The sequence below is a fragment of the Glycine soja genome, chromosome 20 (assembly GCF_004193775.1).
Source record: "Glycine soja cultivar W05 chromosome 20, ASM419377v2, whole genome shotgun sequence".
Taxonomy (NCBI): domain Eukaryota; kingdom Viridiplantae; phylum Streptophyta; class Magnoliopsida; order Fabales; family Fabaceae; genus Glycine; species Glycine soja.
In genome coordinates, this window is record NC_041021.1 from 40,564,149 (window position 1) to 40,636,237 (window position 72,089).

At 31.2% G+C, this 72,089-nt stretch overlaps 8 protein-coding genes across 9 annotated transcripts; 5 read left to right on the forward strand and 3 right to left on the reverse strand.

The window, feature by feature from the left end:
* The first annotated feature begins 1,887 nt into the window (after window positions 1-1,887).
* Window positions 1,888-12,346, forward strand: LOC114403326 (F-box protein SKIP22-like). The gene is made up of 2 exons (XM_028366221.1): window positions 1,888-3,460; window positions 12,110-12,346. Exon 1 carries the CDS (start codon window positions 2,035-2,037, stop codon window positions 3,415-3,417), a length of 1,383 nt encoding a protein of 460 aa, XP_028222022.1. The 5' UTR covers window positions 1,888-2,034; the 3' UTR covers window positions 3,418-3,460; window positions 12,110-12,346.
* A 2,591-nt stretch (window positions 12,347-14,937) lies between these two features.
* LOC114401372 (tubulin alpha-4 chain-like) lies at window positions 14,938-17,427 on the forward strand. Its single transcript, XM_028363880.1, has 4 exons — window positions 14,938-15,136; window positions 15,786-16,020; window positions 16,119-16,489; window positions 16,605-17,427. The coding sequence occupies exons 1-4, from the start codon at window positions 15,044-15,046 to the stop codon at window positions 17,253-17,255; spliced, it is 1,350 nt and encodes a 449-aa protein (XP_028219681.1). The 5' UTR covers window positions 14,938-15,043; the 3' UTR covers window positions 17,256-17,427.
* A 3,470-nt stretch (window positions 17,428-20,897) lies between these two features.
* LOC114401205 lies at window positions 20,898-24,389 on the reverse strand. The gene is made up of 4 exons (XM_028363669.1): window positions 23,945-24,389; window positions 23,294-23,523; window positions 21,887-21,994; window positions 20,898-21,247 (listed from the first exon to the last, which is right to left on the reverse strand). Exons 1-4 carry the CDS (start codon window positions 24,135-24,137, stop codon window positions 21,125-21,127), a joined length of 654 nt encoding a protein of 217 aa, XP_028219470.1. The 5' UTR covers window positions 24,138-24,389; the 3' UTR covers window positions 20,898-21,124.
* Window positions 24,390-25,137: 748 nt separating this feature from the next.
* Window positions 25,138-29,447, reverse strand: LOC114403331 (pyruvate kinase isozyme A, chloroplastic-like). The gene is made up of 7 exons (XM_028366228.1): window positions 28,701-29,447; window positions 28,122-28,209; window positions 27,826-28,016; window positions 27,125-27,243; window positions 26,270-26,513; window positions 25,853-26,087; window positions 25,138-25,756 (listed from the first exon to the last, which is right to left on the reverse strand). Exons 1-7 carry the CDS (start codon window positions 29,241-29,243, stop codon window positions 25,428-25,430), a joined length of 1,749 nt encoding a protein of 582 aa, XP_028222029.1. The 5' UTR covers window positions 29,244-29,447; the 3' UTR covers window positions 25,138-25,427.
* A 6,940-nt stretch (window positions 29,448-36,387) lies between these two features.
* On the forward strand, window positions 36,388-41,684 carry LOC114403913 (inositol-tetrakisphosphate 1-kinase 3-like). Of its 2 annotated transcripts, none has more exons than XM_028367141.1 (10): window positions 36,388-36,767; window positions 38,176-38,257; window positions 38,456-38,488; window positions 39,204-39,324; window positions 39,416-39,514; window positions 39,844-39,963; window positions 40,067-40,243; window positions 40,643-40,698; window positions 40,781-40,865; window positions 41,299-41,684. In XM_028367141.1, the coding sequence occupies exons 1-10, from the start codon at window positions 36,616-36,618 to the stop codon at window positions 41,388-41,390; spliced, it is 1,017 nt and encodes a 338-aa protein (XP_028222942.1). In that variant the 5' UTR covers window positions 36,388-36,615; the 3' UTR covers window positions 41,391-41,684. The 2 variants fall into 2 exon arrangements, with proteins under 2 accessions (XP_028222942.1, XP_028222943.1); XM_028367142.1 differs by lacking the exon at window positions 36,388-36,767 and adding an exon at window positions 38,699-38,765.
* A 7,030-nt stretch (window positions 41,685-48,714) lies between these two features.
* LOC114402108 (agamous-like MADS-box protein AGL62) lies at window positions 48,715-49,494 on the reverse strand. The gene has a single exon (XM_028364634.1). It carries the CDS (start codon window positions 49,438-49,440, stop codon window positions 48,715-48,717), a length of 726 nt encoding a protein of 241 aa, XP_028220435.1. The 5' UTR covers window positions 49,441-49,494.
* Window positions 49,495-53,614: 4,120 nt separating this feature from the next.
* On the forward strand, window positions 53,615-54,343 carry LOC114402109 (agamous-like MADS-box protein AGL62). The gene has a single exon (XM_028364635.1). It carries the CDS (start codon window positions 53,615-53,617, stop codon window positions 54,341-54,343), a length of 729 nt encoding a protein of 242 aa, XP_028220436.1.
* Window positions 54,344-66,201: 11,858 nt separating this feature from the next.
* Window positions 66,202-67,358, forward strand: LOC114401377 (agamous-like MADS-box protein AGL62). The gene has a single exon (XM_028363886.1). It carries the CDS (start codon window positions 66,253-66,255, stop codon window positions 67,057-67,059), a length of 807 nt encoding a protein of 268 aa, XP_028219687.1. The 5' UTR covers window positions 66,202-66,252; the 3' UTR covers window positions 67,060-67,358.
* The last annotated feature ends 4,731 nt before the right edge of the window (window positions 67,359-72,089 follow it).

Sequence of the window (72,089 nt, forward strand, 5' to 3'; positions counted from 1 at the left end):
TTTTACCATTATATTTATAATAAAACTACAATGTTCATCAAAATTGATAAAAACAATATTATATTTTTTTAATGACACTCGACAAAGATAAAATGTGAAAAAAATTAAAAACTTGGATCATAAAAATTACAAAATGATAAAGGTTTAGTGTCATAATATATAATTAAATTTGTACTTTATCACCATTTCTTGTACCTGATTTAAAAGTAGCCATATTAACAATTAATATGAACCTTGCATTATATTATTGTTTGACATAGCATGAGTTAATCATGAATTATTAACTCTCAACACAAGACTATGTAATAGTCGATGTTGTGAGTCAATCATTAATCCAATTGTGTCAATAAGTCCGTGGTCGAACCCGTAGATAAAAAATTAATTTAATCAATTCCTAATATATATATATATATATATATATATACCACAATTTTGATGAATCAATACTTCAAATTTTAATAAAAATATACTATAATATAATATTAGAGTATTATTAATAATGATTTATATTATAGTATAAACTATAAAGTGAGACCATATTAAGAATAATATAAACTATAATTTATAATTTATATTATATATTATATACTATAATTTTTATTGTATATTGTTTGATTAATAACATATATATATATATATATATATATATGTTTGTACTTAAATAACAGCTAACAAGTTAGTTTAATGGTATGATAAGCACTTATGGTTTGTTAATTAATACGTATAAAGATATTAAATATTATGAATGAATAAAAAATTATTTTAAACGTTTCATCATATTTCTATTTATAATATAATAATATTAATATAAAGTATTAAATTTTGGTAATAGCATCATACAAGCACGCACAGCACACTGATCGAGATTTCCAACCTGATGAGACACCATGTAGCCTGCAGAGATGGAAAAGTGTATAGCCATCTAATAGTATTACACTGTGCCTAACGCATATGTCATTTTGGTTATTTTAAAAAGTTCCACTCCTCCGGATTATTAATTTTGATCAAAATCGATCAGGTTTTACCATGTCAATTTAGTTGAAGTGTATGATTGATCCAATAACTTAATTGATCGATCAGTCCAATTTTCACAATATTGCTAACAATAGAGGATGGACTAAGGCTAGATAACACATTAAACTGTTCATTTGAGTTGTCTCTCTATTATATATATATATATATATATATATATTTCGTTTTCAAGTATTTTTTTACATATATTAATACTATTATAGGGTGTTTGGTATATGAAATCTTTTTCATCCTCAAGAAATTATATTTTTTAGGAATGATGTTTTATAGAAATGCAATAATGGTTTTGGTATGTGAGGTATTCCGATAAACGAGAGAAATAATTATAAAAAATCATCATTTCATTAAAATTTTGGATTCACCTTCATGGCTAAGAGGTAGGGATCGTAAAACAGTTGGTTTGCCGGTCCAATCCATTTTTTTTTTGTGGGTTGTGTTGAAATTTTTATCCCGCAATCAACTTTTACTCAGTCTCGTTTTGACAAAAAGAAAACGGGTCCATGCATCAACATGTCAACCCATTTGTTTTTATTGAATATATATATATATATATATATATATATATATATATATATATATACATTTAATATTTTTATATTTTATACGTATATCATTAATATTTATTTAATTTTCTATCTAAACAAATATTTTTAAAAATTTAAGGTGATGCATTTAATTTTTTAATTATTATTTACTATTTAACATTTATAAAAGATATAATTAATTAAAATCAATTTTTATTTATTTATTTTATTTTTAAATTTTTGGCAGGCTAACGCACAAATCAGACATGATTAAATTTTTAATCCACTTCTCTTGTGCAAACAGGAAGAAATAAATCAGACATGATTTATTTCTTGTTTGTCAAGTTTTTTTGAGGCTCACACAAGCTGATAGATTTAAAGACCCCTCAACGAATTGAAGAAGCGTGTTAGAGACAAAACGTTCCTCACTTTCCCCATCAAGAATCAAGATAGATAGAGCGACATAGGATCAAAGACGATGAAGCTGAGACTCAGATCTTTGGAATCCAAAGAAACCCTTAAAATCGAAGTCCCTGATTCCTGTTCTCTGCTGCAACTCAAAGACACCGTTTCTCGCACCATCTCTTCTTCTTCCTCTTCTCTGCATCTTTCCCTCAACAGAAAGGACGAAATTCATGCCCCTTCGCCGGAAGAGCCCCTCCACTCTCTCGGCGTCGCCGCCGGCGACCTCATCTTCTACTCTCTCAACCCCATCGCCTTCACCCTCGGAACCCTCCTCCACAAGCCAGAAACTGCTTCACGCGACGGACCCTCCATCCAGGACTCGCCGGAAACCCTCGCCAGCGACTCCCCCTCCGTTCCCGACGCCGAAAAGCCTCCAACTTTGGACGCCGCGGAACTGGAACCCATGGAAATGATTGATGGGTCTGACGAGATGGTGGTGGTGGGTACCAATTCCGAGCCTTTCTTCGTGAGAAGGGTTCTGAAAGAAGCGCTTGGGAACAACGTTAATGATTTCAAGTTATTAGTGTTTGCGGTTCATGGTGTGGTTCTTGAGTCTGGATTTGTTCGAATCGACAAGGATTGTGGTATGGCGGTTACTGGTTCTCACCTTCTTGATGATTCTCCTCCGGCTTTTTCTTCGGTGATATCTTTGAGGTATGCCCTGCCTGAGATTCTGGCTAATGGTGCTTCTCACAGTGTGAATTTGAAATTTCAGACATTGGGGCATTTTGTGAATGTTTGTGGGTCGTTGTCTGATGATGTTGGGTCGAGGTTGCATTTTGTTTGTTTGGATAAACGTAAATATGTTAGGCCTTTAGAATTGATGCTGGCTAATTCTGAAGCTAAGGGTAGTGTTAATGATGGAGAAGATATTCTCTTTGGAAGTGAAGTTTTTGAAATGTGGAAGATGGTGAAAGATAGGCTTGCATTGCCATTGTTAATTGATCTTTGCGAGAAGGCTGGGTTTGATCTTCCACCTTGTTTCACGCGGCTACCGATGGAGCTTAAGCTTTTGATTTTAGAGCGTCTTCCCGGTGTTGATTTGGCCAAAGTGGCTTGCACCTGTTCGGAGTTGCGATACTTGTCCACCAGCAATGAGTTGTGGAAGAAGAAATATGAGGAAGAGTTTGGAAAAGAAGGAGATAGAAAAGGGTGGCTTTTCAAGGATTTGTTTGCTGTGTCCTGGGAAACGAAGAAGAGGTGGCGAGCGGTTCCTTTTCGACGACGGGGGATTTCAAGGAACATTATTTTCTCACCCAACCATTTTAGAATGCCTCCAGTTTGGGGTGGAGAATATGGTGTGCAGCCAGTCTTTGGTGTGCCATTCCCTAGATACCAACTATGGCGGAATATCATTCCCTCGCGTACTCTGACTCTAGGAGATTTCAATATATAATCTGCTGAGTTGAATTCTACTCATTAGTAATGTGTAGTGCATGGTATGGTTAACCTACTTTATTCTTTCTCCTTTCTCCTTTCTCCTTCCATGTGGAAAATACATTGCTAGAGTGAATGCATCATAAATGATTGGTTATGAATAAATAATGTTTGTGAATATTGATTCATAGGCCTTTTTTTGGGTTAGAATTCAGAATTATTTGGCCATTTTATTTGTTTAGTCTTTGGTTATACATTTTGAATATGATAATAGGAATATGTTATTAGGATACATGATTCAGAATTCTTCAATTTTGTGTGTTGTCTTTGGTTCATGCCTTCCTGTTTATGCCCAGGGAAGACCAAATTCTGTTTCAGTATATAGATAAAACTGTTTCGGATCGTTTTCTCCAAAAATGTATGAACCTCATGTTTTTGCTATGTACGTATTGCCGTAGTAGTATAGTATATAAAATTAATTGATATGAAGGGATTTGGATCTTGTGATGTTACTAATATATAACCAATTGACCGTGTAACAATATTATGCTATGACTTAGAGATAGATACATAAGCAAATTTTATGGACCATTAGAGAAAGATCTTGTTTACGCATGATTCCTCCCAATGGAAAACATTGGTGTGGGCACATCTTTGATGTGTGCTAGGGATAGTTATTTACAGTAATGATAACTTGAAATGAAGGTGAGGAGGAATCTAAAACCTCACTTTTTCTCACAGCTTTTTTATTAGATTCAAAATGTTGCATATATATAGAATACAAAAAGAGAGAGAAGAGCTATGATAGTGACATCTCACTGCTGCCTTCTGAATAAGGCTTACATATTAAGCTACCAAACATAGTTAAAATAGAAAAATATTCAACACTCCCTCTCAAGCTGGAGCATATAAATCATATGCACCAAGCTTGGAACATATAGTCTGAATTCTGGGTCCTCTTAAGGACTTAGTCAAAGTATCCGCTAGCTGGTCATTAGAACCAATGAACTCAGTGACAATCTCCTTGGACAGAAGCTTCTCTCGAATGAAATGACAATCAATCTCTATATGCTTAGTCTTTTCATGAAAGATTGGGTTTGAGGCAATATGAAGAGCAGCCTGATTATCACAATACAACTTCATTTGCAACTCTTCACAAAACCTCAATTCTTGCAGAAATTGTTTAATCCACATGAGTTCACAAGTAACCATAGCCATCGATCGATATTCAACTTCTGCACTGGATCGAGCTACAACCATCTGTTTCTTGCTTTTCCAAGAGATAAGATTTCCTCCAATGAAGACGCAATAGCCTGATGTAGACCTCCTATCCATGGGACAGCCAGCCCAATCAGCATCACAATATCCTGATAATTGCGTATTACCCTTGTCTTCATACAACAACCCTTGTCCAGGAGCTCTCTTAATATACCTCAAAATACGCATGACAGCATTCCAATGGTCCAAATGAGGATTCTGCATAAATTGGTTAACCACTCCCACAGCAAAGGAGATATCAGGTCTAGTGATGGTAAGGTAAATGAGTTTTTCCACAAGCCTCCTATATCTCTCGAGGTCAGGATAAACTTCACTTTAATCTGCCATGAGCTTCAAATTAGGATTCATAGGGCTTTCAACAGGTCTACAATTTTGCATATTTGTTTCTTCTAAAATATCAAGAGCATACTTTTTCTGAGAGATCACAAAACCATCTCCTGATTGAGCCACTTCAATACCAAGGAAATACTTCAAAGATCCCAGATCTTTGGTCTGAAAATGACTGAATAAATGCTCTTTTAGTTGGGTGATCTTAGTAGCATCATTCCCTGTAATCACTATATCATCAACATAGACCATTAGATAAACACATTTTCCAGGAGATGTATGACAGTAAAATACAGAGTGATCAGCTTCACTTCGTTTCAGTCCAAACATTTGAACAACATGACTAAATTTACCAAACCAAGCTCGAGGAGATTGCTTCAACCCATAGAGAGATCGATGAAGCTTACACACAAGGCCATACTCCCCTTGAGCAACAAACCCAAGAGGTTGCTCCATATAAATATCCTCCTCAAGATCACCGTGGAGGAAAGCATTCTTAATATCAAGCTGATGGAGGGGCCAGTGATGGATGGCTGTCATAGCAAGAAACAGACAAACAGTGGTGAGTTTGGCGACAGGAGAGAAAGTATCACAGTAATCAATGCCATATACCTGTGTGTAGCCTTTAGCTACCAAATGAGCCTTAAGCCGATCAACCTCACCAGTGGGCCCAACTTTAACAGTGTAGACCCACCTACAACCCACAAGTGTCTTACCAGGAGGAAGAGGAACAAGCTCCCAAGTACCATTATTTTCAAGGGCCTGCATTTCATCAATCATAGCATGTCTCCAGCCAGGATGATCAAGTGCCTCACGGACAGTGGAAGGAATGGCAAGGGAAGACAATGAACAAACAAAGGAACTGTATGAAGGAGACAAACGGTGGTAGCTTAAGAAATTATAAATAGGATGAGGATTACGGGTAGAACGAGTACCTTTTCTGATGGCAATGGGCCAATGTGAATCAGAAGGAGGAAAAGAAGTGGAAGGAGAGGATGGATCCATGAGTGGAGGACTGGTCGAAGAAGGACGAGAATCACGAGGAGAGGCTTCAGGTACTGGAGATCCAATCTGCCTTGTCCTGTGTTGATCTGTAGTCGGAGGTGGTGAGACGACTTTAGGTGAATTTGGTGAGGAAGATGGAACAATACTGACATTTTGGCCTGAGTTATCTAGGGGATAAGAAGAAGGAATAGGAAGAACTTCCTAGAGAGACGAAGAATGGTCTACGGAGGGTGAAAAGAAGGGTGTGTCTTCAAAGAAGGTTACATTTGCAGACATGTAGTATCGTCTCATGGTTGGAGAGTAACATTTGTAACCTTTTTGAAGACGAGAATAACCCAGGAAGACACATTTGACTGACCTAGCAGAGAGTTTGTCTAAACCAGGAGACAAATTATGAACAAAACAGGTACAACCAAACACTTTAGGAGAGACATGAAATAAAAGATCATGAGGAAAGACAATTGAGTGAGGAATTTGGTTTTCAATAGAAGAAGGCATCCGATTGATTGGGAAACAAGCAGTAAGCACCGCATCTCCCCAATGATGTATTGCAATTTCAAGAAGATGACGATTCTTTCTTTCTGCAATACCATTTTGTTGTGGTGTGTGAGGACATGTGAACTGATGTAGAATACCTTTAGAAGACAAAAAAGAAGAAAGATCGTGAGAGAAATATTCTTTAGCATTATCACTTCTGAAAATTTTAATTGTTTTTTCTAATTGATTCTCAATCTCATTGTAGAATGACACAAATATAGACAAAATTTTAGATCTGTCTTTCATTAAATAAACTCTAGTACATCTGGAGAATTCATCAATGAAGGTTACAAAATATCGAAAACCAAAAGATGTAACACGACTTGGTCCCCAAATATCATAATGAATGGTAGAGAAAGTCGAGTTACATCTTTGTACAGTTTGAGGAAATGACGACCTGACATGTTTTCCTAATTGACAAGACTCACAATCTAAGACTCGAAGATTCTTAAGACTAGGGACCATCATCTTCAATTTTGATAAACTTGGGTGACCTAGACGATCATGCAAAAGTTTGGGTTTTGAGATTGCAAAACAAGACCCAGGTGGACTGGATTCCAAATAGTAAAGTCCTCGTGATTCTTGTCCTTCTCCAATCAGTCGCCCCGTCCCATGTTCCTGAATAACAAAAGAATTAGCAGTAAAGGTTATTGAACAATTTAACGAACGAGTTAACTGACTTAGTGAGATTAAATTATAGGGACACTGAGGAAGGAATAAAACAGAGTTTAATTTCAAGGAAGGAGACAATGAAACTTGACCACTTCCTTGAGACGCAACCTTGAAGTCATTAGCTACAGTGACGAGGTGAGGAATTTTTGGTAAGGAAAAGGATGAAAAGGAAGACTTATTACCGGAAAAATGGTCAGAGGCACTTGAGTCGAGTATCCAAGGACTAGGACCTTCAATTGATTGAGAGATACAAGCTGTTGAAAAACATGGTATAGATGAGGATTGAGCTCGGTTGCTGGGTTTCTCGGATTTGAGCTTCAAATACTCCTGATACTCCTCATCAGAGAACTTAGACTCTGCTTTTTCTGATCTAGAAACTTGTGCAACCTTGTCAGGAAACCCATGCAACGAATAGCAATTCTCTTGGGTGTAACCCATCCTCTTGCAGTAGATGCAATAAAGACGTCCACCCTTTCCACTACGGCCTCCTCTACTGTTGTGGCTGCCTCCTCTACTGTTGTGGCCGCCTCCTCTACCACGAGATGCAACCATTGCTGACGTCTCCACACTATCAGTAGGATTTTCATCCTTCGATACGTGAGGCACACGGAGAAGCCTAGTGATGAGAGAATCCATGGATGGAACCTGATCCCCAGTGAGTACTTGATCACGAACATGATCAAAGTCTGAGTGTAAGCTTCTCAAGATAAGGACCATGTAAAGCTTGTCTAGTTTCCTGTTCACTTCTTCTAATGAATCAGCCACAAGAAACTTTCTCAGCTCTTCAACGGCAGCCCAAGCCTTACCCACATGAGCAATCATGTCATGGCTGATTTGCTTGAGGGTTGTAACCTTCATGGTTGCATCAAATAAACTTTGGATATCATTGGCAAAAATTTCTTGAGCCTTCTTCCCAAAAGAATGACACATTTTAAATGATCTAAGGATATCCAAAATATCCGGCTCAACTGATTGCCATAACACAGCACACAATTGATAGTCAAGCTTCTCTCATTCGTCTCTTTTGTCACTTGAAACAGAATCAGAAGCTTTCTCCAAGTGGTCATGGTGTCCTTGACCAAGAAACCAAAGTTCTACGGAAGCAGACCACGAGGGATAATTTTTCCAGTTTAGTTTAGCAGCTGTGATGGTTGGAGTCCCGGAGAAGGAGAAAATAGGTCTAGTGGAAGCCATTTTGACCCACAAGGTGAAACCCTAAGAGAGCAAAAAGGAGGAGAGAATAGGGTTGTAGCGTTCCAGGTGACGAAACTGGAAACTGAGGGCTGGAACGGACTCAGGAGGAGCCGATGGAGGGAACGACGGCGGCGCGGCGCAATTTTGGCGCCGAGATGGCGGTGCGTCGCAACTCCGTTGACGACGCGAGTTGGACGGCTGGCTCGCACTTCCCAAGGTGAGCCTAACCCTGGCTTTGCCGGAGAAATGGCCGTCGGAAAGTGGCGACGGTGGCGACGGCGGGTGACACTTGCTCTGATGCCAACTTGAAATGAAGGTGAGGAGGAATCAAAACCTAACTTTCTCTCACAGCTTTTTTATTAGATTCAAAATGTTACATGTATATATATAATACAAAAGAGAGAGAAGAGCTATGACAGTGACATCTCACTGCTGCCTTCTGAATAAGGCTTACAGATTAAGCTACCAAACATAGGTAAAATACAAAAATATTCATCAGATACATTCATGCCTTCCTATAAAAATAGTTGAAAAACATGATTTTGAACCTAAAAGTACCATGTTTTGATAAATGGTGAAACCAAATTTATTAAAATTGAGTAAAATTCAGTCATAGTTCATAGGATGCATGTTGGACGTGTAATGTATGCACAGTTTAACTTGATAGATAGACATAATGTCACGATCCACTCTTGGACCATGGCCGACGCATAAACTATAATTTTCTTAGCCTGGTTATATATATATATCCAAATCTAACAATTAGATATCAAGACTATAGATCACAACATAGGCCCTTAACATATTATCCAAAATATCCACTAACAATGATGTTGGTCATACATACTATTCATCAAAGTGTCTTAAAACATCCTAACTATACCATAAAATATCTATAAGATAGGATCATCTACATCTCAAAATAAAGAGATTTTTTTTATATCTATTCCTACCCTTATTCTTATAGTTGCATTACACTGGAGTCACAAAAAATAATACTCTTCATCAAACGCAATGGAGGCCTACCAAATAGATAAACAAATTCCTTGGTAAGTCAGCAAATCCTAGGAAGTCAACTACTCAACTACTTGTGTATATGACATCTGATTTGTTTGCACAAGTGTCCCAAACTCTCGTGCTCTATTGTCTCTAACACTTTGAGGCAAAAAGTGAGCTAAGAACAACTCGACAAACTCATCTTATGCTAAAAGAGGTGATCCAACTGGTCTTGCAAGGAGCATGGTCTCATGTCATCCCTTCGCTACATCATGCAAACAAAAAGCCGCAAACTACACCATTCGAGTAGGGGGACAACCTAAACCTCAACATATCCATAACACCTCATCTACAAAGGTCTGAGGATCCTCATGAACATTTGAGCCGCTTAAAGTCGGTGGATTAAGTTTTGTGAATGCACTCAAGGGAACCTCTGCCACAATGGATTGAATCAGTGGCTGCTCATGATGTGCACCATCCTAACTAGTATAAAAAACTGGTTGTTGTTGTTTTGCTTGTTGTTGGCTTCGTTCCCCAACCACATAAACTAATTGTAGTAGTATTTCTTGCATATTTTGCATATTAGCAGTTAACTGAGCTAGTGTTGGGTTCCTATGTGTAGCTCTAGGAATCTCAACCTCTGGCATTCCACCACCCCTACCACGTCTTCCCTGACCATGATCGCGACCACGTCCACAGCCCCTCAGGGCTATGTTTTGGGGTTGAGTAGAAGCCTCATCAGAAACTGGCTCACTAGCACACCTTTTCTTGGGTGGCATCTTGACTTAAGATAAGAGTAAGGATCAAAAATTCAATTATAAAAACTCCAGCCTATAGTGGATTGTCATAGCCTATTGCATGTAAGTTGTGCTCGACTACACAAGTTACAAACAAGCTTCCATAACAACCCAAATAATGTAGTTATATGACCTATCAACCAGGCTCTGATACCAACTTTGTCACGACCCACGCTTGGAATATGACCAACGCACAAACTATAATTTCCTTAGCCTAGTTAGCCTAAGAGTACCTCACTCCAAATCACAATTAAAAGATCAACCAAAAGGGATTACCGAAAATCCGACATAGTTTTCCCTAAAAAGAAGATAAACCCCATATTGAATAACCTATGAAAACACACACACACAGGGCAGGTAGGAGAGCATAACATAGCAAGAGTCTTTACATTCAAAAAGAATTTAAATGACATTAAATAAAAGCAAAATAAATACGACTCACTTTTAGAAACTATATTTTATAGTCCCTTAAAAACTTTTAGAACTACATATAAACTTGTATTCAAGAATAATAACTTTGTAAAAGCTTTCATTCTACTATATGCATATAGACCACATTATCTCTTTGTTGTGGAACAGTGATTATAGAACTACAGCATTTAGCTCATAGGTTGTATTATCTCTTCGTTGCAGTGAACGAATCTTTAGGAATTATGAATATTCAACCCATAAAATGTATTATCTCTTTGTTGCAGCAAACAAAAAAAATACATACATACATATATATATATATATACACTATAAGTGTTTGACTTATAGATTATATTATCTTTTCGTTGTAGCAAACGGAAAACATATATATACTATAAGTATTCATCTCATACATTACATTATCTATTTGTTGTAGCGAATAATAATCAATCACAAACTCATAATAAATAAATAAAAAAGAAAATAATTCAATATTCACTCTTAAATACCTTATAAAAAATTTCAACGAATAAATTCCAATCAAGCGAAAATAAACATTTTATTTCATTCTCAAGTACTCTTAGAATTTCAAAGATCACAAAATAATATATTTTGGAGTTTACTTGCTTCTCTTAAAAGAATTTTAAAATGTTGCTAAGTAGATTGGCTACTCACTCCAAAAAGAATGCAATCAATGTCTCCCAGTACCATTCAGAAGATCAACCACAATATTTTGCACAGGATCTAAGTATTTAAAATAAAATAAAACAAGAGATTAGGTAAAATTTCCAAATTTAGCATACCTATGGTTTTGAGAAAATCGCAATAATTTCTAATACTTAGTTTTCTAACCCTTTTCACGCAACCCTTAACTAAACTATGCTATAAAATATCCATCTAACTCAATGCATTATAAATTTACCTTAAAAAGGTCAAACAGAAAATTTAAGAAAATGAGTGGTGTTTCCTTTTTACTCCAACCACCGGTTAATTTGTATTGCACTATTAGAGTATTAGCTTGTTACTTTAATTTGTGTTAGGATTGTCCCTATATTAATTTGTTTAGGGTTTCTTTCAAGACCTTGCAAACATAGGCTGAAATTAGTTAGCTATAGTAGTTGTTTCACGCAATACCATTTCAGTATTTCTCACTATTTGAACTACATAATGTTAGTGGTTAACAAGCCATTTGATTCTATTATTGTTTTCTTACCTTTTAAGATTACTTAATAAAATATTAAACCATCATTTTTGTCTCTAAAACTGCAAGGTAGTGTCACATTAGCTCCTGAGTCGTGCAAAATAGCAAAAAAAGGTTTTCGAAACTACATTTTGTCGGTCATGTTAGTCCAAAAGTAATGAACTTTTTTTTAATAAAGTAGTTGCATACCATTAGTGTCAAGGGAAATGGGTTCTTCATTATTACTTATCTTCATACTATATCTTATACCTCAGCATGAGTTATTTTAGTTAGCAATACTTTTGGTGAACCAGGTGTCAAAATTAGATCCATACATAATTTGCATGTATGCTGGCAATGAAGATGCTGAAACAGGGGAATGCTGTATTTGACATGGACTTAGATGAAATCCAGCCTCCGTCAAGGCAGTGATATAAACTGTTTTTGTATATAGTTTTTTATTTTGTTAAACTGCTTATGGATGTTATGACAATCAATGTCTCCAGTAAATGAAATGTAATGTTTAAAGTTTGAGTATTGTATATTAAAAATTGTCTCTATTAAACCGCCTAAAATAAAGGAAAATACAAAGAACAAAGAATAGGAATATGGCTAAAGGCATGACTTTTCTGTGGAATGATTGGGATCTTTGGGGAGTTGTGTTTTTAAGTTGTGCCATAATTGCACATAGTTGTAATAACTTGGACACTAAGTTTCTGATATTTTAAAAAGTGATTGAGTCAAATTAGTAAAATTTCTCCAGAACCCACATAGATTGTGAAATCATTCATGTTGATGGGAAATGGTGAAGAAATAGGGGAAAATAGATCAAATAGTTGGGAAATTAAAAGGATAGGATGTTTGGCTAAATGGAAATGAGGGCGGGGAATAGAATGGTGTGTGCTCCATCCCTTTTTATTTTTTAGACTTTTATTGGCTCTTACCAACATTTTCAAATTTCAAAAGATATTCTTCCTACAATGCACAATGGAAAACACACTTCCGTTGTACTAGTGGGGGTGCAAAAACATTGTGTAACAGAATCGTCATTCTATTATACATTTTTTTGTACTCCTACTAGTGCAATGAAAGTGTATTTCCGATATACAAGTGGTTGTGAAAATATTTCTCAATGATACGATTTTGCTATGCTAGTGGGGGTGTGAAAAAATGTGTAACGAAAATGTGATTTTGTTGTGTATTGTATAACAGAATCATACTTTCGTTGTGAATTTTTTTAGTCCCTTATTACATGATTAGTAGGGGTGAATTTGTAATATAATGAAATCATGATTTTGTTGTGAGGCGATTTTTACCACACAATGATAAAAAAAACTAAAAAAAAAAGAATCACGATTTCGTTGTATTGACAAACACGAACAAAAAAAACTGCACAAGGAAGATAATCATGAAAGAAGGAAGGAATGGAGATATAGAGGAAAGGAAGGAACAAAGGGTGGTGGAAAAGGGTGGATACCAATAATTGGAGGAAAGGGTATTTTGATCTTTTCACGGAAATGATAAGGGTCAATAGCAATTGTATGGTACAATATCAATTCCTTTTATTTTCCCATTGAGATGTATGAAAATGCACTAGGGAAAGATACTTGTTTGTTTATTTGTAGTGGTTCGTATAATTTATGCAAATATTGACGGTTAATCGGTGTAAAAAAATATAATTGATTTTTTAAAATAGTAATTGATTGTAGTATTTTGATAATCGGTTATCAACTTAGTAAGACAATAATAGTTGATTTTTTTTTTATTTTTCTCTTAAATCAAACACAATTCTTAATTTATTTCTTACCTATATTTGTTCACTTATTTCTTATTTACATCTACTTTGTTTTTTTTTTTTTATCTTCTTACCGAATAAAACTTTAGTAATTTCATTATTTACATGCTAGACAACTACAATGAGTGCCTTTAGGCTAAGTAAGCATTACATTATAATCTAAGGATTAAGGAAAAGGTTGCAAGGATCATCCTTGAAAAGTTCACATAATCATTACTTCTTGGACAAGTTCACAGCATATGTTTCCTCATGCAACAAGCTATTCCATAAAAGAATAATGCAACATCAATATTATAATAATAATAAAAACAACAGTAACAAAAAGAAAAAAAGACTCATGTTTTTGTTAAATTAATTTAAGTCCAGACATGAAAAACAACATGCATAATATTACAAATTTAAATATCATATAATAGTTTATGTCAGTGGTTTATTTCAAAAAAGTTTAAGCAATTCATCAAACAAATGATAAACAAGTAAGAATGTTCACTTGCTACAATTAATCAATCAAGTGTATGTTTGAGTCTTCATTTGGAGACACCAAACCTAGGTATGCAAAAGGAATCCCTTTGATACTTTTGAACTCAACCTACCATTGAGACATTTCCACTAGTTTTCCAAAGACCTTTTAATATGTTTGATCCATACAAAGATTGAGATTAAAAATAAATCAATATCGTATTACTTTTGTCTACTAATTTCTTAAAATATTTTTTTAAAGATAATTCATACTAAGATAAAACTTGTTAAGCTTTCAACAAGTATCATTGTTCTATGTGCTATGGATTTTCTAATTTTACCTTTATTTTTTTTTATCTCTTTATATCTCTCTCTTTTATACTCGACGGTTCCATCACTTAATTATTATAAAAATTATAAATATTTTCATTGTCAATCTATAATTTTCTTTTTGATGAGGAAACAATTTATAATGATGTATTTGTGATAAAAAATTAAAAAATTATATGGCTCTCACAGTTTTATGTTTTACTTTAATTCAAATGTTTGATATATTTTCTCCTTCACACCCCTTTCATTCATTCATTTAAACCAATGTGTTTGAAAATTTTAAACTAAACTTACCGCTGTTCTCTTTAGCCATGTTGGTAATTTTGAAAATCCGAATAGTACTCCATAAACAGCAGAGTTTTGGACTGGCCAGGGGCGGCAAAAAGGTATTTTAAAATTCAAAAAATGAAAAAGATGGGGAACTAACCGTGGTTACCAAGTTAGGTTACGTTGGATAGATACAGCGCAACCATTGCTCACGCACCAGTGAACCAACCCTGGTTACAGATAACCACAGCACAGCTACCCCATACATCTCCCTATAAAACCAATCCCAAATCCTACGAACGCTCCTCACTTCCAGATTTCAAAGAAGGCGTCTTCATAAACGCCTTTCTTCTCCGTTTCCGTTTCCTCGTTCGAATTCGCTTTTTGATCTGCGAAAATGAGAGAGTGCATCTCGATCCACATTGGTCAGGCTGGTATCCAGGTCGGAAATGCTTGCTGGGAGCTCTACTGCCTCGAGCACGGCATCGGGGTTAGTCTTCAATCTCAAGCATCGTTAGTCTTACTTTTTTCGATTTTTGATTCAGATCTGTGCTGTGAAGGCTTGTTTCGTGCATTTCGCTGTTGACATTTGTATCCGTTTCTCAGATCTAAGGAAATTTGAACGTTGTTTTTGAAATTTCAGATGTTTATGGTTTTTCTCTTAGATCCGTGCGTTTTGAACTCTAGCTTGTTGGCATTGTGTTTGAAATCTGATCATTTTTCCGTTTATTATTACTATAGATCCGTTCTCTTACTATTGCGTTTTCGCAGCTTGAAATCACATTTTTTTCCGTTTGTCCTACCAGATCTGTTTTGTTATTGCATTTTCTAAATCGTTTATAGAGCTGTAACATTTTGTAACCTGGCTGCTTTATGCTTGCTGTTCAACTTAAACTGTGCTTTCGTTTTCCGTGTTCGGATCTGTATGAGTAGCTAGTGAATCATTTTTATTAGATCGTTCTGATTAAATCGTTTTGTTTAGGGGTTAGATTTTATGTTTATGCTTCTGGAGTTGTTGGAGTAATTGCTCTTCAATCAAATTACGAACAATTACGTATACTGTTTGGTGAAATTTTTAATGTGATTTTGAAAAATGTATTTATGGAATGCTGATGTTTAGAATTGCTATTTCTGTGCAGCCCGATGGGCAAATGCCAAGTGACAAGACAGTTGGCGGTGGTGATGATGCTTTCAATACTTTCTTCAGCGAGACTGGTGCTGGAAAGCACGTGCCACGTGCAGTGTTTGTAGATCTTGAGCCCACTGTTATTGATGAGGTGAGAACCGGAACTTACCGCCAGCTTTTCCACCCAGAGCAGCTCATCAGCGGCAAAGAAGATGCCGCCAACAACTTTGCCCGTGGCCATTATACCAGTAAGTCACTACATTTATCATACGTGAATTTCTAATGTGGGGTTATTAATATAATTTCGTTATACCTAACGTGTTATGTTTGTTTGGTACCTTATCAGTTGGGAAAGAGATTGTTGATCTGTGCTTGGACCGCATCAGAAAGCTTGCTGACAATTGCACTGGACTCCAAGGGTTTTTGGTCTTCAATGCCGTTGGTGGAGGAACTGGTTCTGGACTTGGTTCCCTTCTCTTGGAGCGTCTCTCCGTTGATTATGGCAAGAAATCAAAGCTTGGTTTCACAGTCTACCCCTCTCCTCAGGTGTCCACCTCTGTTGTTGAGCCATACAACAGTGTCCTCTCCACCCATTCTCTCTTGGAGCACACCGATGTTGCTGTCCTCTTGGACAATGAAGCCATTTATGACATCTGCAGACGCTCTCTCGACATTGAGCGTCCCACCTACACCAACCTCAACCGCCTTGTTTCTCAGGTAATGATATGCATAAGTGAATGTGATTTCTTGCAATCATTTGTGATTAATATCAATTAACTTGATTTACTGTTCTTTGTATTAATTAATTAATGTATCTTTTGTTGGTGTTTAGGTGATTTCATCTTTGACTGCTTCCTTGAGGTTTGATGGTGCCCTGAATGTGGATGTGACTGAATTCCAGACCAACTTGGTCCCATACCCTAGAATCCATTTCATGCTTTCCTCCTATGCACCAGTTATCTCTGCTGAGAAGGCCTACCATGAACAGCTCTCAGTGGCAGAAATTACCAACAGTGCTTTTGAGCCATCGTCCATGATGGCCAAGTGTGATCCTCGTCACGGAAAGTACATGGCGTGTTGCCTGATGTACCGTGGTGATGTTGTGCCCAAAGATGTAAACGCTGCTGTTGCCACCATCAAGACCAAGAGGACCATTCAGTTTGTGGATTGGTGCCCTACTGGTTTCAAGTGTGGTATTAACTACCAGCCACCTACCGTTGTTCCTGGAGGCGACCTTGCCAAGGTGCAGAGGGCAGTTTGCATGATTTCAAACTCCACCAGTGTGGCTGAAGTGTTTGGCCGCATTGATCACAAGTTTGATCTCATGTATGCCAAGCGTGCTTTTGTCCACTGGTACGTGGGTGAGGGTATGGAAGAAGGTGAATTTTCTGAAGCCCGTGAGGACCTTGCAGCCCTTGAGAAGGATTATGAAGAAGTGGGTGCTGAGTCTGGTGAGGGCCAGGAAGAGGATGAAGACTACTAGAATCTACTTCAGATTCTTGTTCTTGTGGTCTGTTTTCTGTTGTGTTTGATGTTCAGATGTGTACCAGTACCGATGTGGTTTTAATTTGGATGCATTGCTTTTATGCTTCGCTGCTCCTGTTACGTACCTAAACTGAATGGCAATATTGAACTATGTTGTTTTAGTTGTGTAATTGTGTTAATTGACTCATTACGGGCACGGGAGTGCGGCAATTGGTTAAGCAGCCTGATTTTGCTAAGGCAGTGGGTTATAGCAGCAGGGTGGATTCATTAGTGGTACTTCTATGGAATTTAACTGGGCCTAAAATTTGACAAAAAATAAAACTCTTAAATGGTAGAGGGTTATAAACCTACAATAGAAAAATCTGTTGATTTTGGAGTTTTAGTGATATTTTGTTGAGGAAAATTTTCTAAAACTCTTGTTCTAAATAGACCAGCGTAGCTATTTTAATAAAATTATAATACACTTTAGGGTTGCACAATTATAATACATAGTTATTGCAGATAAATCATTCATTGTTATATTTTAACTTCTCACTTCCGTTATTTTTATATTAACATTTCACAAATAATCTTTTCCCCTTGTGAATAAAGGGTTTGATTCCATGTGTGTGTGTGTCCTTTCTTGCAAAGAGTGGAGAGGCAAGGAAAGGAAGTAAGGAAGCGCGGGTCCCTCCACTGACTCAAAATCCCTTCTCCTTTTGCAAAGAGAGGAAACTCCCAATTTGCTTCATTAGGGTAAGTCGCTCTTTATCAATTCTTCTTCCACCTAATACTAATACTCTACTCTTCTTTCTATTCAGTTCCTCCATTATTCTCCTAGGAATTTTAGTTCTTAAATTGAAGAACACATGATTCCAAATAACAGCATATCAAAAAATTATCACAAACAACTCAACAATAACAAATAATTAACAATTAACTTTATGTAAAATTTATAATGCCTCTCCAGCCCATATGTTGTGTGCAACATGTTCGGCAAAAGAAGTGAGCACTGATGGGTCCTGTGGCCTACCTAAGAATCCCTCAACATCATCAGCAACTGATCCCGTAGCAACGTCCTCTACACCAGTTGCAGGTACATCCATAGTCATCGGAAGAACATCCTTACATCCATAATCATCGGAGGAACATCCTTAGTCATCTCAGGAACTTCCTCAGTCATATCAGCAACGTCCTCAGCAACAAAAACATGTACCTGTTACCTTCGGACGGATGCGGGAGACCTATGCCATCGGGGAACATCATCTACATGATGCTCATTCTGTCCACCCCGACCTCTACCTATACCCGTATCTAATGCATGACCTAAACCTCGTTCTAATCATGATCTGCAAATCATGTATTTTTTTTTGTCAAATTCAATATTCATATATTTTTAAACCTACATAACCCTAAGTCATCAACCCTACATTATAAACCCTAATCACACTACCCTAAACACTATTGCATATGCACTACATAAGCTAAACCCTAACCTAAATCCTAATCATTAAACTAACCCTAACCTCAACCCTATCAACTAAAAATATCCCAACCAACTAAACTAAACCCAAGCCTCAGCCCTAACCAATACATATCTACCATTTCTAAAACTTAATAACATAACACCATATATATATATATATATATATATATATATATATATATATATATATATATATTAAAACCTAACCCTACACCTAAACCCTAACAAATAAAATACAACCTAACAACTAAAATATGCTCAAAGCTCAACCCTAGCCACTAGAATAAACCCTAACGACTAAACTAAACCATTAGCTCAACCACAACCACTAAAATAAACCCTAAACCCTAACCCAAACCCCAACCTCAACCCTTGGCACTAGAATAAACCTTAACATATATTAAACCCTAAGCCCCACACAAAACCCTAATGCCACCCCTAACCACTAAACTAAACCCTAACAACCAACCCTAACTACATACCATCATATATATTAAACACTAACATCTCAATTAACCCCTACGCTCAACCCTAACCCTAACATAAACATTCCTCTACCCCCTAAGCCCTACGCCCTAACCACATAGTCAGTTCTAGGCACCTTTAACTAAACCTTAGCCACTAACCCTGATTTCTATTTTGATGCAAATATATTAAACATCAAAAACAAAAATGTTACCTAATATATACTATTTTGATGCAAATATATTAAACATCAAAATTTATTTCATACACCATACAATCATACATATTTTTTTCATTAAAAAACAAAACATACCTATTTTTAATACAAAACAAACAAGTACAATTAAATTTTAAAAAAAATTAACTAAATTATTAAAAAAAATTCAAATGTTCATACGAAAGAAGTTCTTCCGTAAGTGTTTACGGAAGACTTCTTCCGTAAACACTTACAGAAGAACTTCTTTCGTAAACACTTATGGAAGAAGTTCTTCCGTATGAGTTTACGGAAGAACTTCTTCCGTAAACTCATACGGAAGAATTTCTTTCGTATGAGTCATACGTCTTTCTTATTACTCATACGAAAGAACTTCTTCCGTATGAACCTACAAGCCATCATACGGAAGAAGTTCTTCCGTATGCACGTTAACAACTCACCAACACATACGAAAGAAGTTCTTCCATATGTGTTGAACCTATTCAGAACATGTTCATATTCCACTCTGCATCGTATCTCTTCTAACCTCAATGGCGTTTACCCTACAACCAAAATTTAACGAAATACTAGATGAGAAAGGGAACTAACCTTGACGAAAGAAGTTTGCGTGAGTCCAACGACACAAATGCATCTCCAAAAACGCAGGAAGAAGGTTGCGCAAGGAAGGAAATGGCAGAAGAAGGAGATGCGTGAGGAAGGAGAAGAAGACGAAGCAGTGGAAGAAGTGTGGTGTTGGGTGCGTCTTTTTTTATTTAAAATAAAGCCAATGACAATTTTATCCATTCACACTAATTGTTGGGTGCACCAGCAATGTTGCTGGGTGCACCTAGCAACACCCTCCAAGGAATCATCACAGAGTTTGTGGTCATTATCATCAGTTGTTTCGATAAACTTTCATAATATAGTATTCTTATAATGGATTAATAATGCTTTTAGCTCAAAGAGAAAAATTTTAAATTTTGTTTTTTGTCCTCAATTAATAGTTTTCGTTTCTGTATTTTTAAAAATAAAGATAACTCTTTTTTCTTTTGTGCAAAGAGAAAATTTTGAGTATTTAAACAAGTGTAGGAACTAAAATTAAAAGAAAAAAAAAAATTCAAATTTTTTCTAGAAACTAAAAATCAGCATTAACTTACATACATATTGTCTGTTGTTCTGTGGAAAATTTTCATTCTATATGACAATACTCTTTTTAAATTTTTAAAAAAAGTTTTTTTTTTTTACTTAAAAAGGCCTAACAAACCAGCTTTCTATCTTTTGCGCATAAACTGAGATATGATACGTCTTGAGTGGCTTCGTTCAAATAGTATATCCCTATTTGATGGCTCCTCTTTCTTTTTTCTTGTTTTTTTATTATAAATGTTCAAGAAGGTATAAGACCTTCATATTCAGCAAAAAAAAAAAAAAGACCTTCATTATTTGCTAAGTTTATGGGCATTTCATCAGCAATTTCGTCTAAAGGAGAGCGATTTAACTTCTAAATTGAAAATAAAGAATTACGAGCATTAAATACTTGTTTGATAGAGCTTTCATTTAGATTTAAATTATACATAGCATTTAGGCAAAGTGAAAAGGGCAGATAGATGTAAAGAATTGAGTCAATGATGAACGCAAAATAGATAACAAGTTCATCCTGGATGATATTTTACAATGGAACTAAATCAAACAGAAATTTGATATATGCAACTAGATTCCTAAGAGCTAAGTATGTGTGGTATTGCCTTTAGTTTAGCCGTGGTGCTATCTGAGATATCCTTTCGTCTTCTAGGAGTGCGTAAGGGTCCACATATTGTGGAGGTGATATAGCCATCTTGCTTGCATCATGGACAAATGTTGGTCCAAAATACTGCAACAGTAAACTAAGGATCAAATTCAAAGCCATCTCTCAAACATTAAAGGCATCATTCACTACAAAGAGACTCAATTCAAAAGTGAGGCTTTAAGTGTATGAACAACATGTCACAAAGAGCAAATATATTTCCACTAAAAGTTTCATTTCTCAACCGGACAGATAATATGAAACCAAGAATTCATGCTGTATTGAACTTTGTTGCCTAGATTAAAGGACATAGCAAAGATCACGAGCTTCAGGTGTATCAAATGAAGTGGCTGCTCCTAATGATTAAGGGTACAAAAACAATTGTACTCGCAAATTGGGACTTTTATCAGTTTACCAGACAACGAGCACAAAATTCATAGAAATGCAAGTTATAACATTGCCTGTGTCTGTGCACTATAACTAAATATACATGAACATGACCAACTATTAAAAGTGAAATCTTTTATTTTTTTAAAGTATACAGTTTTTCAATTTACTAGGCTATGTTCTGTCAGTCAAATTGGTATTCGCTTTAATGACAAACAAACAAATAGTTAAAAGAAAAATCATGTTGTCATTGTACAAATAAGATAGCCAAGGATACTAACAAACACTACATAACATGAAAACAGTATAGACACATCAGTTTTCAGGCCAAGAGCTTACAAAGTAAAGAGCAGAAAAGGTTGCAACAATTATGAGGATCAACGGCCCAAATCCCAAGAAGAATGTTCCTCCAATTGTCAAAAGAAGTTTAGCACGAGGTATCAAGCCCTGAAATAGATAAATACGTATGTGATTTCTTGGGATTTCACCCCAAAAACGAAATTCAATTAGATCAAAGCATCAAAGCTCACTCCAAAATAATACATTATCAGTTCTGATTCAGTGGCATTTTATTTTGCAGAATAGGATTAGATGTTTTATTCATATCTATCAGCCAAAAGACTCTTCATAAATTAGGCAGTGCTGCAATTATTATCTTCTCGTATAGTAATATTCAACGCAATATAAAGTGCACCAATGTCTACACAGGTCTAACAGAGGGCCTTTGCATACTATGGACATCATGTTAATTTCTTAATACATATTCTGATATAATTGCTACAGCAGAGTGCCTGATGATTTTTTTTTTCAAGTTACTAATGCCCATTTGACATTTCTCATGAATTTAGGGTGTATTTGTCTAAACAAATTAATTAAATACTTATTCAATAAACACTTATTTTGAACCTATTTGTTAAAAAAAATGCTTTTTTTTATAAATAAAATTAGCAGTTTTCAGATTTTTGATGTGTTTATTTAAATTGATTCTGCTTAAAAAAACAGTTTTATGCTTATTTTAAGAAACAAATTCAAAACTTCAATAGCTTATTAAAGTCATAAAATAATAATTATTCATTACAGAGAAGTTAAAGTACATACTTTTAAGCTATTTATGACAAGACAAGAATAATGTTTGTTAGAATTTAACTTGAGAAACCATACTCTCTCTAGAATTAAAAAAAGTAGAGTTATTTATTGCAAAGCTGATAAGATACAATTTTATTTTGAAAATTATTTGAAATTCTTACTAATTCTCTGCACACTGCAGAAACCATTTGAATTTTTAAGTTCTAAACTTCATACCAAACAGGTGATGTCTCAAAGCCACTATTTGAAGTTCAAAATATAATGTTTTAGATTATTTGACTCATTTGAGTAACAAAACCAAAAGTTCATAGCAGTAACTGCCAGAAAAAAATGCTACTGATGTCACTCATTATTAGACTTACTATCTCTATAATTGGAGAAAAAAATATAGAATGTTTTAGGAATAAAGTTGAAACCACAGTTTTGTTGCCATTTATAGCTGAATTTCTGTACTTCTTTTCATTTGTTCATCCTTTCTGTCTTTGTCCTCCCTCCCCATTCTCCACTCTCTTGTTTCTCATTAATAAAAAACTTTGAATTAGTATTCTTTCTTCAACACCAGCTAACAAAGAAAAACTACTGGCAACAAAAACTTTGAAACGAAATCACCAATTGCTAAAGATTATATTCAAGGAAAAGAAATGTTGACAATGATTCAACCTCAAGACCTTCACTGTTCAGTGCCATAGATCGTTCCCTCTGATTGTCTAAACTCCTCTCAACATTGGTTGAGACAGCTTTTCTTTTTGGGAAACCTCTATCTTCTTCATTCACATACACCTCTTCATCAAGTCCATAGTCGCTTTGTTTGTAATCATCAAGCAATGATGTAGGGGTCATACCTCTCCTCTTTAATTCCTTCATAAATAATGACTCTGGAGGCTCTTCACCTGAAAACACAACAGAAGCAACATGAAGCCAAAAAGTGCAAAGCTAGTCGCTTGATGTCCTCTTTAATCGGTTGTAGATTATAATCTGAACCCCTTCACCACAATATCTACTTTATCTTGCCAAAACATAATAACATACAGCTTTTCTTGCCAATCAACACATGAAACGCCACACAAATGAACATGCTGAAAGCACAAAAACTCATCATACACTAGTTGAAGACACAATAAAAAAGTGAAAAGAAATATGAAGTTTTAGTAATCTAATAAGGAAACAGAGTGCATATCACGAATACGAATCATCAAACAGAGTTCAGAAATTTTACTAATCTTATGTATTACTTCAAATTAACAATAATTCTTACTAAAACAATAATTCTCACTAAATGAGGAATGAAAATTAAAAACAAAACAAACTTGCCATTGTTTTTGTTATTGGTCTCTTGAGAACTACAGCAAACCCTGAAAGTGGAAGACTTAGAAGTGGTAAAAGTTTGCAACTTTGCGATCCTTTTGTGTAAATAGCAAGGTAGATGATTGTTCCATGTAGATTTTCTGAGAAAATTGGATTGGGAAAGGGAAAGTTGAGAGAGGGTAGGTCTCAAAGAAGCCATAAATTGGAAGAGAGAAACCCAAATGAACAGAAGAAAACGGGTCCGGTGGCAGAGAGATTTGAAAAAGGCTTCTTCTAGAGGAAGTAGCAAGTGGAGCAGAGTCTGCAGCGGCTGGAGAAGCGCATGTTAGAGTGAGACAGCTAATGGTGGCTAATGTGCGCCAGGGGTTGGTCTGCGTTTGTGGCTAGAAAAAACTAACATCTCGTGGATTTGCGGTCAGAGGCTGCTGACAACGTAGACAAAATAATCATGATTTTTGTTTCGCGAATAGATTTGCTTCACTATTTATTTTATTATTTATTCTCATAAATTCCAATCATTCTGGTCCTTCCACGAAAATATGACAAATTTCAGTAAAAGCAGTTTGTCTTTTTTCGGTAAAATTTAGAAACATGTTTATCAACAATAAAATTATACGGTAGTAATAGAAATAACTGAAAACAGAAATGCTCATTCAAATATACTGAAAACTATTATTTTAGTATGTGTACTGTATATAATAAAATATTCATTTTATATGGTTAGATTTATAATAAATAATTATTGTGTATAATAATTAATGAATATTTTTAAATATATTGGTTATATTTTAAATTTATTATGAATAACTTAAATTATAATATAAAGTTATTAATTTTAAAAAATAAAAATTTAATTTAGAGAAAAAGATAAAATATAACATAATGAACGGGTTGACGAACCAATCTATAGTCTAGTCTGTTGTGCATTGTCACTCAGTTGGAAATTTGAATTTAAAAGATTGTAAAACCCATTATTCGTTCGGAATTAGGCTTCATTTATTCTTATCTCGCTATATTATTTAACTGATTATAGGTAAAACCAGCATTAGCAAGAAAGAGACACATAGGGGGAGATCCCTTTCATGAGAATATCATGGAAAGACGAAAGTGAGGAGTAGAGTAGCGTGTAAGCTCAAAAGCTTTGCCATTGTAGTATTCTGGTGGTTCATCACAATCAATCAAAGTTGATAAATCAAATATAATTGCCATATATTAGTGCAACTGTATTAGTGACTTACGATGGGCAATTCACAAAGTGTAATTCATAAGCATCTCTTGAAAGAGGTTCCAAAACTTGCTAGAGTTCTACAATTTAGAATTTATAAACTTTTGTTGTTTTGAATAAGGACAAGAAACCAATATATAAAAAAAAGGACAAGAAACCAATAATACAATACCGAAAAAAAAAAACAATAATACAATACTATCCTATCCCAAGCCTAGAAAATACACAGACACGTGTTCTTCAATATTTTTGCAACCTTGTGTTTTAGATAATAGTCTTCACCTGAATAGACTGGAAAGCCATAGGAGAGGCACGTGTTGGAGCAACATCTGAGACCACTAGAACAACATCTCCTTGGCTGATCAACCCTCTAGATTTCATAAGTTGAACAGACTTTGAGATGTTAGATTCAGCATCATCGGACAAATCAACCAGAATGGGTACAACACCCCATTGCAAAGTCAGAGCCATGCGGGTACTGTCATCGTTGGTGAAAGCAAAGATGGGAGGATTCGGGCGGTTGCGCGATAGAAGCGATGCCATGTGTCCATACTTTGTGTACACAAAGATGGCATCCACACCAAGGTTGTTGGCTGCAGAACAAATGGGTAATTTTTTTATTATGATTACACTCTTACCACTATGCAGAATTCATAATAGAAGGAAGTTGCAAGAAGAATATTAATTACCCATTTCAACGGCACAATTGCATATTTGCTCAGTAATGCATTCTGGCAATGATTCTCCAAGTTGATGGTGGCTAACAAGACTTTGTCTATTTTCCGCCCGATTCCATGATTCCATTCTACTGCTAGCCATATCCAAGACTGCCAAAGCTTTTCGTCCATATGATCCAATAGCTGACTCTCCAGACAACATTAAAGCATCAGCATACTGTCGAACTGCTTCAGAAACATCTGCTACCTATTGCATAAAAGCAAATATTCATTCGAGGTAATTTCAGCAATCCAATAGGGAAACTGGAAACATCATCATAGATCAGAATTCTGCCCTAGTTTCCCAGTAACATCTATTCTCATTGTAAGATATTCTCCATTCAACCAAAGGTTGATAATAATCATCCTGGATGTAAAAATTGATTTTACCTCAGCACGTGTTGGCGTTGGATACTCGACCATTGACTCAAGAAGCTGAGAAGCTACAATCACTGGCTTGTTTAATTGTCTGCATACGTAAATTATATCCTCTTGGACTGTAGGAATCTGTTCAAGTGGTATTTCGACACCAAGGTCACCCCGAGCCACCATGATCCCATCAGAAGCTCGCACTATTTCCTCCAGTTTATGAAGGGATTCTAAGCTTTCTATCTTTGCCAAAACTTTAATGGATCTGAAACAATCATATAATTCGTGAGAAAATAACTTTGGATCAAAGCACTTACATAGAAGAAAAGAATGCTGATGTTTAAACAAGATATTTAACAATCGAATAAATATGCTGTTAACATCAGTAATGACAGAAAGGAAGCTGACCACCAAAGTTATTAATAACTCAATCTATGCATCTCTTCAATCAAAATAGGTGCAATTGTAACCTGGGAAATAGTGCTGAATGCGCCTGTTTTGTATAGGATTTAAGAAAAACCCAACTTATAATGTTTCTATTGATTGCATGTAACCTATATGATTGCAGCTTGAAGATGAAAATATGACATCACTTGGGTGATAGTGATATGGTGTTACATGGCCATCCCCATCATAATGCAGCACAAGTGCTGCACACTAGTGTTGTTATAACACGTTAAAGGGAAGACAAGGAAAATCAGTAGACATCACATAATGATGCCGGCAGTAGAATGCTTGTAATGCTTAACAGATTCCTAGCCATTAGCATGACATTTCATACTAGAAATTATATCAACATCTTTTTAGAGGAGTTAAAGGTTACATTATATTGCTAAAACCATAAATTTTTTCTTTTGTGGAATTGTGATTCCTTACTTGGTTGACTTCGTAGAGAGGTACATCTTTAGATCCTTAACAGAATCAGCATGATTGACAAAGGATAAGGCAAAAAAATCAACTCCCTCTGCTATACCAAAGTCAATGTCAGCCCAATCCTGTGGATAAAAACAATTCGAATTCAGGACAGAAAAAAGCACACAAGGGAAAGATTTCCAATTCATAGTTATTAATTATTCAAAGAAAAATACAAAAAAATAAGAGGTTCATACAGACAAAATCATTATTACATTTAGTAAATTATATGTTCAGTTTTGAAGGTAGCTTCTCTGTAAGCTGCCGCTGAAACTTGTATAAATGATTATAATGACATTGTAAAACAAAAAAGTTTCTAGCATTGTCTAAGAATTTAAGAAAATTATTGCATTTTTGGTAGTTGAAGGAATACACCAGTTCTTCGAGATCTTTTGATTGGTTCCAAGGAGAAAAACTTGGGACTTTGAAAGGAATAATATATTATGCAATTTATCCATGTATTGACAAATATAAGACCTCCGATTCTTGAGGCAATACGTTATTTCATCATATTATCCCAAAAAAAGAGTTTTGAAGACAGTTGACATAGCTCAAAGATGCATCCAGAAATTCAGTGGCATACATATAAAGAAGTACTTGCAGAACTATAAATTTATCCTTCACGATCTTCAAATGAGCAGGGGAAGAAAAAGCTATATGTATACCTTTGTCGATAGAGTGGGGAGCTTGTTATTCCCCCTCACAAGCTTTCCATCTCTCCAAAAACTAAATTTGGCTCCAGGCAGGAAAAGACCAGCATCTATGCATTTGCAATGCAAATCATTACCAGTCTTTTCTGTGACTTCAAAGCATGCCATTCCACCATCAATTACAAGTTCATCACCCACTTCGGTACCTGACAGCCATTAACTAAGTTCAGTACTCACTTTAATGCATAAATTCATTGTGAAAGAAAAGGAAGGGTTGAGTCTTCACTGGTTTAGCAAAACATCATCATCACCTTCAGAAAAACCTCTATAGTTCGTTTGAACAGTGAATGGACGAGAACCCTCATAATGTTCAGCAGTAAACACCCAATTTGAACCTTCCTGAGATTGAAACAAAAAAAATAGACAACCTTCAATAATGCATGGCTCCAAATTAGCTAACTCCAGTAAGTGTGATCATAGAGGAAAGCTGTCACAAGCCAGCCTTTCACACAACAATAGAAACATAATCTCTTATAATTTTGGTTTGGGCCTAACTCAATCCTAAAAGCTGGCTCATGAGGTGAGTGGTGTTGCTCCCTACTTATACACACTAATTTTGTAACATATTACTGGTCAATGAGAGATATGCATCACGCCTGGCGTAAAGTTAGCAGGATTGGACATTTGTGAGTGATCCAATAACAAGAGACCCGATAGGTCCAACAGCAACCCTAGGATAGGCTTTAATAACATCTGCATCTTATAATTTGGGTTTAAACCAACTCAACCCAGAAACTAGCTCATGCAATGAGTTACTCCCATTTATATACACTACTTTTGGCCATATCACTAGTTAACGTTAAATCTCTAACACAATCCAAATAGCTTACCTCAACTTTAACCGAGGAAGGAGCTCCATGATCAACAACATGAATCTGACTACCCTCAGTGTCAATCATTACAGAAACACAGAACCCTTTCTCCTCATTCAACTTCTTGATCTTCCTAATCACATCACGGTGCCACTCCCTGGTCCCATGGCACATGTTGAGCCTGGCAACACTCATGCCTCCAAGAGCCAAGTTCTCAAGATCCTCCATAGAGCTGCAAGCAGGACCAACAGTGCACACGAGCTTGGTCTTCCTCAACCCCGCAAAACCCTTCACCGTTAACTCTGCCTCTGAAACCACATCCAACCCAAAACCACCCTCCAAAGCCTTGCTCTTCGATCTCTCCACACCCACTTCCACAGCTGCACGAACCTTAAAGTTAAACCTTTCATTCCCCTTCCATTTACTACCTTTGTTGAAACGAAATCCGAGGCTGATGACGCGGCTACCGAAAACCCGATTCTTCAAATCAAGGGGAGGGTTCCCTGCAACACTCACGAGACTTAGATCGCTCGCGGAAGCAACCATTGACTTCAAAACCATCGCCACAGAGAGAAGTCAATGAAAGCCTGTTGCTGGAAACAATATAGGTCTGAATCGAAATGTGGTACCAAAGGTTCAAACTTTACGACGATTTGGATGTGGGGTTTGAAGGGTTTTGTTGTAAACTCCGCCAATGTTTGGACTTTGGGATTTTGGCTGCGGAATATACCGGGGAGTTTACCGAAAGAAAGAAATAGGTTTGGCCGCGCAGAGAATATTTAATATTTAATGGAACACAAATGCTGATAGAGGCTTCCTTGATTAAAAAAATATTTTATTTTATTTTTAAACATTAAACATTTAACCCAGGTGGTCCTGAGTCCTGACCTTGACAAGGAATAGCAGGTTGTTTATGTTTATTTGTCATATATTATATTTATAATAATTTTTTATAATTATTATTGTATCATTCATTTTTTTTTTACTTATATCTCCTTTATTGTGAACTATAGTATATTGTATTTATTTTTTATAAAAAAACATTATGTTTTGTTTTAATCCCTTGTGTTAATTACATGAAGGTATTTAATCATCTTATAATGTCAATAAGGTCATTTCCAATTAGGGTGCCATATCCAATGACCAATGCGGTTGCCACACTCACAGCAGATAGTGGAAAATAATCCATGTGCTATCTTAGACACCAACTTTTGTGACGTACAAAAAGAGGGTTGTTGGGGGGGGGGAGGTTTTGTCTAACAAAAGTTTTTATTTTAATGTTATTAAATATTCTTGACATTTGTGCACACTACAAAAAATAAAATTCATTAGGATAGTCTTGTAAGAGTAAGAATTGAACTACATGCATGCAGACATAAGACTGAAACGTGTAGACATATCTAAAAAATTTAATTACTATGGTTATAGTTTTTTTTATTATCGTTATTATAAAAAAGTTAAAAATGGATGAAAAAATAATTATATATAATGTTACATAGGATATGATATCAATTATTTGATCTTTAAATAATAAAATTGATCATCATATATATTTTCTGACTTCATAATTTGATATCGATTAATAAAATTATAAATGAGTTAAATTTAAGTCAATATTTAAAGTTATTATTAATATAAATTTTGAGATAATTCTTATAAAAGCCTACTCATTTAATTTTCATGACCGAATATAAATTATAAGTTAATATTTAAAGTCATAACAATAATTAATTTTGTGACAACAAATTGTCAAATTGGGCCGAGTGATGAACAACCCAACTAAAAGTCTAACTTTAGTGACACAAATTTGTGTGCCTAAAGAATTAGTGTAAAAGAATACTGATAAGTGATAATTATTGTAATTTTTAAAATTCAAAATTATCGCTCAATTTAACCTTAAATATTAAGGAGTTATCAATTTACTTTTTCATTTTCCATATGCTAATCGTAAATTATTTTAATTTCTAATTTTGTGGATCAATTAACTTTGTTTGATTTTGTTATATGGAGTATTAATTAATTTGGTTCCTAATTTCAAGAATCAAATTAACTGATAGTTATATGAATACAAAAAGGCTTAACTAAATTATTTTAAAATTCAATTTTTAGTCTTTAACAAAAGTTTAACTTGTCATCTCAACTTTTTATTTAAGTTTTTGATATTTAAACTTTTGAAAAATTTGATTTTTAGTTCTAAAATCTCATTAAATAAATAAAATAGTGAGTTTAAAATTTTGTTTAGAGATTAAAATTGTAATTTTTAAATTTTTAGGGACTTTGACTGATCAAACAAAAATTTAAATATTAAAAATCATTAATGAAAATAAATTTAGAGACCTTAACCAGTAAAATTTTTATTTAAGAATTAAAAATTAAATTTAAAAAAAAAATTAAAGACTAAAACTTAATTAACCCTAAAAAAGTATGAATACGAAAAATTAAGTATTGTTTTTAAATTTAGGTCGATGATGATTAAATTTAGATATTAAAGTGATCGATTAGTTTTCTTAATTTTAAAGATCAAAATAATTAATAGTGCTAATTTCAGGATTAGATTGGTTGATACTTACCGAAGTTAGAAATTATTTTTTTATATAATATCCAAAGACTAAATTAATCAATATTTATAATTTTCAAGTGGATTTTATATATTATTATTCTTAAGAAAAACGTTAGGAACACTGTCTAATATGCTTTATTAATATATTATTTTTGATAGGTTGAAATGTATTGTAATTGACCAAATTTTGTGGCTTTTAAGTTATATTTAATTTTTTAATAAATTTTAACTAGTAATTATAAATATATAGTATGCTTGAGTGAGTGCGTTTTTAGCATTCCTTTGTTCTCTTCTCAGAACTCAGGAGTATGGAGAAACAGTGTAGGAACACACATGACAGCAGCACGTGAGGCAAAATGATAATTAAAGTATATACTGCAATCCCCGTCTTAAGGAACTCCTGCTCCTACGTGCTGGATAGGATTTTTTTTTATAAATATAGATATTGATACACACCAACACATGTGGATAAGATACTACTACCATATGCAATTTTGTAAGAATTGTTATTGCATATGATATATTGAGTGTGAAGCTTTAATTTCACAAACCAAACTGGTGTCGTGTCAATAGACCATGCGACGTACACCAACAAATATGAAACATGACATTAATTATAATTAAGCACAAATTATACATGAGTATATCATATTATAAGTTCTGCTTAGCGACTTTGGTTAGCATCCATTGTAAAGACAGATGTGGCCTATGATCTTCAATGACCTTTTAGCCGATACAAATGCTATCTATCAATAACTGGACTAGAAAGTAGCAACATGCTGCTTCAAATTATATCTTCCGAGCAGTGACGAGATAGGTGTTACGTCATCTTATTAAAAAAACTAATTTCTATTATGAATATGCAGGTGTTGTCACAGTCGCTCCTATATTTGCTATTATATGTATCAAATTATTACCTATAAGTCTCATGTATAGCGATGAAAGCCATGACGGTGAATAAAATCATTATAAATTGTGATATAAGCAGGGAGGTGAATATTTTTCGCCACTTCAAAACCTATTTCAACTTGCAATCATGATATTTAGCAATTTCATGAAATTAACTAGTCATTTAGCCACATGCAATTCTTTTTAGTAAACTGTAATTTTAATTCCTCATTAATTTAGTTTGGAGTCAACAACTAGTATAAACAGTTGACAGTTATTCAGAATACTTACAAGTACATGCACACCAAAATTTCGGAGATTCCAAATTATTTTGATGTATATAGTTTACTCTTAAACTGATTTTGTATCATACTTCTCGGTTTCAAAAAAAAAAGATTTTGTATCATACTAGTATATTGTTTAATGGAAAAACTATAATATTGTTTTTCTCATAATTATAGAAATGTTATGCACTTGTTTATGTGGATAATTCGATGAGAATTAAATAGAATCCAATGCCCCAATATGATTCTCAGATATGATTCATCGCATCACAACCAACACAAACGACAAGGGTCTAATAAAGAAGAGCAGGTTCTAAAAATGTTGTGTGCAGCTCCTTGGACTCATGTAAGGTCACAAGGGATTTAAGCTCATCCAAAAGCCAGAGTTTTTTTTTTGTAATTGGGTGAACTGCACTGATGTCACATGCCATGCATAGTTTGGTATAATACTATTTTAAAATATAGAAAACAAAGTGGACGATGGAATTTCAAGAAAAAAGTAGATGCTAATTAAGTCAACTGGTATAAAAAGGATAATTTGGAGCATGTGAGGAATAAGGACGACGTTGCTGCTGCTTCTATCTTCCAGTTTAAAACAACAACAGTGCTTATATTTGATGCTCCTATTTTTACAGATTCGCGAGTCTGTAAAAATATATATTGGAAGAGTGTGATCAAATATAAAAGGTAACTGAAATAAAAAAATTTAATTAATAAATTTTAGTAGTTAATTGTTAGTTTTTTTTTAGTGAAATTACATTTCTGATCTCTTATTTTTTTTTTTTTTATCTTTTACTATCAAATTAACCTTATAACTCATAACTGTTGACGTAAAAAAATGTTATTTTATAGGCCTGGCAACCTTGTGTGTATTAGAATCCAATTTATTTCTGTCATATTGTGGCCCGGACACTATCTTTTCCACTGAAGGGTTTTTGCTCTTGTCTCCTCATTTGCGTCTAGTTTGAGTTTGCAAAAGATACTATGATCCAAGTAAGAATTTAACTTTCAGCAATAAATAAGATAATAAATGCATATTTAGTGAAAAATAATTTTTACCTGAAAGTTTTATTTTATTTATACCAATATTATTGGATTTTGGACTTTCATGTGTCGATTACCATTTAGGCAATTTGTCTCTTAAACAGGATTAAATTATCTCATCTCATGATTATCTGAAAGCTTGATTGTATTATCTTTATACGTACGAGACTGGATAGATATTCGATTGTTCTACAGAATACCTATCCAACCCTTTCAAGATAAAGGAGAAGGAAATTGATGTGAATAGGTTAGACATGTCTTAACTCAAATTAAGTAGTAGAGTTGAAAATATAAGATCAAGAAGTTTGCAAATCTCTAGTTGCGTCCTATATTGTTTATTAAAGATTGGTTTTAACTATTAAGTCTAACTTCGATTAAAAAAAAGTAAAATATAACAAAATCATAAAGGATATCAATGTCAATGTCTCAATGAATTGACTTGATGTTGAACTTAAGCATATATACTTAGGAGTGACTTTTACAAGGCCCAATTTTCCTAAAAGATGCTTCAACGTCACAAAATTGACTCTCCCATACATGTCAGAATGTTAAGTTGGGATCGGTAATGTAGAGTTTGGCCCTCAAATCACGCATTTAACTGGTCTAACTTTAAGCATATTCTCGAAATCTTCTGCAAATATTCTTATTGCAGGCATATGAAAAATGAATTTTGACCTGATCAGAAGTATATATGAGTTGCTTTAACTTTTAACTTAATTAATAATTAAGTTAAAAATGTAATCATGTTACCACAATCCCATTCAACTCAAATTAATTAGATTAATTTACGTACATATGTAATGTACGTCTAAATGTCTAAATATTAGTATTGTAGATAAAGTTTGTCATTTGAATCCCACAGTAAATGTGCTAGTTGCCAAAGTTTAGTTGTTCGATTTCTTAAACTGCTTCATTATTTTGAACAGTAAATAATTAATATTATATTTAATAGTATATAAAATTATTTTCATTTTTTGGGTTTGAATTCTCTTCCTACGTGGAGAGAAATGTCTAAATGTGCAAGTCTATTTTGGGTCGTATAATTAAGTGGAGACGTGTTAAGAGAAACTCATTATATTTTTAGTAAGAACAATAGCAGATAGAGGGAGAAGAGAAGAAGAAAAACCAACTCACTTAACATTTGTCCACCATTTGATCGTGTTGGATTTTGGTCAGCAAGTCTAGCACTCATGATCTTGGTTTTCAACGATTGAATCGGTGTTTATATATTGGTCTAGAGTGCGAGATAAATTGCGCGCAAGAACAACTTTGTTTTGGATGTTTTTTATCTCCTTGTTTTTCATTTGAAAATATTGGTGCTCGATTGTTATAACTGATTGTAAACATTGTTTTGTGTACTTGTTGGGATTCTCGTATGTTTATCGATCAGAGTGAAGTTATTTATTTAGTTAATTTGGATGATTTATGATTTTTATCCTTAATTACATTGCATTAAGAGTTTTTCATTTTTCATGTTAAAAACCTGAGTCTCTTTATGTTGTTTTATTTTCTGCCATATAATTGTTAGCATTCCTCACGTATTCTTGAAAGTTGAGGAAATTTGTTTCCACTATACAGTATTCTATTATTTGTTTTTGTTACCTATTCCCCCATCACATCTCTTATATTATTTTTCTATTATATACATATATCATAAAAATATATTTTAAAAAACATAATAATAAAATCTTATTTTAATGGTAAGAATGGTGTCCCAAAAAATTCATTTCATTTATTTATGGAATGGGGAACAAAGAAAGATGCGACTAATTGTAATATCTTGATGCCCGACTAAAAGTAAACAGTTATCTCTCAAATTTAATCATGGGTGAAGAGTTACGTATATTTGGTAGCATTTATCCTCTATAAAATATTTATTAAGCATTTACTATACTATCTTTTAATAATATTTTCACGTTGTCAAATACTTTGATTAATTTCTTTTTTTATCTGAAAAATTTCTATATTGTTAAAATTAAATATTTATTATTTTTCTTTCATTTTTCTAAAAAATATAATATAATTATCAATTTAACATGTTTTCATAGTTATGAAAAATATTACAAATTTTATTCAATCCTTTATAATAGAAAATAATTAATTATAGACATAAAATAAGATAAATTGTGTTTTAGTCTCTCTAAACAAATAATTATATATAACAGGCAAACATGACTCCCTTGTTACCAAAATACAACTTCCGGTCTTTTATATAAAAAAAATAAATTAGACCCTTTTTTTTATCTTGGTTATAAGAAATATAAAAATATATCGCTTTCAAATATAAATTAGACCTTTGTATTGTTAATTTTGCGAAATCTATTAATGAAATGTTCACTTATTGATTAAAAATATTTCCTAAATTACGAAAAATATTATTAAATAACTACCACTTAAATCATTTGTCCTATGAATATTCATGAAATAGTATATAAATTTATGGCATTATTAATTAGAATTAACTAATTTAATTACTTTTGTGTTGTACCGTTTCATTTTATGTAAAAATAAATAATAAAATTAATTTTATAAAATTATCATTCTGTTTTATCTTATTTTTTTTATCTGTATAAAAAATCCTAAAATAACACTTATTATAAAAGGAGAGAATAAAACCAAGGTGGTATATAATATATATACCACAAGTAATTAATTAGGGTGGAGTAAGTTAACAAGTCTGGAATATAATAATGACTTTAAATACTCAAATAGTGTACTTGGAAAGAGCAGAGTAGGAACATTTATCACACCCTTAGGCCCAACCCCATAGGGCAAATGTTTATTTATTTATTTATAAAGTTTTAAACTTTTGACTTACACAGAGCAGGCCAACCAATTAAATAATAAAGGGTAAAAGTGACAAATGGATAAGAGCAGAGAGAGGAGAAAAGTTTCACCAAACCTTGGCTTAACACCATCACACCACCACTATTGTATTATTATATATTCTTCTCATTCCATTCACTTCTTCTTTCACAATTACACCCAAACCCAATCCTCTTCCTCTTCCCACAAATCGTGACACATTTCTCTCTTTCCCTTCTCTATTCCGCGCGATTCGCAAACTCCCAGATTGAGACCCGCCCGCGCGCAAATTGAAGAAGAGAAGGCCAAAAGATTTGATCTTTCAATCGAGGGGTTTCTGGGGTGTCCGAGAATGAGGCTCAACGGTGAAATCTCAAGTGGAGAAGAAGAGGAGAAACAAACGGGAACGACGACGTTTTCGTCGCAGAAAGTGGTCGTTGGCTACGCTTTAACGTCCAAGAAGAAAAAGAGCTTTCTGCAGCCAAGTTTCACTGGCCTCGCACGGTAACAACTATTTGCCTTTCACCTTCATCTGCATGCATATTTACAAGGGTCTTTTTTTTTCATGTTTTCTTTCTTGGGTTTCGTTTGGTTTTCTTGTTTTGATCGATCTTTTTACTTGTTTCGCGTTAAAGTGGCTTTTGCTTGCAGTGGTGGGGTTCACAGCCACACTTGTGTCTTTGTCTCTGTAGCATGTAATGTAATGGTGGAGCAATTTCTGCACCATGCCTAATGGCTATCACTGTCTTGAGTCGAACCTGGCAACTGTGTTTTTTCTCCTTTTTTCTTTTTTTGTTATTTCTTAAATTTATTTTAAACTTACCCATTTTGTTCATGCGTATCTGACATGTCTTGGTCTTTTCTCAATTCTAATTTAAATTGGAATATTCCAACATTTATGCCGTACTCTCCTTTGGAGTTGTCCACATGGACAACCCAAGCGCAAATCTTAGTACATGGTTTTGTATTCTTAATTTAAATTAATTCACATAGGTTGCTTCTCTGGAATGTTAAATTTACATTATTGTCCACAAATGTTTTAGTCTGTTGTCTGTTCACTGAAAAGACTACTGCCAACTGGGCTTCAGAATCAGAATTAGAGGAAATTTAATTACGTCAGTATAGCTTGTGCATATTACTCCATTCAGTATTATTGTGAATTTTTTCGATTAAATTGAATTATTATTCATTACCCAAGTTCTGTAAATGTTAAACAAGGAAAATATAATTTAATGGTTATTATTTTCATATATTTTAAAATAGTGTTAATCTTGACCTGTATCAGTGAAGTACTAACTAATTAATGAATGATTTGATGAAATTATCCTGTAAAAATTATGTAATGGTGTAAGAGTAATTTCGGCTTACACTGGTAAAAGTGAATCCTTTCTCATAATTGAAAGTACCATCATATAGACAGATTTATAAAGTTTTACATTGATGATCCTATATTTTTTTAGCAATCATTAGTTTACATCATGATTAGCTTGATATCTACTTTTGAAATATATGAAAATAAAAACAATTTGATTATATTCTTATTTTTGTTCAATTTTCCCAAAACAGCTTGTTATAATTCAAAGATTTGAATGATAAAAATCATACCATATTCCATATAAAGCTATTTAATGGATCAATGTTACTAGGTTAAACCGATAAACCAATCTCTCTTTATATATATCAAGTAAGAGTGTGAGGCATGATAAGAGTTAATCTTGATCATTTAATCTTGCTTGGATAATCAAGATTAGTTTGAGGTAAAATAAATTTTGATAATTTTGTCTGGTCTTTGTAATATTACTATGAAATATATTTTTGGTTGGCAGTATATCTGAATAAAACTACTAATAAACTTGTTTGCTATTATCTTGACACTCTTAATAGTGATGTGTAAAAAATATGTATGATGCAGGAACAGGGGGATAAACTTTGTTGCTATTGATCTAAACAAGCCACTGCTAGAACAAGGTCCTTTTGATATTATCTTGCATAAGGTCTGTGACATTTCTTTCAGCATTTTATTATTATTGACGTTTGACATTCTTCATATATGATTTTTTTTTTTTTTGTGGAGATTTCATTTATGGTTTTTCTGAATTTGTGGTTCAATAACAGGCTATTAGCATTTTAAGATTTACTTCTGATTCCCTCTTCTCTATATTATAATCTGACTGGCAATTTGTTCTTTCCAGTTGTCAGGGGAGGAGTGGTGTGAGATTATTGAGGTTTGTGAACTCCTGACACTTCTACCCACTTTCACATTGTGATAGCAGTCTTGCATTGCTTTTTTATTTTTCGTTACACACATTCATGACATTGCATGAAAATTGTTAGTATCCTTAGTCTGGGAATTAAGCATGAAATGGCAGTGATGGACTGGACAACCAAATCTTCCAGATTCTTAAGAGCTTATTATTGTCTGACATAATTTGCAGAGTTCATGCTCTCCTCATCATGAATCATGATCAGATAGTTGAAATCAGTCCCCAAGTGTTCAAACAAGTGAGGATTTACTTTTGTGATTAATATAAATAATTTGGTTAGGCATGGCTGGAGTTTGTTGCCAAAGAACAAATTATTATCTCTATCTGTTATTTGGTTCTTTGTTTCTTGGTTAAAAATGTTGTTTCTTTAAATAGTTCACTACTTCAGTACTATGGCATGGGAAACAATTTTCATATAGGTTAAAAGCCAATAATGCTGCACACCAAATGCATCCATTTCTTATGAAAGTTTTATCCTTTGTTTCTTCCATCTCCTAAAAAGGTTAGCTTGACAGTTTAATGAGATGATAAATTGCAATATTGGTCTTTTTTTGCTACAATTTCATAGCTAACTGAAAATGCGTAATCAGTGATTGTTTCATGCTTTCTAAATAATCTGTAAAGTTTTTATTTTGATGGAGCTAATTGGATCTTTTTTCCCTTTTTAATTTTGAAGGATTATAGGCAAAAACATCCAGAGGTAACTGTCCTTGATCCTCCGGATGCAATCCAACATTTACACAATCGCCAATCCATGCTGCAAGATGTGGTGGATCTGAACTTATCTGATTGTCATGGTAACTTGTTTACTTCAATTTACTAGAATAGAACAATAAAAACTCCTACTGAAAGTTTCAGGATAGTACATTAACTACTGTTGTTTTTCAGGCAAGGTTGGTGTTCCACGTCAGCTAGTTATCCCAAAAGAGAAAGACCCCTCTAGTATCCCTTACGAAATCACTAAGGCTGGGATGAAGTTGCCATTAGGTATGTATCTTTGTTTAATCTTCTTCCCCTGTTCATTGTTTCTAGGGATGGATCTAAATTTCCATTTAAGCCACATATTGGCATGCGTTCAGTCAACCTCTGTGTTGGGTTTGAATGAAAATAGCTCAGAATATTTGAATGGACTTTAAAGAACCTTGTTTGTACCTATTTAATGTTATAATGTTATGTTTTGCGAGCTCAGATATTCCGTTATAATGTTGTGTTACGAGCTGAAGTTTGTATTTAGTTAGTTGACTTGCTGGTCATCTGTCTTGTGTTTAATTATGTGTATCTTAAAATTCGTACTTTTTTTTTTTTGTATTTTTCAGTTGCAAAACCACTAGTTGTGGATGGCACTGCAAAGTCACATGAACTATTTCTTGCTTATGATGAATTCTCTCTTTCAGAGCTTGAACCTCCACTGGTTCTACAGGAGTTTGTCAATCATGGTTTGTGAACTGATCCATATACCATGATCTTTTTGTGTTCAATTTACATTGTTATCTAATCTCTTTATTTGCTTTTTTTTTTGGTTTGGGGTTGACAATACAGGTGGTCTTCTCTTTAAGATTTACATTGTTGGGGAAACCATAAAGGTTGTGAAGCGTTTCTCTCTTCCTAACATCAGTAAGCATGAGCTATCAAAAGTTGCTGGTGTATTCCGTTTTCCAAGAGTTTCATGTGCAGCCGCTTCTGCAGATGATGCTGATTTAGATCCTAATATCGCTGGTGAGACTACTCTTCGCCAACCATAACAAAAAGTGGAACATTTTTTTAAAGACAATTCTATTACCTTTCATTTTTCTTTCTTCTTCATTTTCCAATACTGGATATGCCAATGGTGTGCTTAGTTATAGACTATTGTTGTATATTTTACGTCCCACTTGATATGTATGTCCCTTCTAAAGCTTTATAAAGGCACTGAATGGTTGAGACCATGAAATCATGTATATTGACTCATTACAGAGTGAATCCCATTGTGCTGCAACCACTACCTGTTTCCCCTCCATCTTTCAAGATGCCTTTTATGTAGTTTGGTGATTGTGTGAGTTACTAAATGCATCTAATTGCTTTGGCATTAATGGCTTGAACTAGTGACTGATTTCTACTGTGACGCTTTTGTTACAGAACATCCGCCAAGACCTTTATTGGAGAGGCTTGCAAGAGAGCTCCGCCATCGATTGGTATTGTTGTCATTTCTTATTTTCTTCCATTTCCAGTCATTTTTCATTTTTAGATGATATACTAAAATTAAATTGTCACTAGGGACTCTGCTTGTTCAACATAGATATGATTCGAGAATATGGAACCAAGGATGTGTTTTACGTCATTGACATCAACTACTTTCCTGGCAAGTATAACTTGTTGCATTTAAGCACTTCACATTAGTCTATGATTGTGTTGGTGCATAACTAATGTGGTGTGCTAATTCTTCATACTCTCTCTTGGGAGCTTCCAGTTTTGTAGAATTTCCCTTATAATGAAAAAAAAGGTGTTTCTTGATTTCGTGTACCGTATGTTGCTTAATTATGCCCAAGTAAGATATTGAATTTGAACTGCATTCCTGAAATGAACTAGCTCTATATTATATTATAGTCAGTCATAGTATTATACTAATAAGAAATAGAACTTATATAAATAAAAATTCAAGAAGTCAGAATATTTTAATCACGATGTTTTGTACGAAATTGGTTATTTTGCATTTGTCCACTGGTTATTTGGTTTACATCAAAGTTTGTTATACTTTTTTGACTTGTTAATGAATTTGATTTGACCGACTGCAGGATATGGAAAAATGCCAGACTATGAGCACGTATTTACAGATTTTCTACTTAGCCTAGTGCAGAGCAATTGTAAGAAGAAACTTGCTACCTAAACTAGAGCAAGTTTTAGTAGATCAGATCCATTGAGCAGGGCTGTTCTTGCTGGTGGCTTTCTTAATAATTTATGCAAACTACTATGGAATTTCAATGAAGCCACCAAAATGTTGAAAAAAAAGGTTGAAATAGGGGCTGTCTGTCTAATTTCCCCCTCTCTCAATAATGAGCGAAAAATGCCTTTATTGTAAGCTATATATGCTTATATCCAAATCAATGCAAATTTTGGTGGTGCTAAATAACTGCTAAGATTTAAATTTCATTCGTAAAAGTTCCGAATGGTTGATTTATGACCTTTTCAGAATTGTTTATTTTTATTCCACCGGGTAAAAAGATATAAATGTTCCTAAATTTGGACGAGATAATATTCTGCAATTGCAAGATCATGCAAGCATGTGATCTTAATCCAATGTCAGATATATAAATAACATTTTTCACATAAATAAAATAATTCGTACCTTAATTGCCACTTCTTTTCCACTTTTTCCCCTTTCTATTATCCTTTTCGGCTTCAACACTGTTGTATATTGATATTTGACCATTTGTGTGTAATAATGGAAATTATTTTCTGTACCTCTCATTTGCTTCCTACACCTTTTTTCTTGAATGTAAAATTACATTCTGGAATGTAAATTTCAGAATGTGATATTTATATTCTGGATTAGGTATTCCGGAAGGTTAAAAGATGCGAAGAAGTAACATTGGAGGTGTAGGAAGCAACTGCCTAGTTGGTTGTATGCTTTTACGCTTGTTTTTCATTGGAGCCCAAGCCTGCAAGTAGGGGACTTCATGACGCGTTCCATCAAATGAGTTTGGATTTCAAAAATTAAATGCGGTTTTGGGCTGACGCTGATGTAATATAATACGTTTTATTTATATAAAGAAAGTATAACTTTTTAAACTAATGCATTAACAATACAATTTCTTGACTTAATAAATATTTTGTTTAATATGATATTAGATTTATATTGGTATTATTCATTTTCAATTTTTTATTATAAAATTCATTTTAATTATAGTTGTAGATGTCTTTAATTCTATAATTTATCTATATATAATGTTATGATTAATTATTGTCTACTAACATTAAATTAGTCAATATCATCACTGATTTTGAAAATTATTGTCAATTTAATTATTATATTTGATAATTGTTAATTAATTTGGTTCTTAAATTACAATTATCACTCAATTTTAGAAATTAAATTAAGAATCAAAGTGAATAATGAATACTGACTGAGTACTTGATCGACTAGTGAGATTGGTCTACCGAATTTTAACAAATCATAAAATATTAAATGAACACCAAACACATTGTGTAAGAATATCGCGAGAAAGATTTAAGGAATACTTAAAATCATAGACCTTGATCAAACAAATGTATAAGACCGATCCTGAATAGTTGGATTTATGACCTTCTTCAAACAAATCATCTTATTTCTTGTGAGATTGTTTTCTCTTTAGATGAGGAGAGAAAAACATGTTTGTTGATTTGGTGTGTTGAAAATCATAATTGTACATCATGTTTTAAACCTATTAACATTTTTTTGTCCATATCAATCTTGTGTTGTCAGTCTAATGGACTCACTAAATTATATCACTTCTATTGAGCCCAATAAACTAATACAAATATTACAATATAATATGTAGTTCATATTAATTAATTAGAAATTATAGAATTTCTAGCATAGTAATCTCCATTTTGATTGTGATTTGTACACACAAATTGATTATTTAAGATATTAAATGATTGATGGTAAATAATTTTGAAGGTTTTTTTTTGTAATTTTATAAATTAAAATGATTAATAATTATAATTTGGGAGACTGATTAGACCTTTTACTCAATAAAAAAAATCAAGTGGACTCTTTTTTAGTAAATAATGATACCCATAAATTTACATGAAGTTCAATTTAGACACATGGTTTGGGAAAAAAAAATTGGTCAAGTGTTTATATTTGATTTAATAAAATTGATTGAGTAATTGTGATATTACTAAATGAATCATACATGAAATAAGTTAGTGTAAAATTTTATTTAACTAATGCTTGGTATCTCCTTGGCAAACATACTAAAGTATTGTGTAAATAGTATAAAAGAGAATGTTCAAGTTTTCTATCCATAGAGACTTGTTTGTATTAAATTATTCGTGTAAATTCAAATTCTAGGCAAAAGAGATTTTGTTTTGAATGTAAAAGTGAAAAAAAATAAAGTTGGTTCTAAACTAAAAACAAAACAAATTAAAGGTGAGAAAAAACACAAATAATTGGTGGACGAAAGGAGTTAAATGTAAAAATAAATAAAATGTTAGGGATTTGACTACACTGAGCTAACAATCTCAGTAATTATAAAAATTTTCTTTATCCAATGTTCACTCTAATGCTACCTTAACCCATTATGGTGTTCTCACCATGATCCCTCATGTGAGAGAGCCTAATTTACTTAACTCAATTCTTAATTCCTTAACAAGTCAAGTTAAACTACTTGGATTCAAGAACAAGGGTTTATTAAGGCTAACAAATGTTATTTCTTCCCTAGACATAATTATTATTTTTTATATAAAAATTATCTTTTAGATTTATACTGGTCCAAGAACGTGTTCCTTTAGATTTATCTTTGAAAAAATAATTAGTTTTTTTTTATGAAAATTATCTAATTTTTTTGTAAAAAGTAATTTGATAGTTAAATAACTTGTAGTTTGATTTCAAGATGATGAATGCTCATTGAGATAGATTTGTGAACATAGGCAAGAATTCGTTAAAAGTGTATTCTTTTGCTATTTTTGTGAAAAATGTTAAATGAAATATTTTTTAATAACATTAAAGTATATAAATTGATTTTATTTATGAAAAAAATAATTTATTTATATTTGTATTTACTTTTTCTTTTATAAGTATACTTATTAAAAAAATCTATCCACATTGAGTCTAACTAAAAATATTTTATAAATTAACACATAGGGAATAATATGTGAGATATTTAAACTTTTTCATATAAAAAAATATATAGGTATACTACTGAAGAGTCATATACATTAGAAATTGACTCAATTAAAAATTGCCACCTCCAATAATCTAATGCAAATCATCTAATAAATTTTGGCTTGTTTTAGCATAGATATTCATCATTAATATAAATTATGAGTATACCAAATAAAATAAGATTAGATAAGATCATGGTATTTTTTTTTCTTTTGACTTAAGATCATGGTATATATACACAAGTTGTTTTGCAATGGCAAATGGGTCCGACTCTTTCAATGTATAAATACATATTTTTAAATTTTTTATGGACAATGAGAGCTATCGGTGCGACTCTTCAAATACAGCATCATATAAATTTGAAAACTAAATTAACGATTTTAGATTATAATATATATAATTGTATTATTGAGTCATGTTTATTTTATTTTTTACTAAAATTTAAGAGGAGCGGATGATACTCCATTCAAAGACAGAAAAAACCTTCATTCTTAAAGAATATTTTTAAACGTACTTAATTACATTTATCTCATCCTAAAAAATGAGTAAAAATTCAAACTTATAATATTTCATATGTGAGAACTCATCTTATTTCACTTCACCACCCCCTTGGTGTTAACAGCCTTTTAATAAGCATCATTCTTTCCTACGAAATGTTTAACTTTACTCGTATGAAAAAAAATTAAAAAGTTATCCTTTAGAAACCGATTAGGTCCCCCATTATACCTTTTTTTTATAAAAAAATAGTCATTAATTAAAAATGTGTTTGAAAAGTAATTATAACAATCATGTGAATTTTCAAAATAAAAATATCAAAAGTTAAAAAAAAATAGTTAAAAAATAAAAACTTATATTACAAAATCACTTTTTAAAACTCAAACAAACATATCCTTAATTTAAAACATTATATATTTATTATTTAATAACTTTGGCTAATTTTATTATAAATTTTCTTTCATTAATCAAAATCACATATAATACATGCATATATGGGATTAAGTAACAATTTATAGGTTTGAGTGATACTTGTTTAGTTCTTTTAAACAAGATTGAGTTTGAGTCTTATAATTGAAAAAAAACGTTATTAAAAGAAAAGATGGTTAGTATGAAAAGATTATTTAAGATAATTTTGAATTTTTTAACTTAAAAATCTTCTTAAAAAAATAATAAATAAAAACTGTTTTATAATATTTTTTTAAAAATTATTTAAAAAATAGTCATTTTAAAACGATTTGACAAAGAACCGTCTTAAAATATCTTTTTTATTTTAAAAAAATTATAAAAAATTAAGAGACCTAATTTTTTTTTTATAAAAAATGATCTCATTAATTTGTTTATAATTTTATAAGACAAAAAAGATAAGGAAGGAAGTTATAAAAAAAAAAGGCTAAACATAACGGCTTCAAGCTTTGTTGCGGTCTCTCAATCCCTCACCTCTTGAATTCACATACATCAAATACAAATACCATTGGAGAACCAGCTTTCTCCCCTGGCTACAATTAATGAGATCACTCCCCTTTAGTCTGGGGAAAAACAACTTGAATCCATCAACCACATTTTCCTAAAAGTGAAAAAAAATAGAAAGGTACGTATTAAAATATAGAATACAAAAGATAGATAGATGAAAAATAAAATCAAACTTATGAGAAGGCACATATGCATCCTGAAATAATGACATCAAGAAAAGTGAAGAAATATTTAAAAGGACCCTACCGTCTTCCCATCCAACATTTCAATGCCAATAAAAGGTAAATACCAGTCATGTATAATTGTTCAATAATGTTGAATACAAAAATCACAAACAATACAACAATACACATGTTATCCTCTGGATAAAGGTCTGATGCAGAGAGTCTTTTATGTCCACAAATAGAGACATGTTGGGTCAAAGAAAAGCCGCCACATGAATAGAGTCTTTCAAATTTTAATACAGTAAGAAATAAACGAACCTTACTCGGGTCAAAATCCTCCCTACATGGGTGGAATTAAAGAACAACATAGGAGCACTAAAGATAGCATCAGTGAAGGCTGAGAAAAAAGCTTTAGAACCTTTTAAAAAAAACCAAGATATTATTAGTTTAGTTAATGAGGATAAAATTCTAATTATTGAGATTTATACGTACCTACACATATATCTTATATGTTGGTCGATTCCATTAAAAGTGACCAACTTTGTTGATAGAGACAAATCATCAATAATTTAATTTTCATATATTATTAGTATATATAATCTTTTTTACACACAAATAAATAAATAAATTTATTTAAAATATAATTTGTAAAATAATTAATACAAAAGTAAAAAATCATAATGATCATATATGATAATTTATAATTGTTTATGACAAATTTTACAATATTAATGTATTCTGATTATATTTTAACATATATTCAATATAAACAATTAATTCCTGTACAAATTATTTAATATTTTACCATTATACAATATAAACAATTCGTGTATAAATTTTTAATATTTTTTTTGTCCAGTACAAATTCATTTTCGTCATCATCCCCTCCCTTCTTTTTTTTTTTTGGACTTTATAATTTCGAATATCCTCAACCATCATACCGCCAGCTGTTTCCGATGAAAAGAAATCAATAACCTCATTAGAGATTTATATCAAGAATTAATTTCTCATCGGGTTTATAATTTTAATGTAAAGTTTATATTCAAAATGATTTTAAGAAATTCTAATTACATTTAATAATTTAAAATAAATTCTATCTAATGGGTGTAACAATACATGCTGAGTCTCTGGAGATGACATGAGTTTGATTATGTAAAACAACAATAAACTTTAAGTTGATTAAATTTTGATAGAAAATTCATCTCATAACTAATCCAAAAATCCAAAAAGACTAAAGCTTGTGGAAATATCTTTAGTATCACTAGGAGCCTAAGACCCCAGGTGATACCAAATAAAAAATTCTATCAAAATTAATTATACTAATTTTATAATAAATAAAAAGAATACTGATAATGCATTTGGATACACATCTCATAACATATTTAATGTAATTTTTTTCCATCTTAACACAACTTAATTAGGGATGACAAAGTATAGCCAACTCTATAAGTATATATAAAAAATCTATAAGCGGGATAGATAATTATCCCACACATATATATATATATATATATATAACTTGTTGTGAGAATAATTATATCTTTTATGATTAATATTTTAAGTCTTTAATATCTAATAGTATTATAAGAGAGAATAAAAATACTTAATCTTTAATTAAATTTTTTGTTAAGTAACAATAACATTAACTTTAACAATTGTTATATTAAATGATTATTTTTATAATTTTATTTATTTATGATTTGAGTTTAGAAGAATTAATATTATATTTGTTTTATTTTAATATTACATATGTTTGCTTTTAATGTTATGTTTATATTATTTAAAATTAAATTTTTACTATAGTTTTAACTAATTTTTATTATTATTAACCTTATAATAAGTAAAAATGCAGATTGTCAGTACAAGAATGCAAGTGTGTATAAAAAATAATGAAAATTAAAATTATTATCCGTGAATACATATATTATTTTTGAATATAAATATAAAAACAGTGCTATAAGACTATATTCTAAATCCTATCGGTAGTTATCAATCAACTCTCAAACACACTAAATATATAAATTTTCGTAATTTCAAACTGTTGTACTTTTTTTTGTCGGAAAATGTTATACTTCTAAAGAGAGGTCTAGTTAAAAAAAAAAAAAGATAGGTAAAAATGATTTCGCACTATTTTATTTCTCATTAATCTTTTTGTTTTACGTCATTTTCTTCTTATCTATTTTTTTATCATTATATTATTTTTCACTGTTATTATTTTTTGCCACTATATACCAAAATCGGGTGTATGTGTTTACCAAAATTCCAATAAAAAATATAAATAAAATCAATTTGAATAATCATATATAATATTTTTAAGTTAACTCAAAAAATCAATTATACCAAAATAACTCAAGTAAAAGTAAACAAATAAGATACCCTTTATTTGAATAATTCAAACAAAACAGCAACACTACAGTCCCACCTACATAACAGAGAAATGATACGAATTGAAGGGAATATATTCTAATAATACATGACGTTGATGATATTGGTTCAAGACATGTCACATGTCTGCAGACATGTCTGGGAATATCCGAATTGAACCCTAATTCAGTGCTAACCATGTCACATACATGAACTAAACTAGCTATATTGAAATTAAAACAAAAAAGAAAAAAAATTAAAACAAGAATATTTTTTTTAAAAAAAAAAAAACAAAAGGGCATCTATAGGACGATCCGGGGAAGATATAATTCATATATCTCAAAGGATCAAAAGAAACCTGCAGCAGGTCCATATCCTCCCATTCCCATGTAATTAAACCCATGGTGGCGCGGCATCATGCTCATAAAGTTCTGAAGCATTGGTGGCTGAATCAGGTGTGGGGAGAACACCTGAGGTGACAGTGGGTTGGAATTGGAATTGGAAGAGGAAGAGGAAGAGGAAGAAACCCCAGCAGCAGGGAAAAACTCATGGGTAGGGTTTGTAACACTCTGAAGCATAGCCCTATCAGCAAGCCGCGCCACCTGCTTCTTCAGCTCCTCCAACGCCGCCTTGAACTGCTTCATCTGGGCCATGCTCATCCCATCCACGGGCCGGGCCCACCATAGGTGGGCCTGGGCTTCCTTCTTCATGAGATTCAGCTCCTCGGCGCGCTTCCTCCCGGCGTCAAGGTGGTTGCTGATCTGAGTGAGCTGCGCGTTGAGGTCACGCACGTGGGCCATGCGGTGAGCCTCCATGAAAGACTCCGTGGGTGGGGCCCGCTCGAGATAGCGGTCTATGACGGCGTCCACGTTGGGGTGGCCGAAGGAGAAAACCTTCTCGCCGGGAGAGAAAACAACGAGAGCCACGTCAGCGCCACAGAGAGTGCAAAGCTCACTGGCTTTCTTGAAAAGCCCGCTGCGGCGCTTGGAGAAGGTGACTTGAAGGTTGCTCTCGTTGCTCATTTTCTTCATCTCGATCTTTTGGCGGCCACGGCTTTTCTTTGGGCCAGACATGGTGGGAAGAGGAATATTAGAAAATGAAGAAAAAAAACGTTATAGACTTTGGGTAATGTCACAATATTATATGGCACATACAAAAGTGACAGAGTGAAGGGTTCAATTTATACACATTTTGTGTCTCTGTGAATGGATGCATTCGAAACAATACGCGTCCCTTGAGACTCAAATCTACACCACCAGTTTTCCTTGCATTTAATTGGTTTCTGGATTGAGAGATTCTGAAAATCTCCTTTGCATGGACTATATGGAAAGAAATTTAAGGTAAAAAAGAAAGCAGCTCTCGGAACAATTCATGTTTTATCTTAATCTCATTCATTTTATTCCCAGATAAGACGTAACTGGATATTTCCCTGCTGTCATGAATATTAATTCCTAATCTTAGATTATAACTGTTGAATGTAATGGGAGGGCTAGCTTTTCACAAAGTTCCAATTAGTGTCTCGCAATACTTAAAAATAGGATTGTTCTTAAAGAATGATACAACTAGGGAATCAAAAAATAAATCTTCCTAATTAGATGAACTTTCGAATAAAAACTTGTATCAAAATAAAATGAATTAAGTTTTTTTATTAGTTAAAATTAACTTATACTTAAATATTTATAAAAATTACCTCATTTAACTTTTTATTCTTCTTCTACATTTGGATCGGGAAATTTATCTAAACAATGTCCTTATCATTTCTTACAAAAAATGTTTAAAAGAATAAGACTCTAGTTAACAAGGTATTCATAATATTGTAAATCAAAAGTGTTACGATTAATTAATATTGCATCATTAAAAATAATATAACTTGTAAAAAAAATTGTTGCGGATATAAAAAGAAAACATTAGCTATTCTGAAAATTAAAAGAATATCTTAAAAACAGATGTGAACATTTTTTTTTAAATAGGTTTGCTTTTTGTCTTGTTTTATTTAAAATAAAAAATAAAAAAGAACAACAGAATAAGTGAGTTTTTTTTCTTCTCTTTCAAGTCATTGCGTTGGAATCACATAAAGAGTGTTAACTGCTCAGCCAAAAAAAAAATAGTGTTAAAAGAGAGTGCCAAAGAGAATGTGCATGCTTGAGATGGATTAAAGTATGTAATTGGATTAAACTTAGGTTTGTAAAATCAAGTTTTCCTTTTATAAAACTAAGTTTTCAGACAAAAATACAATATACAAACATATTTTGTGGGAAATCAAAATATGTCACGAAATTAAATTTATTTAAGATTTGCTTGATTGGCTAAGAAAGACAAAATAGATAAAACAACACTCAACAAATAGTTGAGTTACAAGATAAATTTTTTGTACTAATTTATACACTGTTTGATGGTAAATGTATAATATAAATAATTTTATGTTATATCTTATTTGATGTGTTTATGTATTTAATAAAATAATATAAATTTTATTATAATATCCTTTGGATCGTTTAATGTTTAATTTGTATTAGGAAAAGATACAAAATAAAATTTTAACTTTTTAAATTATTTTATTGTTTAACAAAATTTATTATCATATTTTACTAATATTTATAATTTGTTAATGTTATAATATATTTTAAAGCATTATTCTAGATTTATTGTTTTATAACAAAATGTTAAATTTATTATCATATTTTACTAATATTTATAATTTGTTAATGTTATAATATATTTTAAAGCATTATTCTAGATTTATTGTTTTATAACAAAATTTACAATTTATTAATTATGTTGATATATTTTTAACTATAAGATATAGGTATCATATTATAAATTAAAAAATAATTATAATTTATCATATGTTATAACTAATAATATTTCACAATCATACAATATAATGCCATTAAAAATATAAAATCTTATTAAGATGATTTTTTATAATATGTAAATTCAAACTTTGTTAATTATTAAATATTGAAGAGCAAGCTTTCGTGATTCAAGCTTGATATCGGAGCTTTGAAAACTGGCTTAAGCGAAAATGCAACTCACTACGGGTCGTCCAGGATTCACAAGATAAAATGCTAAAGCTTTACTTTGACAGAAGAAACAAAAAACAGTTGATGTTAATACTTTAAAATATTAATCTTCAATTCTCAGCTAGGTGATACTATGAGTTTAAAAAAATGTTTTTAGTCCCATAAGTTTGAAGGTTTTATTTTCAGTTTCCCAAATTAAAATATGTATTTTTTTTTCTCTCAAATTAAAATAAATAAATTTATAGAGCCTTTCCTATAGTATAAAAACTGTCACAAATTATATATTCAAACCATCAAATAAATATTAGTCAGGAGGGACTAAAAAATAGTATTTCATGAATTTGAGGTCTTAAAAAATGCAAAATTTAATTTGAAAGACCAACAAGAAAAAAAAAACTCATTTCATTTAATTAATTCTTCGATAAAAAACTGAGGTACATAAGTTAATTTTATCAGATGACAAAAGTTTAATTTATTTTTATTTTTTTTCTTTTTTTATAAGTATTAGGAAGAAATTTACCCAAATAAGACCTATACATATTATATTAGCACAACTTTTGTAATTCGATGAAAGAATTTACTTTATTCAACAAGAAATTAAGATAACCCGACGAAGAAAACATTAACTCATAAGTTTGAATATTTTTTCAAACAATTTATTCTCACTGTGGAAAGTCATCATATTAATCTTTTGAAGCATAAAAATCACTTAAATATATTTTATTTCTCGTACAAACTATTTTCGGTACGCCTAGTTAGGATCGGGAATCAAATTCCTTGTCAATATATTAAAAAAATCCAACTATTTACCGACTGTATTCGACATTATTAGTAATATGTTTGAAAGATACTGATGAAATTAATATTAATTAATTCATAAAATTAAGGACTATTTATCTGACATTTGTCATGAATTGACAAATAAACAATAGCGGGCCTTAATTATTTGTATTTCATATTTAACAAAGAAATTAACTAATTTCCACACATTCATTAATTAATTATCTTATTGATAAATAAATATATTAGTTTAACAAATTTACTTCAAAATATCAATTATTACTTCTTAAATTATTAAATAATTATAATAAAATAAAATATTTTATTTTTAATTTTGGGGTGCACACTATTTAATTTGATTTAACTCTTAGCAATGTTATGCCTTATATAAAAATTCCAACGCAATGCCTTGATTAAAAGAAACTCACCTACTTTTGTTTTTTTATTTAAAACAATTTTAAAATAAAATAAATAAAAGTAGACATTTTTTTTATTATAAAAAGGTTAAATCAATTACTCAACTGGTCTTTGAACAATTTAAATTTGTTAACTAGGTTCCTAAACTAGCACTAATTATAAAGTGTAATTTTCTTTTCCGATTTCAAGTTGTCATAAACTAATTCTAGATACCTATTCTTGTGTGGGATCCAATTAAAATTTATTTTAGTTTTGAAACCTACTTGAAAATTATAAAAAAAATTTAGGAACCAATTGAGAAATTTGATCTTTACAAAAAAAAATTTTATAATGTGTTTTTTGTAAAAGTTTTTTTTTCTTTTGGAAATAAATAATATTTTCTTTTTCTATATCCACAACATTTTTTTGAAGTTAAATTATTTGCAATGATATAATATTAATAGGTATATGGAAAAAGTCTTGTTTGGATAAAAAAATTAATAAACTTACAAAAAAAAGAATAAAAAGCTAAAGACGAGAGATTCTATAATTTATCTTATACACAGACTAATTTTAACTAATAAGATAAACTTAATTTATTTTATCTCTTTTTATTTTCTTTTGGTATGAATATTTATTCAGAAGGTTAATTATCTCACCAGAACAAGGTTAAGATCATCCGTGACAGCTGGGGAAATGTGAAAAGGTACGTCTTATCTGAGAAAATGCTGAATAAGATTAAGATAAACATGAATGTTCTGATGGCTGCTTTCTTTTTTCATTAAATTTCCTTCCATATAGTCCATGCAAAGGGGATTTTCAGAATCTCTCAATCCAGGAAGCACTTGAATGCAAGGAAAACTGGTGGTGTACATTTGAGTCTCAAGGGACGCGTATTATTTCGAATGTATCTAATCACAGAGACACAAAAAATGTGTATAAATTGAGCCCTTCACTCTGTCACTTTTGTATGTGAATATAATATTGTGACCTTACCCTAAGTCTATAACGTTTTTTTTTCTTCATTTTCTCATATTCATTTCCCACCATGTCTGGCCCAAAGAAAAGCCGTGGCCGCCAAAAGATCGAGATGAAGAAAATGAGCAACGAGAGCAACCTTCAAGTCACCTTCTCCAAGCGCCGCAGTGGGCTTTTCAAGAAAGCCAGTGAGCTTTGCACTCTCTGTGGCGCTGACGTGGCTCTCGTTGTTTTCTCTCCCGGCGAGAAGGTTTTCTCCTTCGGCCACCCCAACGTGGACGCCGTCATAGACCGCTATCTCGGGCGGGCCCCACCGACGGAGTCTTTCATCGAGGCCCACCGCGTCGCCAACGTGCGTGAGCTCAACGCGCAGCTCACTCAGATCAACAACCACCTAAACAATGAGAGGAAGCGGGCCGAGGAGCTCAATCTAATGAAGAAGGGAGCCCAAGCCCAGCTTTGGTGGGCCCGACCCTTGGATGGGATGAGCATTGCCCAGCTGAAGCAGTTCAAGGCGGCGTTGGAGGAGCTGAAGAAGCAGGTTGCGCGTCTTGCTGATAGGGCCATGCTTCAGAGTGTTACAAACCCTACTCTTCAATTTTTCCCTGGGGTTTCTTCCTCTTCCAATTCCAACCTTGTGCATCAGCAACACCCACTGCAACCCCAGGTGTTCCCCCCACACCTGATTCAGCCACCAATGCTTCAGCACTTCATGTTTCATGATGGGAGTATGATGCGCCACCATGGATTTAATAACATGGGAATGGGAGGATATGGACCTGCTTTTGATTCATGTTGAGATATATTATCCTCTCAGTTGGATCGTAATAGATGTCCTTTTGTTTTAAGAAATTCATGTTGTTTTAATTCCAATATAGAAAAGGGTTAGCTTGTTTCATGTATGTGACATGGCTAACACTGTTTAGGGTTCTAAGATTTAATTAAGACATGTCCCTCTCACTGAGGATAATTATCTTAATATATATATATATATATGAAATATTTATAATTAATAATTGATATATTCTATCAAATAAAAATGATAAATATTTATTCTATATGACTAAAAATAATGATAAATAAATAATTGCTAGACTGATTAAAATACTACTTATATATTATGTATTTCAAAATATTATTTAATATAAATATTTCAAAATATAATACATATGGTGAGTATTTCAAATAATTTATAGAATAAATATTTAATAATAATTTATAGTTTTAAATCATTTCAATACAAAGTAAATTTAATATAAACAAATATAAATTTAAAATTAGGAAATCAATGCCATAAAACGAGAATTTTTTATATGTATTTAATTTTTCAATTGTGATAATAATTATTACTTAACATTATTGTAATTTTAAATTGTAAGAATTTTAATTGTTTTAATATATTATTTTTTATCAGAGTTAGCTGTTTTAATATTGATAACCCAATTTTTGTTTTTCAATATTCTGGTAATTTAGTGACCGAAAAGGAATCGGTGTCTATTTGTTAGACATTCAGCGACCGATGGCAGCTATTTTTTTAGATTTTGCGATTGATCAATTTCAATCTCAGAATCGGTCGCTAAATATGAATAGAAAAATTTGTGGTTTTGCGACAGCTTTAGCTGCTAATAGTCTCGGTTACCATTTGCGCCACTAATTCCCAATGAGGATGTATTTGAGATGGATCGCTAAACGAGTGGCAAAACAATGATTTTTGCGACTCAATGTTTCAGTCACCAAATTCAGTGGTTCTTTGAGTTTTTCTTGACTTATAAGTGATCCTTAAATTTTACTTCATCTGCAAATAAATATCTTAAACTTTATTTTATCCCTACATAAACAACTAAGTATCAATTACATCTTAATTGTTTCTTAAAATTTAACCCTTTTATAAAAAGTCTCCTATATATGAAAATCGGAGGGGAGAAATCACAAAAGGAAAAATCTCAATCATTAATTTATTTTAATATGAATAATTTATTAGTAATATTTTTTAATTCACTTTTCCTAACATTAAAATTTAAAATTTAAAATATTTAATAATTTTTTTTTCTATTTTCCTTTTTTGTGGAAAAAATAATGAATGATTAATATTTAAGTTAAATAAATCATAGGACTTTCTTTTTTGTGAGTATTTTAACTCTAACTTGACAGAAAGAAATATTTATAAAAAGTATAAATTGGATCGAAATTAAATTTTAAAGTTACTATTTGCAGAAATTGTGAAGTTTAAAGATGAATCAAAATAAAATTAAAGTTTACTGCAATAAAGGATAGAGAAAAAATTACAAACGCACGCGTTTTACTGGTTGTATTGGCATCCTCACTGTCATTGGGAATACTAGATTTTAAACCTACGTACGTGTTTTTTAATGGGTTATTTAAATTATACATTTTTATATCAATATTAAGTATTTTAAAATAAAAAGCTTATACATAAAATTTTATATTATTATATTAAATATAATTATATTAAAACTGAGGAAATAATCAATTATATTTTTTAATTAATTGAGCGGTCGGTCAACCACTATATATTTCTTAATTTTTTATATTAACTATTGATTTTAATACTTAATAAATAATTAATTTTATTATTCCCTTTATAAAATATATTTTAATAACTAATTAAATTATAAAAAATTAAATATACTTACATAATTTATTAATTACAAATATTATTAATTATTTTTAAAATTATTATTCTTCATGAAATATATTTTAAAAGAACATTAAATAATTTAAAAATAAATAAATTTTAGCATACGTATAGTAGTAATAATATATATTTTAAAAATTACAAAAAATATCCCATTTTGATAAATAAAATTCATGGTATACTTATTTATAATAATACTTATAAAAAAATAATAGTAATTATCCAGAATTAGAGATAAAAAGAAATATATTTGATAGAAAATCTTTAGTAACTACATTTTTTTAGCATGCCTGGTTTTAATTTTCTCAAAATTAATATTTAATTATTAAAGTTATGTAATATTAGAATTAATGTATGCAATTTTTTTTATTAAATGTAATTGCATGCGTTCATTAAATTTGATTAAATCCGATTAACTTCTATTGTAAAGTTTGAGTATGGTCCAACTATTTGACATTAAAATATCAAAATTAATATTAAATTATTATAATTATATAATTTATTTCTTCATTAAATATAATTAATATATAATTGTGTTTCTTAAATTTGATTAAATCTCATCAACGACCCATGTAAAGTTTGAGTTTCGATCAACGAGGGAGAACATTTCAAGTTTTTTTTAATTATATTCTGGATCTTAAACCAATGCAATGCAGGTTTATATTAGCTCAATTGATATCATAGATTAAGTTTGTGGGGGAAGATTTGTGTTTTATTCTCACAAAATACATTTTTGAAAAAAAATAATATAAGTTTTAAGTGTAACTAAGTTGTCTTACATTAAGGATTAATCCAATATAACTTAAAGGAATGAAACTTATGAGGATAACTTAGTTCTTCCGAAGAATTAAAGACTTAATCATGGTGGTTAAAAAAAAGACTTAAGTACAAGTATGAATGTAGTATTTGTATTAGTATATAAATAAACATTTTTCCTTATATAATAATAATTATTGCATTTATTAAAAATAATATTAGTTAATTTAATAACTTATTAAATATCATAATATTTATATTTAATAATATTATTAAATAATTCAATTCAATTCCCACCCACCCACTCACAAATACATGCATTTATAAACAAAATTTTTAATTTTTTTATTAGAAAATAATATTAGTATGTAATTTTAGTGTATATATGTCTAAGCATTAAATTTTTTAATAATTAATTTCTATTTAATAAGTAAAATATTCAATTATATTATTAAATTAATTAAATATAATTTTAATTTTTATTAGAAAATAATATTAGTAATAAGTAACTTTAATGTATATATGTATAAGCATTAAATTTTGTAATAATTAATTTCTTTTTAATAAGTATAGTAGTAAATTATATTATTAAATTAATTAAATATTATTTTAATAAATGCAGTAATCATTATTATATAAGAAAAATATTTAATTATATACTGATATAAATACTAGATTCATACTTGTACCCAAGTCTATTTTACTTGTATATAGCATAAATAGTCTATTTTAATGTATTAATTTGATTATTTTTATATATTTTTATTAAAGTAATAATTAATTTTTTAAATTATATTGCTAAATTTAAACAAATTCGCAACAGTTCATTTAAAATAATAATTATGTATATAATTTAGAAAATCTTATATTTTTTGCCAATTGATATTATACACATATCTTCCATCAAATATTTTGGTCACTAAAGTCATCAACATATTTTTTGGAGTGTTTAAACATTAGATCGATGATTGTTGTTAGCCACCAATAAAATTTGGGTTCTATTTAACCTTTTTCTTGTAATTTTTTTATCAACAAATATTAATTGTTAATTTTATTAATTTTTATTTAATATAAGGATCAAACTCGCAATCTTATTTTCCTTCCTTTTTTTTTCTTAACCATCCAACTTACCTTTATTAACCATTTCCAAAATTTGATAATGATAGACCTTTTTTTCTTTCTTTCTTCCAAATAATCAAATGCAAAATCATCCCTTTCATTAATTAGGAGCTCTTTAGTTTAAGAAAATATAAATATAAAATAGCTAAAAAACACAAACTTTTTTTTTAACTAAGTTTCCTATTTTCAAAGATATTTCATGTAAAACTAGGAAATAAAGTAAAAATATGGTAAGAATTAAGAAACTGTTTATTAGAAAAAAAAAATCTTTCCTCATTTGTATTTTATGAAATAATTATAAAAATGTAACTGGTTTCACTTTGTATAAGAAATAGTGACAACAGGGTCTTTGTTCTTTGCACTATTTTCTATATATTTTTTTTTCAAAAAAGGAATATGAACAGAATAATGTATGTGAAATATTTTGTAATTATTTGTGAAAAGAAAATAAAACAAAAACATTTTCTACAAGCAAACAAATCCTCATAGTCATAGTTATATGTTTAAATAATAAATTAAAGTAAAAGGCGTTTCACAAACAAATACTCTGAGTTATATCATAGTTTTGCCTCGAAACTCACAAGTGGATAAATACAAAACTTATTAATATGCATAACACAATAAAAAAAAAATACATATTAAAAGTGAAACAACTCACAACCCCAAATCCATTTTTTTTGGTTTTGAGTTTAAAAAATAAGGTTAAATACATTTTCTGTTTTTGAAAATTTGTATGTTCTTTTTTATTATTATTATTTTAGTTCTATTAAAATTTTGTTTACTGAACAGTCTCTGTTACTAGGGACTAAAATTATGTGTAATAAAAATTAAAACTACATTTTATTAAATTAAATATGAAGACCAAAACTTTTTTTTATAGAGATTTAAATTAACTAAAATATTAGGATATTTATAAAGAACCAAGGATATATTTAAAGTTTAAAAGGAAAAGCAAAGATGAAATAAATCACCGGACATCATTTGGTTTATATTATTGTGGCAATCGAATTGGTGACAATTTGTGGAAGTAAGCCAACGACTATAATATACGGCATTGTGGTAGAAAATCATCAATAAGTAGCAGTAATAACTTGGGCCATAGGCTAATAAACAAATTAAAGCAAACAATAACTCAATGTGGATAAATTAAACTATCAGCATATCTACTAGAAGATTATATATATTGACACTGGTGTAGTTCTAATGTAACTCTCTCGACTTGCATTCATGTTGACTTAAACATTAGTGGTCCAGTGAAAATTCTAGATGTTTTTGGGTTTAATTAAAAGTATCAGTATTTAAATATTATATTAAAAATTTGATCAATTAGGTTAAGTCAAGTAATAGCACACTAGGATCGATAAAAGTCGTATAACAGCATTTCCATCAATTAACTGGATATTGAAATTTTGGTTAAAATTAAGGTTTAATTATAAATTTTATCATCATATTTTAGTGATTGTGTGAATTTTATCGATGAGCTTGCATTCTTGTGAATTTTACCATTTTGTTAAGTTTACATGAAATCTCAAACAGAAAGATGATATGACAGAGAAGATAAATGTATCATGTTGAAATTTATAATAATATAATTATAAAATTAAAATATTTTAGTTTTTATAAATTAAAAACTAAAACAATGTGGTTTTCATTTGCCCCTGCAGCCTCTTCCTTTTCGTAAAAATGATATCGTTTCAATTTTTAATTATAAACACTAAAATAAATTAACCTTATAATTATATTATATTATAAATTTTAAGGTGACACATCTATGTTATTTGTCATGTCATTGTTCTGTTTGAGATTTCATGAGGACTTGATGGAGTGATAAAATTCAAGACAATTGAATATTACAATGATAAATTTTACAATAATAAAAGTTTGATGATAAAATTTGTACAATCACTCACTAAAGTATGATGATAAAACTTATAAATAAACCTAAAATTAAATAGTTTTATAGTAGTTGAGTTTTTTTTTTTTTTTTTTCGTTTAGTAGTTGTATCTTTAGACTAAAAGAATACATATATGATATTATCATTATCTTTGATATAATAAAATATTTTTTTGAGCTAGTCTTATGTTTCTATTGATGTCAATATCCTCTATTTTTTTTTTATGAATACTGCAACAGGAAAGATGACATGGAGTCTACATGGAGTCTATCTTAACTGTTAATACTTTCTCTATGTTGAAATAATTGTTGTTTCAATAAATAAATAAAAAAATCAAATTACTTGTCATTTTTAGCATTAATATTAATAAAATGTTTATGATTTTTTCTCAATAACTATTATATAATTTTTCAATTTATTATTTTATTGAATTCTGAACATTTTATTTTCTTTTAATCACCCACCCTGTGTCTTTACAATTTTAAAATTAAGTTTTTAGGAGATGAAATATTAAAGGATATAGTTAAAAATATTTGGAACAAGAAAATTTTTAGGGAGGGATTCGTTTTCTCTGCACAAAAAAATGATTAACGACCACCGCAAGAGAAACCACCGGATTTCAGTAAAAAGCTAGATTTCTTTTTGTGAAAGGTCTTCAGCAATAACACAATTAAGCTAACCAACCAAGGAGAAGGTAGTTCTTATTTCACAGCAATATTGGGTGTGCAATATGTGCATAGAATATGAAGGAGACAACACGTTGGCAGTAAGCTCGAAAACATTGAAACAAATACCCCAGGATATCTAATATAAATTCCGTTAAAAAGGAAAATAATGTTCAAACTAGGAACCATTGTGATAGTTTTGGAAATACAAAAATCAAGAACTTGATGAATGCAGATGAAAATTGAAATAATACAGACTGTTATTCGACCAAGGAAAATAAAGATTTAGAGCTAACAAAAAAGGAGACGTAATGATCAAACCCAATCCACCACCCACAATCTTTCAACGATCTATTCAATAAACTATTCCCAAAATAGGAAACCAGTTGGTTAAAGGTGCAATACATGATGTCTGGGACGTGACCCACTAGACAACCATGCTATGCTAACCAACATTCCAAAAATGTTTGTTACGTACCCTCTGAGCAAAAATGCATGGATCGACCTTCACCACTAATCCTGAATACAACAATTGTCAAACACGTTGAAGAAAATCATTATATATATTCATTGATGAACCTTTGCAGTGAATAAATTAGTAAAAGTTATGGCATAAGGCCAAGTCCTTTCTTGTGCATTAGAAAAGGTGGGAGAAGTTAAGATAACCAAAGCACAATACATAAGGCGATACCTTTTGTGCCCCCTCATTTTTCAACGGTAGTCCCCATACACAAGAGTTAACCAGATTGGGAACAATAACACCACATTTTTGTAACTTACTAGTAGTTATCTACGGTAGGTGGGAGATTATATGGCATAGAAATTATAGAGGAAAATGCTTTGTTGCAAAAAAACAAAAAAAAAAGAATTACATTATGGCTGATTAAAACGTAATTTTTTTTCGAACAGCAAAATGAATTGATGTATTCAGAGGTGCACTACCAAGAAGATTTACAAAAACAAGATGCAGTAGTAGTGAAGTTTTTTGAATACCACATGAATTAATTACAAGCAATAAAAAACCAATGGCACGATCCAAGCATACCCACTTACTGATGCTGAAACCTAAGAGCTTTAAATGGAATGATGATACCCACTTACCCAATCCGCATTCAGCTTCAGATAGCAGACCAATCCCCTGCTACATTTATTAATGCGGTTTGTAGTTATAATGAATGTGAGAGTTTTTCCATGCAACTGGCAGCGTCAAGCCGTCAACCCTCCAAACGTATAGGGAGTAATCGAGCCCAACCACCTTAATTTTCCCTATTCCAATACCATGACTTATAAATGCACTCATCATACACAGCCTCAAGATCACATACTCCATCCTCCAACAGAATAGCATTCCGATGCTGCCATATTGCCCAAACCAAAGCTACCCAACCAGCCCACCACACAGTTCGAGCTTTGGCCCCCTTTATACGTCCTATATGCTTCCAAAAGTGGCTCTGGATATCCTTTGGCATGCACTATATATCTATTCCATAATTCGTGAACAACCCTGCCATGGAAAAACAGATGGTTTGCTGATTCCGGTTCTGCATGAGAGAGTACACATTCAATGTTGCTGCCACCAGGTAATATATTCCTCAGCAGCAAGTTATCTTTTGTTTGCACTCAATTGTGGCTTAGTTTCCACTGTCAACTTCCACACTTGTCTATAGAATTCTGCTGCCTCCCCCGAGCCGTCTGTATATATGCAACAAATTATACACTACATTGATTATGTATGTCCTATCCTTTCCTACTTTCCATATCCACCCGTCACTATCATTGTTTGAAGGCCAAGTCCCTCCGATCGTCTCCAATAGTTGTTGTCCTAACACTGCGTCTCCCACTGGAAGTCTTCACCAAAGTAGGGATCGAAGAGCATTATAGGTGACAGACTTGGGTATCAACGATTCATTGCACATGCTTCTTTTAAATTCAGTTTTGTAGGTTTTCTTATGTGAGGAAGTTGTGACTAATTGGTTGTTACTTAATATTTTCATGGTATGTGGCAAATATGCTGTAACCACTATGTCGAAGAGCATTTCGTTTTGAAGTTATCCGGATCACAGATGATGATTATCAAAAGGTACTAAAAAAACATGAAAGGATGAAATGTAAGAAATCCTTTGTTGCCCTTGAAAATATGCAGGAGGAATATATCAAATTTACTTAGGAGATTTTTTGTCAACATTATAGGCAAAAAGGAAGTATTGAATCTTGCCTTAAAGGGTTGCAAAAACTTTGGAGGGAGAGTGTACTGCTTAAGACTACAAGTTGAGCATTAACTTCGCTAGGAATATGTTTAGATTCTTTAATTTATAAAGATTTTTGGTACCAAAGTCAAGAGTGAATGAGTTAAGTAACTTGGGAACATGGTTACAAAAAAAATTTCATGCCCAAACAATTATCAAATGAAATAGAAAAAAAAAAATGTCCATGTGACTTATTCCTGTCTAGTGGCGAATGGGTGTTTTGACTTTTTTTTTTTTAAGACAAAGATGTATGTATATATTAATATAATTACTGTACAAGGTGTACAGGTAAGGAGGTACAAGTAAAAAAAAACTACCATATACCAAATCACCTCCTAAAGAGACCAAAGACAGTTATGTGGGTCTAAATCAATTGTAACTCAGATCTCAAAACTACCATATACAAGGTGTACAGGTAAGGGTGTTTTGACTTTTGAAAGGTACTTTAACTTTGACTATATACATGTCTACTAAACTCTTTAATTAACTGTTGTAAGGTATTTCATTTGTTTTAAAATTGTCTTGTTAATAATTTACTTACAAATTTTAGTTGGGTTTTCATAATGTAAATGAATGCACCCTTTAGACAAGAGTAATCGATCGTCTCATATTCAGTTTATATCATAACAAAAATAGGCTGAAAGAAACGTTAATTTGTACTCTTGTTAGGATCTCCTTATATGTAAAAATTTATAGAATTGAAGTAGAAAATAAAAAAATAAAATAAATTAAGTTTCTTTTATAAACTAAAATCACTTATGTACTTAACTTTTGCAAAAGTTGTTTCACCTAATTTCTTTACAAGTTGAGGTGGATGAGTTGATTTTTATTTATGATTTTTTTAATTTGTTTTACTTTTTTATTTTCTTATCCTATAAATAATTGTGAAGAAATTTATCTTAATTAACAAGACCTTAATTATTCAATTTTTTTTTGAAAGGCTAATATCATTTATTAATTTGTTCATTTTTGTTAGTAAAAGAGATTCAAATCCACCATTTCTTTCTCCTTTTTTCTTTAACCATTGAGCCAACCTTTTAACTGGAAGACATTATTCATATATTGTTACAATTTTTGTTTTATTATGCTTTCATCAAACAAAGCAGAATGTACAACAAGAAATTAAGTCTATATTAAAAAAACAAAAAACAAGAAGTCCAACAAGAAATTAAGAATAACATGATGAATAAAATATTAACTAATTATTTTGAAGATTCCACGTCAACTAATGATATGATCCAAATTATATTATATAGATGAAAAACAACCCTCAACTTACAAGTTAATTTTGTAGAGTTGAGTTAATTAGGTCTAATCCTAAAATCTAAGGTTGTAATAGAGTTTATCTTAGAATTTTTGTGGAGCCTATCAATTAGATCATTCACTATTGGGTCATTATTAATTTGGACCATAGATAGATGTCCAATATGATACTTTACATTTGAGATGTTCAATCCTTAACGTGAAAAGATGTGCCAGAGATCTTATATTGACTAATGATATGTGACAAAATTGTACATAAGAGACCATCCTAAGGATTGTTATTAGGCCTATATATCAATACATGTTATTAGACCGCCAATAGATTTTTAATTGTGCAAACTTCACACTTGAAATGTCTAATCCTTGATGTGAGTGAGGTGTTAATTAGAGATCTTATATCGACTAGTGACATGATCAAATTAATTACGATATATAAGTTGAAGGTATCCTTATCTTACAAGTTAATTTTATAAGATTAAATTAGATTCAAACTCAAAATATAAGACATTAATTATTTATTTGAGATTATACTTTAAAAATTAGGAATAGATTAAAGATGTTTTGAATAATGTGTGTTTAAAAGATAATACTAATTCATATAATTAATGAATATTTATCTGGCATTTTACATGAAGTTAAATAAACAATAATGTGCCTTATTTATTTTTATTTCACAATTAATATTTAATTAATTACTGCACATTCATTAATAAGTTACACTATTGATTAGTGATTATTTTAAGGTATTTACTTCAGAATATTAATTATTCATTCTTAAATATTGAGATAACTTTAATAAATAAACATTTTTATTATAATTTTTTGGTGCATTATTATTTAATTTTTGGACATATACCACATGTATATATCTTTTACAAAAAATAATTTTATTTGAGTTGGATAAAATCATTATGAACTATTATTTAATTTGATTTTACATCTATAAATGTTACTGATAAAAATTATAAAGCAATGAATAGGTTAAAAAATTCATCTACTTAAGCTGTTTTCATTTTAAAAATAAAAAATAACACAAATTAATAAGCATACATCTATTTTTTAAATTAAAAAACTTGTTCTCATGTGTTTTTAAGATTTTTTTTCTTTCGGAATAAGTAATATTTTCTTTTTATATCCACATAAATTTCTTTAAAAGTTATATTCTCTTTAATGATTCGATATTAATTAATCGTGTCCTTATTGATTTACTATATTGTGAATGCCTCTTTAACTCTATTCTTCTTTTATTTATTTTTTTCCAGAAAATGATAAAGTTTTTGTTTCGACCAATTTATCAATAAATACTTATTATAAAATTAAGAGGAGTAAAATGAGAGATATTTAATAAATTATTTTATACATAAATTAAGTTCAACTTATGCCAGAAAAACTTTATTTCATATTTTGACGTTCTCCACTTCTCCTTGTATAAATGTTTAGAGCAATTATTTTTGACAACTCTATTTACATTTATACCCATTAACACAACTTAATTACTATGAGTAAAAATAGAATTAAACAACTTCATGAATATTATACATCTACATATTCTTTGTGTAATTAATTAAAGATAATTGGTACAATTTTCTTAATTATACCAATCATCTATAGAGTTGTTTAACAACAATTTTTAATTTATTTGAAACACATTAGACAATTTCAATTTCATTAACACTCATTATTTTTCTTTATCTTTCTGTTTTAATAACATATTATACATCATTTATCATTTATTGTATCTATATTTTTCTCTTTTTCTATCTCTATATTTTAGATGTCAAATAGATTTTTGGTGTTGAAAAATGATTTTGCAAATTTTATGCATTGACAGAACAGGATTATTAATTACAGCTTGGAAGTATTGAGGTACATCTTGTCTGGCAGAATGCTGAACAAGATTAAGATAAAAGATTCCGTGTGCATTTTCTTACTACATTAATTTTTTGTCATAAACGTCATACAAGCAAAGACGGTTTCCTCGATCTCCGACCCCAGAAACCTGTGTTGTTTCAAGTGGCATTCACACTTTCACGCCTATAAATAGAGCCCTTCACACTCTACCACATACACACAACAAAGTTCTCATTTTTTCTCATTCCTTTCCGACCATGGCATCACCGGCATCCAACCCCCAAAGCGCCGAGACTAAGAAAAGCCGTGGCCGCCAAAGGGTTGACATTAAGAAAATGAGCAACGAGGCCAACCTCCAAGTCACGTTCTCTAAGCGCCGCAGCGGGCTTTTCAAGAAAGCCAGTGAGCTTTGCACTCTCTGCGGCGCTGAAGTGGCTCTGGTGGTGTTCTCGCCGGGGCAGAAGGTGTTCTCCTTCGGCCACCCCAGCGTGGATGGCGTGATTGAGCGCTATCTCACTGGGGTCGCACCGCCGGAGGCGGACAACATGAATTACATCGATGTGCACCGCATGGCCAAAGTGGTTGACCTTAACGCCCAGCTGACTCATATCAAAGATCAGCTCGAGGCGGAGAGGAAGCGCGCCAAGGAGCTGGGCGGCATTCAGAAGGAGGCCGAAACCCATCTGTGGTGGGCCCGGCCCGTGGCCGACATTACCGATATTAACAACCTGCTGAAGCTGAAAAAAGCTTTCCAGCAGCTGAAACAAGATGTGTCCGGTCTTGCTGGTATGGCTTTGTTCCAGTCTGTTGCAAATGGAAACCCGGGGCATCAGTTTTTTGCTGGGGCTTCTTCCTCAGCCGTTCCCAATGTTGTGCTTCAGTCACAACCACTGCCAGTGGCCCAGGTGTTCCCTCCTGCTGTTCCACAGATGATGTTTCCACCACCCATGTTTGAGAACTACATGGTGAACCCCAATGGGTTTGATGACATGGGAATGGGAGGAGGAGGATTTGGAGGAGCAGGACCTTCTAGTGCTGGTGGTGGTGGTGGTGGTTTCTTTTGATCCTGCCAGCTGGATTTTGATGCCCTTTTGTTTTTAATTAAGAGTTCATGTTGTTTTAATTTCTGTACTGTTCCGGGTTAGCTAGTTTCATATGTACGTGACAACATGCTTAATTAGCACTGATTAGCTAGGGTTCGGAATTCGGATATCCTTGTCTTGAACCATCATCAGCATTGTCATGTAATGCTAGCAGCTGGAATGTTTTCCCTTTCGTATCGTTTCTCTGTTATGTTGCTCGGACTGGAGTGATGTACTTTCATTTGAGTTGTTTAAATTGAATAAAGGGCATCTTTTTTATTTGTTTCTCTTGTTTGGTTTAATTGTTTTGATTTTGGTAAAATTAATGTTAAATTATTCAATATGATTGTTCAAATTGATTTTATATAGTTTCAATTTTTTATTTATTTGAACTTTGTTAAACGCATTCACCCCTGATAATTGGGAGGTGTAGGTGAATGAAATAGAGACAGAAAAAAGAAAAGAAAAAGAGAGAAATGTTATGGAGCAAAAGAAGAATAGATAAGACGAAAATGATTTAAAAGAAAGAAATTAAAGAGAAAACAGCTTTTAAGTATAACCATTCTTTCCATTATGTTTTACAAAAGTGCAAATTCATTCCTATGATCTCTCTTCAAAAGCATAACATTTTGAAGTTATAGAAATCTGCTTAGTGTGTGCTAAGTATGTTGACAAGCAGAAGCTACATCTGGTAGCTTTGTGCCGAGACTTAAAAAATCATATTAAATGAATTATCAGATACTTGAAATTGAAAATAATACCTATACATCTCTTTATTTTAAATATCTCACTAATATATCTCAATTCTCTTTACTTCTCTTTTCTATCATATTATAAACATATAATAATTATAATTTTTTTCTCTTTTTTCTATCTCACACTAGTTGTTTAATAGCATTGCGGGTGTCTATTTATTTATTTTTTCTCTCCAAAAAATAGATAAAATGAACTTGATGTGAAAGAAAGAGATTAAAGAGAAAACAATTATATAATATAATTAATTATTCTTTCTATTGTGTTTTACAAAGTGTAAAGTCATTTCTACCTCTCATCAAAAGTATAACATCTTGGAGTTATAGAAATCCACTGAATGTGTGTTTGCTTAAGAGTATATTGATACATAAAAGTAGAACTAAAAATGAGTTGAACTCGATTCGATAAAAAATTATTAAACTTGCAATTTAATTTAAGTTTGATATGAATTTTTATTTTTGATTCAAACTCAACTCGATTCAAATTTGTTAGTAATTGAACTTAGCTCGTTAACTCGGTTAGATTTAAAATTATAATTATTTTACATATATTACTAATTTATTCATTTATTTTGTACAATAAAATTAATATATAATTAAATAAAAATGGATTTTGCCAATTTAATAATATAAAATATCATATACACATGAATATATCAGAGTTGTACATAACTCTAATTCAACTTGTTTATTTGAAGAGCTCAACTTGAACTCATTTGGTTTATAAATCAAATATGAAATTATATTTCAATTGATTTGGTTATTTGTTAGCTTTACACAAAAGCTACAAATGGTAGCTTGTGTTGAGACTTAAAAAATCACATTAATCTTGTGAGATGAATATATACAAATATATATTATTAGTACTCTTTTTTGTATAAAAAAATATGTAGAATTTAATTAATTTTTATAGTATAAATTTTACAATTAAATGTATATACCCGTTGAGAAATTAATTATTGGTACAAACCTATATATGAGAGGCTATTATTTTATTCGACTGAAACTCAGTTGGCACTTGGCAGTATGATGGTCGACCAAATTCGAAATTATAAAGTGAAAAAAAGGTGAAAATAATGATGAAATGAATCTGTACTGAAATGGACAAAAAATATTAAATAATTTACAAGGAAATTGTTAATTTTATATCGTATATTTGGTCAAATTTAATTAGAATTCATTGGCATTCAGTGATATATAATGAAATTATTAAATTTGGAAATAATTCTTTTCAAAGTTATATTTAGAACAGTTTTTAATTAGCTGAATATATAAAATTATTGACTTTTGAAATAATAATTTTTAAAGTTATATATAGAATAATGTTTTGATGAGTGACATTTTATCATGACTTAATTATTTGTGCTTTTATAATGACCTATTTTTTAATTATAACTTTCTAAAATAAATTCAAAGAAAAACATTTTTTAGAATATATAGTCAATTGCCAAACATGTCAGTGGCGGGAAAAAGTAAATGTTTAAATTTGTTACTATATTTTTACATCCAATGAAACCTCTATTAAGGGAGTGAATTTCGTTTATTTGGAACAAGATCGATTAAGTCGAATATAATGGGTCAGATTACAGGGTAGTCTTTGACATCACTCTGCCGATGGACTTGCATTCATGTTGACATAAACACCAGTGATCCACTAAACACTTCTAACACTATCAAAATTCGAATATTGCGTTAGACATCGGCCAATTAAGTTACGTCAATTAACACCACTAGTTTCACCATTAAAAAATGATTTCTGATTAGATTACAGTCTAAAATTATTATTATTTTACATTTTTAATGTTTCATCATTAAACTTCATATTTATTGTTAAATAAAGAATACGTAGTATATTATTATAAATTCAAACAAACAATAACACTTATTTATTATTAATAGAGAAATAATTAATATATGAATTTATTACAATATCAATTTGTATTTGTTAATTAGCATATATATTAATAATTTCATTAAATTGTATTTATATTTATTGACTGTTATATTAATATTCCTCTAAAAAAATTATTATCTTAACCTATATTCTTTAACTAGTATATTAATTTATTCAACAAAAAAACTACTATATATACTAATGTATAAATGTATTAATTATATTGACTAATTAATGTATTCAATTTTGTGCATTTTAGTATACTGTTAAATATTAATAATTAATATACTAATTTATTAGAGCAACTATTTATTAATTTATGTTTATATATATTAATTATTATATTAATTTATTTTTATTAATTAGTATCCAAAATTATAAATTTATTATTTATATTTACTAATTAATTATTAATTTTATTTATAAATTAGTATACTAATAAATATATTTCTTACTATAAATTAATATATCATTAAGTTAACATATTAACATTTAAGTTATTATAAATAAATAATAATAAAAATAAATTAGAATATTAAATACTTCTATATAAATATAAATATACTAGATTTAAACATTGTTGATTAGCTACAGTATAAACCATTTGACACAGTTTTTCTAGCTTAATTCATGATCTTATGTAACTGCTGCTTAGAAAGAAAATTTTATTGTCTATAGTTATTGGGTCTAATTCAAACATGATTATATTCATAACTTTATCAGAAGAGTTTCATAAAAAAAAATAATTAATAGGTTATATTTAACATATATAGTATTAAAATTATTTAAAAAATTGTTTTGTATGATTGTGTTTATAATATTATGTTCTTTATTTAACAATAGTATATATGGTATAATTTGAATCTTTTGCTTAAATTATATATAATATAATTTTCACACCCATGTGAGTGGGTGTGGTTGCGTGTATGGATACGCGTGGGAGTATTGATGTGTTTCAAATAGGGGTGGATAAGTGGGCTGTCCAGTCCCTTGTAAGGCCCGTTCGCATAAGTCTGCATTGACAGTGAACTGGGTAAGCGGGCTGGCCCGCCCCGCATAAGGCCCGCCTACATGAGTCTTTTCCATCTTCACATCTTCATATTCTTTTCTTAAAATTCAAAACGATAATAAATATTAAAATGAACTCAAGTTAAGTGATTAAAAGACAACAATTATTACACATTATTTACCTTACTCATCAAATCCTAATAACCAATTTTTAGTACATATTAAGGCTGGTACATTGTCACCAAGAAGCCTAGTTCAATATTTGTTAAGCACCTATAAGTCAATACTAAATGTCGATTTGGAAGCCATAAATATAATTTAGATGCTCAAAATATCACAAGTCAACAATGAAAGATCTGGATTAAGCGGGATTCTTAAGGTGTTGTAGTTTGTGGGATTCTCAAACCATGAATTAAGCGGGCTTACAAACAACCCATGGACCCTGCGGGCAAAACCCAAAAAGTCCGCGGGTTAAATGGGGCGGGTCCAAAAATATTGCATAACCATGAACTGTTTTAAAAAAAATCGATCCGTTACCCACGCGGACCGCAATTTCTGCGGGCCAGTCCATGGATCTAGGCTCGTTTACCCACCCCTAGTTCTAATGTGTGTGTAATTTATCATAATACTCAAATAGGAAGTATATCTAAACTAATCATCAATAATCCATTTTTATTATTTTTTAGAAATATTTTTAGAAGAAAAATAATTAGAAATTATAAAGTCATTATATCTTAAATATTTTTCAAAACACAAGGTTCTTGCAACAACTAACTATGAAGTTAATTTAAAATGGTTATGACTAAAGGTGAAAAAATGAATATTATTCAAGACACAACTTGATCAACTTACAAATAATATTAGTCTCTAAAAAATGCAACTTAAATAAAAGTGAATCTTTTTGGACTAAATTCATTTAGCCCAATTAACCAGCTAAATAAATCCATCCCAAGTTGACCTGATGAGTAATATAAAAAATAAAATAAAACATAATTATCTTATAGACATAACATGTTTTTAAAAACAATATCCATTATGACTAGAGGTGAAAAAATACATATTGTTCAAGTCACAACCTGGTCAATTTACAAGTAAGGTTAGTCTCTACAAAATGCAACTTAAATAGAAGTGAATCTTTTTTAACTAAATTCATTTAGTCCAACCAGCTAAATAAGTCCATCCGATGAGTAATATAAAAAATAAAATAAAACATATAATTATCTTATAGACATAACATGTTTTTTAAAAAAATCTTACATATAACATATTGACATTAACAAATAATTATAAAGGTGTGAGTATATTTCTAATTTCTTCCGTTCAAAAACTAATTTGGTATATATACACAGTCATTAAGG

What these genes read in the sequence shown, in the direction of transcription:
- LOC114403331 (XM_028366228.1), bottom strand. Translation starts at nt 29,243, where the DNA reads ATGGTTTTGAAGTCAATGGTTGCTTCCGCGAGCGATCTAAGTCTCGTG. An exon ending in CTTCCTCGGTTAAAGTTGAG is followed by an intron (nt 28,210 to 28,700) that starts GTAAGCTATTTG and finishes TTTCAATCTCAG; the next exon opens with GAAGGTTCAAATTGGGTGTT. An exon ending in CAACGCCAACACGTGCTGAG is followed by an intron (nt 26,088 to 26,269) that starts GTAAAATCAATT and finishes TTTATGCAATAG; the next exon opens with GTAGCAGATGTTTCTGAAGC.
- LOC114403913 (XM_028367141.1), top strand. Translation starts at nt 36,616, where the DNA reads ATGAGGCTCAACGGTGAAATCTCAAGTGGAGAAGAAGAGGAGAAACAA. An exon ending in TTTAGATCCTAATATCGCTG is followed by an intron (nt 40,244 to 40,642) that starts GTGAGACTACTC and finishes CTTTTGTTACAG; the next exon opens with AACATCCGCCAAGACCTTTA. An exon ending in GAGAGCTCCGCCATCGATTG is followed by an intron (nt 40,699 to 40,780) that starts GTATTGTTGTCA and finishes AATTGTCACTAG; the next exon opens with GGACTCTGCTTGTTCAACAT.
- LOC114401372 (XM_028363880.1), top strand. Translation starts at nt 15,044, where the DNA reads ATGAGAGAGTGCATCTCGATCCACATTGGTCAGGCTGGTATCCAGGTC. An exon ending in GCCTCGAGCACGGCATCGGG is followed by an intron (nt 15,137 to 15,785) that starts GTTAGTCTTCAA and finishes ATTTCTGTGCAG; the next exon opens with CCCGATGGGCAAATGCCAAG. An exon ending in TGCCCGTGGCCATTATACCA is followed by an intron (nt 16,021 to 16,118) that starts GTAAGTCACTAC and finishes GTACCTTATCAG; the next exon opens with TTGGGAAAGAGATTGTTGAT.
- LOC114401205 (XM_028363669.1), bottom strand. Translation starts at nt 24,137, where the DNA reads ATGGCTTCTTTGAGACCTACCCTCTCTCAACTTTCCCTTTCCCAATCC. An exon ending in TGAACAGTGAAGGTCTTGAG is followed by an intron (nt 21,995 to 23,293) that starts GTTGAATCATTG and finishes TATCTATTTCAG; the next exon opens with GGCTTGATACCTCGTGCTAA. An exon ending in CCTTTTCTGCTCTTTACTTT is followed by an intron (nt 21,248 to 21,886) that starts GTAAGCTCTTGG and finishes TTACTGTTGCAG; the next exon opens with TATTTTGGACCAACATTTGT.
- LOC114401377 (XM_028363886.1), top strand. Translation starts at nt 66,253, where the DNA reads ATGGCATCACCGGCATCCAACCCCCAAAGCGCCGAGACTAAGAAAAGC.
- LOC114403326 (XM_028366221.1), top strand. Translation starts at nt 2,035, where the DNA reads ATGAAGCTGAGACTCAGATCTTTGGAATCCAAAGAAACCCTTAAAATC.
- LOC114402109 (XM_028364635.1), top strand. Translation starts at nt 53,615, where the DNA reads ATGTCTGGCCCAAAGAAAAGCCGTGGCCGCCAAAAGATCGAGATGAAG.
- LOC114402108 (XM_028364634.1), bottom strand. Translation starts at nt 49,440, where the DNA reads ATGTCTGGCCCAAAGAAAAGCCGTGGCCGCCAAAAGATCGAGATGAAG.